Source organism: Hipposideros armiger, unplaced genomic scaffold, assembly GCF_001890085.2.
Source record: "Hipposideros armiger isolate ML-2016 unplaced genomic scaffold, ASM189008v1 scaffold_141, whole genome shotgun sequence".
In the NCBI taxonomy this organism is placed as follows: Eukaryota; Metazoa; Chordata; class Mammalia; order Chiroptera; family Hipposideridae; genus Hipposideros; species Hipposideros armiger.
The window spans coordinates 590,183-662,271 of NW_017731491.1; the positions used below are offsets into that span (position 1 = coordinate 590,183).

General features: G+C 39.7%; 2 protein-coding genes across 4 annotated transcripts in view; one reads left to right on the top strand and one right to left on the bottom strand.

Moving 5' to 3' along the window:
- The first annotated feature begins 3,143 nt into the window (after window positions 1–3,143).
- On the top strand, window positions 3,144–36,242 carry NSRP1 (nuclear speckle splicing regulatory protein 1). Of its 3 annotated transcripts, none has more exons than XM_019650532.1 (7): window positions 3,144–3,228; window positions 4,421–4,514; window positions 24,708–24,764; window positions 29,816–29,944; window positions 30,826–31,033; window positions 31,995–32,103; window positions 34,728–36,242. In XM_019650532.1, exons 1-7 carry the CDS (start codon window positions 3,209–3,211, stop codon window positions 35,749–35,751), a joined length of 1,641 nt encoding a protein of 546 aa, XP_019506077.1. In that variant the 5' UTR covers window positions 3,144–3,208; the 3' UTR covers window positions 35,752–36,242. The 3 variants fall into 3 exon arrangements, with proteins under 3 accessions (XP_019506077.1, XP_019506078.1, XP_019506076.1); XM_019650531.1 differs by lacking the exon at window positions 3,144–3,228 and adding an exon at window positions 3,247–3,693; XM_019650533.1 differs by lacking the exon at window positions 4,421–4,514 and having other exon boundaries at window positions 3,187–3,228.
- A 9,821-nt stretch (window positions 36,243–46,063) lies between these two features.
- Window positions 46,064–72,089, bottom strand: part of SLC6A4 (solute carrier family 6 member 4) — a 31,732-nt gene continuing 5,706 nt past the window's right edge. The window contains exons 2-14 of the mRNA XM_019650550.1: window positions 65,460–65,913; window positions 63,133–63,267; window positions 62,466–62,685; window positions 61,449–61,587; window positions 60,764–60,898; window positions 60,297–60,400; window positions 58,359–58,486; window positions 57,980–58,092; window positions 57,183–57,314; window positions 56,022–56,121; window positions 54,399–54,499; window positions 50,400–50,567; window positions 46,064–46,466 (exon numbers count right to left, since the gene is read on the bottom strand). Of these exons, the coding sequence (XP_019506095.1) occupies window positions 46,392–46,466; window positions 50,400–50,567; window positions 54,399–54,499; window positions 56,022–56,121; window positions 57,183–57,314; window positions 57,980–58,092; window positions 58,359–58,486; window positions 60,297–60,400; window positions 60,764–60,898; window positions 61,449–61,587; window positions 62,466–62,685; window positions 63,133–63,267; window positions 65,460–65,802 (1,893 nt within the window). The 5' untranslated portion in view covers window positions 65,803–65,913 and the 3' untranslated portion in view covers window positions 46,064–46,391. The remainder of the gene's footprint in view (window positions 46,467–50,399; window positions 50,568–54,398; window positions 54,500–56,021; window positions 56,122–57,182; window positions 57,315–57,979; window positions 58,093–58,358; window positions 58,487–60,296; window positions 60,401–60,763; window positions 60,899–61,448; window positions 61,588–62,465; window positions 62,686–63,132; window positions 63,268–65,459; window positions 65,914–72,089) is intronic.

The window sequence follows — 72,089 nt, forward strand, 5'->3', positions numbered from 1 at the left end:
TTAGTTTTGACAGGTACCTCCATATTGTGAAATAATATGCTGTGTAGCTTTTTTTTTTTCTGATTTAGGCAATAGTTATTAACTTCCCGGTACACAATACAAAGATTTAACTTCTTCTTCAGCATGTGTCCACACACACACAAATACATACACATTTCCCATCCCTCCATTCTTCCCAACATAATTACATTGTGACTTGGATTAAAATAGATGGATATTCAGTGTTTGCATTATTATGAATATGTATGCTACTTAGGGCTTAGCCATGTAGAAAATTACAGTTATTTTCCTTTTCTGAACATCTTTTTTGCTCTCCCTGGAGTTAATGTCAAAAGAAAACTTTTGGAGTGGCTAGAGTAACTATAATAATATCACACAAAGTAGGTTTCAGAACAAAGAATAGTACCATGATAAAGAAAGCTATTTCATAATGAAAAAGGGGTCAATTAATTAAAAAGACATAACAATCTTAAATATTTGTACATCTAAAACAGAGTTTCAAGATACAGGGAGAAAAAACTGATAGAAATCCAAGTCCATAGAGACAGAAGTAGATTACTGGTTGCCTAGGGTTGAACGGTTTGGGGGAAAGTGGGAATGACTAATGGGCACATGGTTTTGGAGGGGGATATTGAAAATATTCTAAAATCGATTCTGGTGATGGTAGTACAACTCTCTGAATATACTAAAAACCAATGGATTATACACTTTAAATGGATGAATTGCATGGTATGTGAATTATACCTCAATAAGGGTGTTTTTAAAAAGATAATTATACTAGATGGAAATCTGGATCTACACAAAGATATGGAGATACTGGAAATTGTAAATATGTGGGTAAACATAATATTTTTCTTACTTAAAATATTCTTGAAAGATAGTTGACTGTTTATAGCAAAAATAATAATTTATTGTGCATTTATAACATAAGTAGAAGTAAAATGTATGTAATAGCACAAGGTCTAAGAGAGGGAAAATGGAAGGCCTGTTTACTTTTGTAAGTTTTTTTTAATACTATACATAAAGTGATATATTCTTACTTGAAGGTAGACTATGATAAGTTAAAGATGTGTACTGGAATCCCTAAAGCAACACCTTAAAAAAGTAGTATGGCTAAGAAGCCAACAATGAGGTTAAAGTATAAAAATCTTAAACTGAATCATAAAAAGTTCTTGATTAATCCAGAGCAAAAAAAAAAAAAAGGGTGGGGGGAGAGAACAAAGAACAGATGGGAAAAATAGAAAACAAATTGAAACCATACTGTGGATGAAAAGGGGGCCACATACTAAATCTGACAAACTCAGGGGAGGCCTGTGTGGTGGGCCTTATAAACTCAGAGACAGAAAGTAACCACAGAATGGTCTGAACATAAACATTCTAACTTTTTAAAAACCAGTCATGGAGGGTAGTCAAGTCTTAGGCCTGTAACTTCCTTGACAAAGATCAATCTTTACCTTAACTGGGCATGTCAATTGTCTTTTTGAATCTAAAGTAACATCCTTTAAAATGCCAGAGTAATCTTTTTCCAGGCAGACTCCTCAGGGCACAACTGCTGCACCAGATCAGAGACCACAGAATCCCTCATCGTTATCTTGTTTCCCACATGCCATCTCTATGCGCTATAAATGTTCATTATTAACTATCCTGTACCTTGCTTTCTCCCACCTCCTTATCTACCACAAATGGATTTCATGTAGCCCTCCTTACTTCGCCTCCTTTTATTTTAATGTATAAAATAAGCTACAAAATAGCCATTCTCTGGACCATTTTCTCAATCTGTTGAGATTTTGCTTCCCAGCAACAGTTGTCAGTTTGGCTGAAATAAACTCATAAAAATTCTCTACAGGTTTGGATGTTTCTTACCTGGACAATACTAATTACCACTATAACGAAAGTGTTCTAAACACCCGAATTAAAAGGAAGCAATTGTCAGACTGGATAAGAGAGCAAGACCCAACTGTATGCTATTAACACGAGATTCACTTTGAATATAAAGACACAAATAGACTGACATAGGTTCAAAGTAAAAGGACAGAAAGATACACTATGCTAACAATCAAAGCTTGTTATGTTAATTAAAGTGGGTAAGAGAAATAAAAGACTAAAGAGGGTCATTTCTTCAATTCCAGAGAAATAGTTTTTGTTACAGAAGAAGAATGAGTGGAAAACGTTTCAAATGTTACTTAGGCATCTGGACAAATCATTAGTATCATTGCCTTTTCTTATTAATCGCATTTGAGAGAAACTCATGAACCCAAAGTAATGGCATTGCAATCCTATTTTTCCTTGAGAATAAACTTCCGATGATAGGAGGTACCATTTTTATGGAATAAATATGAAATTGTTACACACAAAATGGGGTAATTTCTTAATGGTGTAGAGGTCAATCAATGCAAGAAGACGACAATCCTAAATGTTTATATACCTAGTCACAGAACTTCAACATACATTTAGTAAAAACTGATGGAATTAAAAGGAGAAATAGACAAAAACCACAATTATAGTTGAAGATTTAAACACCCTTCTGCAGTGATTGAAAGATTTCGTGGGCTGCTATAAGACTAGTTTAGAATGGGCCAAGAATGAGTGGGTGCACAGATTGAATGTGACTAGAGTTTTTAAAAGACTATGGTATATAATTTTGATTCCTATATCCAATGGGTACCAAGGTATTGTTATTAGTCATTCGGTCCTATAATGAGACACTATTAGCATATAGATTTTTATCTTCTGCCAAATTACCGAGGCAGGTAGGTATACTCACATTGAGTACCTCACAGGAAAAAAAATTCGATATCCTAGGACAGCGGTTTTCAAACTTAAGTATCAGAATACTCAAATACTGATTGCTGGGACCCATCTAGAGTTCCTGATTCGGTAGGTCTGGGATAAAGCCCGAGAATCTGCATTTTAAACACATTCTGGGTGATACTATCTGCTGGTCCCGGGAGCACACCTTGGGAACCAGTAGTCCAGAATTTTTTCATTCCTTTCTTCCCACTGATTACGAGGCAGCCAGTTGGTTTCCACATGAAACCGAAGGTAAAAAAAAACTCAGTTCCGAACAGCGCGCAATCAACTCAAAAAATTGACACAGCCGCTAGGTGGGTTCCAGGCCGCCCAAAGCCGCGCGAGAGCTTACGTGACGACGTCAGCGTCTGCGTAAGCGTCACACTGGCGTCAGCCACGTTCAGCGGACGGGAGCAAGATGGCGATTCCGGGCAGGCAGTGAGTGATCCGGGAGTTAGGGTCAGGCTGGGGAATGAGAAACTACCGCGACTGTGTCTTTGGCCGAGGAGTAAAAGTGCGCTGGAAGCGAAGGGGCAGTATCGTCAGGGATAGAGACGGGGAAAAGCGAGAAATCCTGAGGAACATATTCCCCTCCCCCACACACACACAATTTGCAGGATGGAAGCCCGAAGTTTGAGGGAGAAACTTGTGAGGAAATAAAGGAAGTTAGGCTGAGGGGCAGAGAGCGAGACTTTTCTATTTTCCAAAAGCTCGGTCTGAGGCCCCTCAGTCTTGCTTCCTACCCCGCGCTTGAGTTTCTCCCGTTTGGATGCCTTCAGGGGCAATGAGAAGAGACAGTTCCTGGCTTCCTTTGAGGGCCTTGTTCTTCTTGGCAGCTCAGGTCCCGATTCCCGCCCTCCCTTCTGGTTTTAGGAATGTTGTGCTGAGAAGCCACAGAAAAGGGTAGGCATATAGGGAATTGGGGTTTACGTTGCCGCAAAAGAGACAAATATTGTATGTTCTTGGAAGTGTTACCTTTGGTGTATAATCCTTACTTTTGATGTGGCTTCCTGTGATTGCTGCATTTTAAAGGCCAAACTGTGAGAAACTAAATGAGTCGGCACTAATGGAGTGTTTCTCTCAGATGCTACAAATAAAGCAAGCGAGCGTAATAAAGTGTAATGGGAATTTACCTTATGGCTACTTTGGTTTCTCAGTTAATCTTTGAAAATTTTTTTTGTGGGTCACATTCTCCAATAACTTCTTTAAGCCTATGTAAGTACCCAGTAGGAAACAGAATTTTTTTTTCTTGACTCTTGTTAGACCACAAGGATAATTTAGAATGTTTTTATTTTTAGTGGACATGAACTGAGCTTTCCACTAACATGTTCTTTTTAAAACTGCTATCCTTTCACTATCTAAAACATTTATTTCTGAACTCCAGTTACTTCTCTTCTTTGATTAAAATGGCATTTGAGTTTGACCAGCATCCACAAATAATCACTTAGAGTAATAATTCTAAACTCTTAACACATTAGAATTTTCAGGTGATTGAAAATCAGAAACAGTGTTATGTGTTCATAGGCTACATGACATGTTTTGACTTGCTAGCTTCATCTGAAGAGGTAGTGGATATATTTTTAACATTTAAGTATAATGGTGTAATTTCTATTTCAAAAAATATATGCAGGTATGGGCTTATTTTGCCAAAGAAAGCACTGCAGTTGCTCCCTGTTTTGCAAAAACCATCAGTGTTTGGGAATGAGTCTGATGATGATGATGAGGTAAGGGAACATGTTTTTCTACCAAATTGTTGGAAATATATATATTTTTAAATTGAACTTGTGAATTTGATGTCTTTGCTTGTCTAAGTTATTTGTCAATACAGTGTATCTGGAGAATGTTATAATTTACAGAATTATCAAAGGGAATATTTTAAGAAAGAAGCTCCATTGATTTCGTTTTCTTTATAAGTGATGGATGGATAATTAGACTTTTTTTCAAGCTATAAACTGCAGTTATTTTAAGCAGTCGTTTCAGGCAGCTAATACTGATGTAACAAAATTGTTGGCGTAAAGTTGCCTGAAAATAAACTAGTAAGATGTCACCAATTTCCTAGGAATTTTTATTAGCCAAGTAGTTTCCTATGAGACTACTTTTGTGGTTATTCAGTGTCTGCTAAATGTAATTGCTGGTATAATTATGGTAGTGTGTAAAGTTACCATAAATAGTACTATAACAAGAAAATCTAATGTGAACATTTTACATTTTAGCAGCCAAAACTGTTTTCCTGTGAAACCCCACAGTTTATAGCAGAAACAACCCCAAATGTGTGCTTATCTAATACGTCAGTCATTTTCTATGTTTCTAAAAGACTTTTGCATCAATCTGGTACTTCCTTTGCTCTGGCAGAAAAATAGCTTCTTTTTCAATTTTTATTAACTATTTAATAGCGTAGGTAGATAATTGAACATATTTGATGCTTTGCTTTTTGCTTTCCTTCTGTTAAAGAAGTTGACTCTAGATGGCTCACATTTTAAAAAATTGAGGTATAATTTACATATAACAAAATTTGTGGATTTTTAAGTGTATAAGTTGAAGACATGTGACAAATGTACATGCCCCAACATAGAACATTCCCCTTTCTCCTGAAAGTTCTTTAATGCCCCTTTGCAGCCAGTCTACTTACGCACATTTTGCCCCCAGCAACTGTCTCATTGTGGGTTTGATTTGCATTTCCCTGATAGCCAGTGAGGGTGGCCATTTATTTTCATCTTTGCAGAAATGCTTATTCATATCATTGCCTATTTTTTAATTGGTTATTTGTCATTTTGTTATGAGTTGTAGGATTTCTTTACATATTCTAGATAAAAGTCTCTTATTAGATATAACTTGTAAATATTTTCTTCCATTCTGTGGGTTGTTGCCTTTTCACTTTCTTGATAGTATCCTTTGATGCACAAAAGTTCAATTTTGAGGCAGTCCAATTTTTTTTTTCTTAGGTTGCCAACTGCTTTGGTGTCATACCTAAAAAACCGTTGCTTAAACCAACATCACAAAGATTTATGCCTGTGTTTTCTTCTAAGAATTTTGTAGTTTTAGCTCTTAAATTTACATCTGTGATCCATTTTGAGTTAGTTTTTTGTATACAGCATTTAGTACAGGTCCAACGTCATTCTTTGCATGTGGATATCCAGTTGTCCCAACATCATTTGTTGAAGATTATTCCCCCATTGAATTGACAGCACCCTTGTGGTTTTAACATACAAATAATTTTTTAAATCACTTACCATGGACACAATACAAAAATACAGCATGCTTATCCTGTAGTTTCACGTAAGTCATTGTGGCATGCTATGTAATAATACAAAGCAACATATACTCCAATTTGAGAAGAATGTGATCTAGAAATCACTAGAAATAAAAGTGATCTAGAAAGTTTACTTATGTTATTGCTGTTTCTTTTCCATTGTGAAATAAAGCTGCTGGTGGCTGGACGATGGGTCCCCTGGAGTCAGAAAAGATAGGTCTGGACCATTTTGCCCTTCCATTTTTCCTTCCCTTCCTCTATTTCTCCCTCCTCCTTTTACGTAGAGGGACTTTAATTCAGAGAATTGGTTACATAGGTGATAGAAGATGTGAGAAGCCAAAAGAGGATGGTGATGCAATGCAGAGATTAGCAGTAATAAGCAAATAATAATAAATGGAGGGATACAAACAGGAGATGGGTCCTAGAGGCCTGGGGCTCCGGTTACCTGGACTTTTCCAGAAGGAGTTGAAGCCACTAGGGAGATTCAGTCTTAGCTAGAAAGAAAGGCAGGGAGAAATACTTGTCTTCTCTTTCTCCTTACCCTCCCATGTACCATCTTTGTCTTCCTTTGGTAGAACCCAGCCAGAAGCCACTGACCAGGGAGCTGCAGCTTAGTTCTTAATGAACAGAATATAAAACTGTTCTTTAGCATAATTTTCTTACCTATAAAAAAATTAGGTGAATTCCAGCTTTTTCTCATACTAGTAGTGAATTTCTTAGTTGAGTATATTATTTAAATATTTGTGAGGTTTGCCTATAAAATCTCTTATTTAAAAATTAATCAACAATAAAGTTATTGGTGCTTTGAAAACTATACAGAAAGATATTTTGGTTTATATTTACTGTTATATTTATGGTTTCACTACTGAGGAGGGCGTTTGGTATGCTCGGAGAGGAGATGCTATGAAGCAAATCCATCTATTCAGCAATTCAGAAGCAATCAAGAGCCCAAATTTAAGATCAGACCTTCCTTCCAGTGGTCCAGCAGAGGGGGCCCTAGCAAATGAATTCTATTTTAATATGTGCTTGTATCCAAAGTTAGTTTAAAAATGGGACAGTGACAGTCTAGCATCTTAAATTATTATTTAAATAGTTCCTCTTTTTAAAATTATCAGAACTAATTAGGAATAATAATTTTGTTCAAAGGTAGGAGAGATGAAGAGTTTTTACCCTGTATGAGTAAGAGGATTTGTGTTATGTCCAAATGCTGCTATCTGATCATAAGTGTTTGAATGGTTTTGCTGTGATGGTAATGTGTTTATCCCCCCCCCCCACCATTGCAACCACCTTTGTTATTTCTCTCTTGGGTCATTTTAGTTTTGTAACTAGTATCCCTCCTCAAAGTCAGTTTGAATCACTGTTACTCTCTTGTTCTTGAACCTAATTGTATTTAAAATCTTAACTGCTAATCCTGACACTTTCAGCCTTCCCTATCCTTTGACTTCAAAATGCTTATTAGTGTTTTCTTCTACCTGTGCTCCCCCATGCAAAGTACACTGTCAGGTTTGTATTTTTTCATAAGTCTGCTTTTCTTCCCATTGGAAGCCTTCCAATCCTATATGTCAAAATTGTAGCCATTCTTCGAAACCCAGTGCAGGGGCTGCTGCTTTCAAGATTTCCCCCACTGGAAACAATCTCTTCCCTTTTTTTGACACTCTGCCTTTCTTAGAGCACTTAGCTTTTTATACCTTGTGTTATAAGTTGTTTGCATACAATTCTTGTCACTGTACTAGAGTATGAGCTCCATCAGTCAGGATCTGGATATCTGTGCTGGCTTCCAAGAATGAGTAGAATTATTTACTCTAATGTTTTAGCTGTCTATATATTGTAAAGAGCCCGGTAGATGTTTTAGGCTTTGCAGGCCAGTTACTCAACTTTTCTCTGATAGTGTGAAAGCAGCCATTAGACAATATATAAATGAATGAGAATGACTAATAAATGTGTTCTAATAAAACTTTATTTACAAAAAGGGAGGTGGCTGAAGTTTGCTGTAACTTGCTGATCCCTGGTCTATACAATTCTCAGAAATACTTGTGATAACCAGTATTTCACAAGTATTATAAATGGTTAGTGACTTAAATAGTTAGATGTTTCATGACAAATCAAACATGGAACTTTTTTTTAGGTATTTCTCCATAATAAATAAATTGGGATTCTCTGTCTGGTGAAACATTGTTCTCATACTTTTCTTTAGTTCTTTAGACATGGTTTCTTTTAAGTTCTTTGAATACCATTTATTCTGTGTATGGTTCATACTTTCTTGTTTCTTTACATGTCTCATAATTTTCTGTTGAAAACTTTAAAATAATACAGTGTGGCAACTCTAGAAATCCAGAGCCTTCCCTCTTCCCAAGGTTTGTTGTTTTTGTTTTTTGTTAGTTACTTTTCTGAATTAATTCTTAAAGTTTGTATTCATTTATGTGTGTGACCACTGTAATCTCTGCTTGGTAAGCTTGGTGGTCATCTAATGATTTGACAGAGAATTCCTTGAACACCTGACTAATAAGTCTCCAATCTGCCAGGAGCTCTTGTGTGCATGTCGGAATACAACTTCAATACACAGCCAGGCATTTTACAACTTTGCCTTAGCCTTTACTTCGTGCTTGTGCCCAGCCTCAAGGTCAGTTCTCAAGGTCAGTTGTGAGAGCTTAGGACTTCTCAGATCTTTCCTGATCCTGCCCAGAGGTCTTTGTATGCATGTGGCCTTCATGATCCCCAGGTATAGGTTGGAGCTTTCAAAACCCTTCATGGACATCCTATTCCTCAGCTTTTAAAGCTTTTTTGGTTAGCCTGTTGTTTGTCCCAGCTGTTACAACTGTTATCCACTCTGCCTCAGGCAGCCCTGATGTTCAACAGTTGTCTTTGATTGTTTCTGACAGATGCCCACAGGGAAAAGGCTGTTTTACTTGGCAGCTCAGTCAGGTCCAATAAAGACAGCCTTGTGAGTGTTGTCTTTCAGAGAACCACCAGGGAGTTCCAATAATAATTTTCTGGGGTAGGGGCTTTGGCGGAACTCTAACCCCATTGTCTCTCCAGTGGCTTGCCAGACTGCTGGTTCCTACCAGGATTGTGGGCTTTGTTTTTAGGCTACAGTGGTACTTGGGAGGGGATGATGGAAATAGAGCAAGTTAAAATGCTGCAGAGTTCTTACTGAGATTCAGCTGTTCTTGAGAAAGGCTCCCTGGTTTGCTGTAAGCCTTTGGTTAGTTTCCAGAGTTGTAAAAAAGCTGATCCTGACATTTTTTGCCAGTGTTTTTGATGATTTTATGGAGAAGAGAATTTTTGTAGGTCCATACTCTGCCATTTTCAGTGGCTTCCCAGGCTGTCTTTTAAGCCTCTCCAGTACATTTTTGCATGCTTCAGACAAAGTCATCTTACTGGTTTTAAAATCACTATTGTGGGCCGGCCGAGTGGCTCAGTTGGTTAAGAGCTCCCTTCAAGAGTGTGAGCTCTGAGCAGCAGCGGTTCTATGCCTGGCCCGAGCTGAGCTGCCAACAGATGGCAGGATGGCTCAGCTTAAAAAAAGAAAAAAAAAAAATCACTATTGACTTCCCATTTCTCTTAGGATAAAAGCTAAAATGCTTATTTTTGATCTAGAGAGTCATACATTGTCTTACTAGTCTCTTCAGCCTCTTCTTCACTATAGTGTCCTTCCTTGTTCTTTAAAATTGCCGTAGGTCACCTAAGTGAATTTTAATGTCATCTTCAGTTTCATAATAAGAAAGCTAAAGGGATTTTGATTGGAATTGCGTTGAATTTCTAAATTAGGAGAGAATTGATATTTTAATATTTCAGTCTTCATTTGTAAAGATGGCATAGTATTTATTCAGGTATTTTACACTTTATTAGAATTTTATAATTTCTACCATGAAGTTCATATACATCTTTTGTTAGATTTATTTCTAGGTACTTTATAGTCCTTGTTGCTGTTGTATGAGGCAATATTTCAGATGTTTTATTACTCATTTATGAATGCTTCTGATTTTTTTTGTTGTTTTAATTGTAGCACCCATATAGTTCTAGTAGTTTGCCTGATGATTGATTTTGATTTCCTTTGTAGACAATCATATTGTCTGCAAATAAGGATGATTTGTCGCTTTTAATTCTTTTATATTTCTTTCTCTGTGTATTATTACATGTGTCATATTGTATTGTCCGGAAACTACAGTATAAATAAAAGCAATGATAGAAACGTTACATTACTGACTTTTTGGGAGTTTCTTATATAAAGTTTCACAATTAAATGTGATGTTTGCTGTAACGTTTTACTGCTATTTCTAGTTTACTAAGAATTTTTATCATAAGTGAATATTGTTTTAATGTTTTTAGCATCTATTAATGTGAATTTATATTAATTTTTTGCGGTTAAATCTGTTGCATTCCTGTAATACTTGGATTTTAATTTAATTTGATTCATTGAACTCGACTAGTCCTTTTACCAGTGCTTTCCATTTTCAAGGTCTTTGGCTTAATTTCATTGATGAATAGTTTTTCACCATGTGCTCATAGAAGCATTATTTCCTAAGTTCTTTTTTTAAAATTACTTTTTTTTCAGTTATAGTTAACATTCAATGTTATTTTATTTCCTAAGTTTTTGATTGTTAAGGAATGGTTGCCTGTTGCTTTTATCACCTAAATACCTACTTGAATGAGTGTAGTATTTCTAGAATAACAGTATATTTCAAAACCTGTAGATATGAGTCATTTTTCCTGGTACTGAATATTCTTATGAGGAAGTACAACCCTGTAGTTTTTGTTGTTGTTGTTGTTTTTATCCTTCTAGATGACTCTTTTTTTTAATTGGCTTGGACAACTGGTGAATATTTTCTTTATATCTTTTAAGTTTATCTTTATATCCTTTGTGTTAGTGTGTTGTTTTTAATCTAAATATTTAATTTTTCCTTCATTTCATAGAAATTTGTGATTGTATCAGAATAATACGTCTTTGATCCATTTACTAGGTTATCATTTTGGAGGATCATCTTTGTCTTCCATTCATCATGCATTTATTCATTAGTTCATTCAACAGGTATTTAGTGATTCCCTGCTCTGCCAGTGAAACAAAACAAGGCTACTGCCCTATGGAACCTACATTTTAGTGGGAGGAGGAGAGGTGATAAATAGACTTAACAGATAGGTCAGTTACATGTTAATTTAGAAATGGCAAGGATCAAGAACAAGTAGGGCTGGCTGGATAGGATGAGATGGTTGAACAGATTTTGGGGGTAATTACTCAATATTTAGCTTTTTCTCTGCATTAATCATGATATTATTAAACATTTGTTGTGTCATTGGAATTAACCCCTGGTCTTTCGCAAAAGGTGAAAGAATTCACAGCCTCAAAAAAGTAAGAGAACAAGTTTTATGAAGGTTGGGCAGACAGAATCTGTGTTTAGAGAAGATGGCTGCCCCCGTAGTAAGGAGAGAAACACTGGTAGGGGTCATTTGCTGGGGCAGAGTCTTAGAATAGACAACTGCACCTAACTTTAGGTTAGCTTTTTCTTATATAGGAAAAGGTAGGTAAATTTCCTTACAGCCGGAGATGTGACGTATAGACTGAGATCCTTTGATTGACATATGTTGGTTATATAACTAATTTCTTTCTGCACATGATCTTACCCAGAATTCATACATAAAAACTCATGGGGGGCAGGAGAGGGGGGACAAGCCTTAATGTTCATTTTATTTTAATTGTATTATAATGAGGTTAGAGTTAAAGTAATGGACAGGTTTCAGCAGTTTGAGCACGTGCGAGGAACCAGCTAAAACCAGTTGGGGCTTATCTCCTCTTTTCAGGTGTGCTTGGACATCTTGATTGATCTCTAGGGGATGAGCCTGCATGGTTCCTGGGGAGGGGATGCAGGCCTGGGCAGTCCCCCTTTAGGCTCACTTTTATTAACCCCTTTTCTGCCTCATCATTTGTCAGTATTTCAGTTGTCTTTTCTGCTTCTTGTTTTTTCTAATTTATTTATTAGCTCTAATGGTGTTTTAGTCCTTAATATGTTTTCTTAGCTCTACAGTCTCCCCCTCCATCTCTTTTATTGTTGTATTATGTGAACATTAACTTGTTTGATTTAATTCATGGTCTTATTTTGAAAGAGTTTGACAGGGAAGAGTGGGAAGGAGATAGAGATGATAGTTTGAAGGAATAATGGTAGAGTTGTGGAATTTTTCTTTTTGTTGTTTTCTTAAGATAGAGATCATTCATTTTTAAGCTAAAAGAAAAGGAGAGATTTTACAGTTAAGGAAACTGAAGTGCCAAGAAGTTAAATAAATTGGCCTATGTCACACACAGAGTACTTAGGTGATAGAGGTAGATTTGAACCCAGAAGATCTGCCTGATTCTGGAGTCCATACTTTTAAACATTATAATATACTCCCTCTAAGAGACAGGTTGTTTATAATGGAATCTTAAAAGTTTGAGAGGGTTTCAGAAGCAATAGAAAGAGGGGTAGTTGGGGGGACTGGCAGAGATCAGACAAACTTCAGAGAGACATGGTTTCTATCATGTGAAATTACACAAGTCTGTCTTCCAGTGGCTTAGGACTATTTTGAGGATATGGGACTATGAATTTTCAACGAAGTGGAAATTCTATTGTACAGGTTTTTGTTTTTTTTTTAAACAGTCTTATCCTAAGGGTTTGCAGTGGGGGTATTACTACTTCCAGAGTGGCATTAAGAAATTTGTAGAATGGCTTTTGCTGATCACAGTTAATTGAGAGTGCAGATTGACACCAATTTTGGATGTGGGCCAGGGATGGTAGATATTCTTCTGCATCTCATTACCCCCACCCATATAGGTAAAATCCCTCTCAACATGTTTATAAATGAAAAGCTATTTATAATTTTATGAGCCTAGGACCTCAGTTCTTTTTTTTTTTTAATTGGGGAATTGGAGGAGGGGAATAGACAAGTTGCTGTCCTTTTGTTCTTCAGTCTAATTGTGGAGGACGTTGCTTCACTGGCCCATGTTGGTATTATCATTGCACTCTTCCTGGGTGAGGCAGTCGCTCCAGTGGCTCATGGCAGCTCATGAAAGCTCACATCCGCTGCCGGCCAACCCCACTGCAGCCTACACTGTTGCCGGCGACTCACAGCAGCCCAGCTGCAGGTCGAGCTGTTGTTCACCATCTTAGCTGTAGAGGGCTCAGCGTCACTGGCCCTCATGTGGGATCCAAACCGGGGCCCTGCTACTCAGAGCTGGCGTCCCAAGCCAACTCAACCAGCATGCCACTCGGCCGGCCCCCTAAGTTTTTTTTACACATAAACTCAAAATATGTTTGTACAATTTATTTTTATTAAAATATTTTAAATTAAATAAAATTTAAAATACTTTTTTAAAAGTATTTTTTTTTGTTTTGCAAAATGCAGGCTAAATTTTCCCCTAATTTGATTATCTTTTAGATTGAGGGAAGATTATGTATTATTTTGTTTAGAACTTTACCAAGAGTTCACCATTTTAAAAAATCAGGTCACTGTCACCAGTGTCACTTTTGGTATTTGGGTCACCAATTCTGCAGCCAGCATTTGTGTTTTTAGCATTAATGGTGATGACAGTGATTCTGCATGGTAGAATCACCACGGACAACTTACTGTCTTCTAACGTGCTTGTGAACTTACATACTGATGTATAGTATATATTATTCTATTATAAATTACTTTCCCTTTATACTGTATAGTTCTATAGGATCTATAATATGCGTATACAAAGCTGAATTAGAAAAAAAATACAATTTAAAAAAAATTGTGGAAAGTTTTTATTATGTATACATTTCATTTCACTATACTTCCTATAAAAGAGGGATATAGAGTATGACAGGTTGGAGAACTACCATTTTGTGCCTTCCTTCCTGATATAATAGCTCACTTATTATATATTAAATACGTTAAATTTCCACAAATATGTGGGTCTGTTTCTCTGGGCTTTTTTTATGCTGTTCATTGATTTCTTTCTCTAATCCTAATAGTATTCACCATTGCCAACTCTGGGCAGAAATGAAATCTGTTATTTACCTTTTCCCAAAAGGGCAATATATGTTTTTCTGGTAAAGTTAGAATAGGTAATATTAAAGCCTGTCAGTATATGAGGAAGATGTATATGAGGAAGCAGCACTTGCATTGCTGCTTCTAATGCAAAAACCAATTAATCTACCTTCTCTGTCTTTGCTCTTTGTGTCCTTTACGTCAGAACATGTAGTGCCCTGGGAACCACTCCCGTCTTCTCTAACATTAAACCTCTGTGAGCAGTTTGGTTTCTTGCTTTCTGTGTTCCTCAGATTTCCAGTTCATTGAAGGTACCCCTTCTTGTTTTCCAGCATGATTATGGATTTATTTTTTGTCATTCTGAGGGTTTGGAGAAGCAGGAGACTGAGCATGTATTAATTTGGCTGCTTAAACCAGAAGCTTTGCATTGCTTTCCCAGTTTTAAGATCTTGGGTAAATTGTTTATAATGTCTCAGTTTCAGTTCCACATTAAAAAAAAAAATCTCTTTTCTAACATTACTTACTAAAAGTTTATTTTAAGGATTAGAGCTAGTGTAGCCTAGTACAGTGCCTGGCACACAGAGTAGAAGTGTAATAAATGGTAGCTATATTTCTACAATAAAAATATCTTGTGTATAATAATTGTTATCATTAATCATTAGTCATCTGAAAGTTTCTTGTGCTGTTTCCATCCCACTTTGTGTTTGACAGTCATTGGGTAGCCTGGCTTTTTTGTAACTTTTTAATAGAATCTTAATCTCCATTTTGGGTTGTGGCCATTAGCTAAGAAGTATTATATTAGAAAAATTCCCTAAAGAAGGCAGTAATAACCATAATTATGTTTATGAATTATTGTTTGATTTGTATATAATCTCATTGCACCCTATTTACTCATCATTTTTAAATGACAATTTCTGATTAGAAGATAGTAAAAGCTTTACTTCCAAGTTTGCTGTTAAAAAACAAAATTAGCTTTCTAGTTTTACAAAACCATATACATCTTCCTCATATACTGACAGGCTTTGATATTGCCTATTCTAACTTTACCATAAAAATCATTTAAAAAAAGTTTTTTCTTTATTTTTATGTTGTGTTTCAGTGTATATAGTCAGACAAAAAGCAATAATCCCCCATCTCATTCTTGGATTTATCAGAAGCTGAAAATAAAATAGATCAGATCACTTTCAGAAGCAAAATTACTTTATTAGTTTAGTAATAATTTGAGGTTACTTTTAAGATAAGACACAGCATTTGGGAGGAGATTCATTTCCTGCCTTTGGGCTTTATCTGCAAGAACTACATCTTCAATGTCAAGAGATTGTGTTATTTATAACTGAACTCTAATAAAGTCTGTACTGGGGACGCTGCACACCTGACTTGGTCATTGTGATTATATATTAGGTGCCAAACTGTTGCTTGTCTTTTGAAAAAATACATTTCCAAGTGTATTTCATTATAATTTTGCCTGTGTGGGGAAAATTACAAGACCTTTGACTATTGATTATAAGTGTGCTGGTTATTACCAACATAGTTAATGATATTCCTTTGGAAAATAAATTTGGGTTTCTAAGTGGAATAAAATGTAGTTTTCCTTTTATTGGTGAATCAAGCAATAATTGGAAGAGGTATCATTAATTATAGTAAATATATTTTCACTAAACGTTATAAAATGTTTTTCTACTGCTTTTTTTAAAGACTGCTGCAACATAGGGTATTAAGAACCATGTTCTGAGTTTTTTTCCTTTCATCCTCATCTTACCCTGTATGTTAAAGAACTGTTTTCCTTATGAGCAGACCAAATTTACCCTCCTTTTTACATTTCTTTTATGCCTCTTTCACTTTTTGCTGTCTTCCATTACAGAGAAATCGTCACATGAAACATAAAAATTGTTGTTTCAGAACTGCATCGTTCATGCCATGTTTCATATCTGTCTTTGTGTGTGAGCCTCTGCCAGTGTGTGTCTGTCTTCTTTCTGGAACTGCGACGCCTCTATGTCAATGGAAAGAACTGTTACACATGCAGTAAACTTTTTTGAAACATACAGAGAATTGTTAGTCATACTTCTCATTTCAGGGCGCGTTCACATTATTAGCGTGCACAAGGTTCTCGTTTTATTCGTTTTACTCTTTGTCCCTGATCTCCTATCCCATGCCCCTTTAAACACACTCTGATGTGTTTGATATATATGGTTAAATATGGAGGTATCCTTTTATATTGTGTTGTTTTGAGAGTGTATGTGTTATATATACATAAATATTGAGTTACAGATGTCACTTTTTTATTCAGTCAACACTACGTGATTCTGACTGCAGCGTATACATCCATTGCATTTTATCCCATTCCCTCAGAGCATGTGAGTTACCTTCCATTCCCTGCTTTCACAACACCGCTGTAAAAAACATTCTCGGGGCCGGCCGAGTGGCGCGATGGTTAAGAACTCGCTTGGGATGCCAGAGGGCCCCGGTTCGGATCCCACATATGAGGGCCAGTGACACTGCCCTCTACAGCTAAAATGCTGAACAACAGCTCAACCTGGAGCTGGGCTGCCGTGAGTCGCTGGCGATGGCGTAGGCTGCAGTCCCTGTGGCAGTGGGTTGCCCTGTGGCAGTGGGTTGCCATGGGTACCGTGTGTAGCCAGCAGCCAGCGTGAGCGGCCAGCAGCCGCAGTGAGCGGCCCTCCAGAAGCCGGCGACTGATCTGCCTCGCCAGGGAAGAGCGCAATGATGGTGCCAACTTGGGCCAGTGAAGCAACGCCCTCCACAACTAGACTGAAGAACAAAACAACAGCAACTTGTCTGTTCCCCTTCCCCCAATTCCCCAATAAAAATCTTAAAAAAAAAAAAAATTCTCGGACATGTCCAAAATAGAAACCAAAGAGTTTCTTTAGGGGTATATATCCAGAAATGGGACTTCTGAGTCAGGGAGCATGTAAATACATTATTTCACCAAGTACTGCTTGATTGCTTTCTGGAATGATTATACCAGTTTACATTCCATTGGAGGTCACTGTTCTTCATCTTATCAACTCTTCATAGTATTTTCTATTCTTTGTTTTACTTTGCATTTCATTGAATATTAATGGACTTGAGTATTTCTTCGTGTATTTACTAGTCATTCCTTATTAACCTCCTCTAAATTTTTCATTTATATCTACTGCCCTCTTTTCTATTTTCTTTTTTATGATTTATAAGAGTCCCATATATAGTTTAGATATTAACTCATTGTTGGTTTTAGACACTGAAAATCTAGTCTGCTATATTTTTTTGTGATCCCTCTGGTAAAGACTGTTAATCAGTCAGCAAAATCTGTTCTTCCCTTCTGTAGTAACAGTCTAAGCCGGACACATGGCTGCTCAGTTAAGAGATTACATTTTCTACTTTATCAATTAGCTAATTGAGGCCATGTGACTAATTTTGCCAATCAAATATGGAAAAGAGTATTATGTGCACTTCTTCAATAACTTAAAAGAAAATTTTTTATTTGAGATAATAAGTTTGGTTTATAACACCATATAAGTTTCAGGTGTGCAACATTATATTTGACATGTATATATACTACATTGAGCTCACCACCAGAAGTCTAGTTTCTGTCACCATACAACAGACCCCTTTTTTTGTTTTGCCCTCCCACCACTCCCCTTTCCCTCTGGTAACCACCCATCTGTTGTTTGCCTCTGGGTTCATATATTTTTGTTGTTGTTTGTTGGTTCTTTTGTTTTATATTCCACATGTTAGTGAAATTATACAATATTTGTCTTTTCCCATCTGACTTAGTTTACTTAGCATAATACCCTCAACATCCATGTTGTCACAAATGGCAGAATGAATAGCGTTCAGTGTGTGTGTGTGTGTGTGTGTGTGTGTACCGCACCACACGTACTTTATCCATTCATCTGTTGATGGACACTTAGGTTGTTTCCATATCTTGGTTATTGTAAATAATACTGCAGTGAACATAGTGTGCATATATCTTTTCGAATTAGATATTTGATATATATGCACACCTGTATTCTTTGGCTAAATACCCAGAAGTGGAATAGTTGGATCATATGTTCTTAATTTTTTGAGAACTCTTCCATACTGTTTTCCATGGTGGCCGTACTAACTTACATTCACCAACAGTGTATGAGGGTTTCATTTTCTCTGCATCCTCTCCACCACTTTCTCGTCTAGTTTCTTATCATTTTGCTGGCAGCCATTCTAACAGGTGTGAAGTGATACCTCATTGTGAAATAGTCACCATCTGGTCCATAAAGAGAGTTTGCTGACTTCTGCTCTAGATCTGTGCTAATATGATAGCCACTGTGTCATAAAGACTTGATTTTAAACATAAATAAAATTTAAAAATTAGTTCTTCAGTCACACTAGTCACATGTCACATGCTCAATAGCCAAATGTGACTAGTGACTACCATATATAACTAAATATTTTAGTTATTTCAGAAAGTTCTGTTGTACAGAGCTGCTCAAGATTTTTGGTTCTGGATTGTCTGATGTTGAAAATTTGGTTGCTTCAAGTTTTTCACTAATGTGAATAGGTATCCCACTGTATAATACAGTGAATATCACAGTACCTTTCATCTCTTTAGCTGGCAACATTGAACACTTTTTCATATAGTTAATGGACATTTATATTTTCTTTTTTCTAAATCCTTTTGTGCATAGTCATGTCTATTTTTTCTATGTGAGCTTATAAAAAGTTTCTGTATTTTTCACAACTCTTAAACAGGCTTTGTACTTAGAAAAGAGTCATGTGAATATGGACAAATAAAACCCATAATAGAGATTACTGAGTTGTAGGATCTTTTAAATAAATGATCTGTTGCTAAGTTTAAAAAAAAAAAGAACAGGAAGCTTTCATTTCTAACTTTTTAGAGTACAACAGCAAATTGTGCCCATAAGCCATTTGAAGAAGGATTAAGTCTTGAACTGTTTTTTCTTTAGCTGAGCGTTATTTTGGATAAATGGATAGTTAAATCTCTTAGTTGAGAAGGAAGCCCATGTGATTTTTTTTCCCCTTTGTGATTTATTAGTTATGGAATAATTTCTGCAAAGAAAAAGAAATTTGGAACTTAATTTTTTTTTTTTAAAGATTTTTATTGGGGGAATTGGGGGAATGGGAACAGTGCTGGGGAACTGGGGGAAGGGGAACAGACAAGTTGCCGTCGTCTTGCTCCTCAATCTAGTTGTGGAGGACGTTGCTTCACTGGCCCAAGTTGGCACCATCATTGCGCTCTTCCCGGGCGAGGCAGATCAGTCGCCGGCCTCTGGACGGCCGCTCACTGCGGCTGCTGGCCGCTCACGCTGGCTGCTGGCCGCTCACGCTGGCTGCTGGCCACACACGGCAGCCCATGGCAACCCACCGCCACAGGGACTGCAGCCCACGCCGTCGCCGGCGACCCACGGCAACCCAGCTCCAGGTTGAGCTGTCGCCCAGCACCCCAGCTGTGGAGGGCAGTGTCACCGGCCCTCATATGTGGGATCCGAACCGGGGCCCTCCGGCATCCCAAGCGAGTTCTCAACCATCGTGCCACTCGGCCGGCCCCTGGAACTTAATTTTTAATTAAAAAAATTTTATGACTAAAGAAAGGTAACTTAATAATATAAATAATGGTCCAGTATCTATAATTTTTTCTCAGTGTCATTAGACTATATTGTGTGTATTGGTGAAGGAGTTCCAGTAATACATACAGAACTATTTCTCTTTTGGTAGTTATCACAATCCGGGAAGCAGCCCATCTAAACATGTATAGTGATGTAAGAAAGGTGCACAATCATGTACTTTCTCTTCTATTAATCTGAGCTAACTGCAGAGGTTTTGAAAATCGTCTCTTTTTTTAGTCAGCTATCTGACTGTAATGCAGTGAAACAGACATTAGATTGATTAAAATTTTTGTGTTGTCTACACAGAACAAGGAGGTAGTAGAAAATTCGGTTGTAGAGTTTTTCTTAAATTTGCAATTTATGGTGCCTGTACTCGACCACATCTTTATCTTTATAATTTTGTGTGTGTGTGTGTTTGTGTGTGTGTAGAGAGGGGTTGTTATATATTATTAGTATGTATAAAATGTACCAGGCATTTTATATTCTTTTTCCTCACGTCCACTTTTTATTTGCAATTGAAGCTAATAGGAACCTACCGACTCATAAATTACACATAAAAAATTAAGATGTTGACCAAATATGGCTCCTTCCCCACTCTTAGTGCTATAACACATAGTAGGGTCTCAGAACATGTTTGTTGAATTAAGTTGAAACATTTGTGAGTAACTACTACTACATGTTTTTTAAAGGTATTTCCTTGAGATTTTTTATAGAAAACCTATTTTGAAAGATCAATGTGGTACAATAGCCGTTTTTATACTTTTAGGACAATCTGAATGTTTGCATTTGAACTGATTTATAAATTGAATATTTTTTTCTTTAAGATAAATACTCTTACAGGGAGTAACTTTTGTCTTCCTAAATTTAAAACTAAAGATAATTTGTGGTTTTATTTGAAGGCACCATTAATGAATACTTTCTTGTATTATTCTGTGATCTGGTCTTCAGACGTAAAATGGAATAACTGCCTGCCTGCTAATTTTGAAAGTAATTTGTTAATGACTGTATTGTGTGATTTGGTCACATTCAACCTTAATAATCTTTTCAGCAGCTATTTTTTCTTAGGTCACTTGTAGGCTAGAATATTTTGTGGCAAGAAGTGAAGTGTCTTGTAATTCATTAAATACATTTATTTAAAATAATGCTTAGTGAAAAAAAGTTAATCTCAAAATGATTCCATTTATTTAGCTTTCATGAAGTAACTAATAATTATAGAGATAGAGAATAGATTAGTGGTTGCCAGGGATTAAGGATGGGAGAGAAAAGGTGGATTATGGCTATAAAGGATTAGCACAAAGGAATATTGTAGTGATGGTACAATTAAGTACCTTGATTGTGGTGGTAGTTACAGAAAGCTATACATGTAATAAAATAGTATAGAGCTGTATACATACACAAATGTGTGAATGTATAACTGGTAAATATGAATAAGCTTTGTGGTTTGTACGGATATCTAGTTCCTGGTGTTGATATTGTATTCCAGTTATGCAAGATGTTCACATTGGGGGAGGCTGGGTGAAGGACTTCCTGTACATTTCTTTACAACTTCCTGTGAATTTATAAATAATTATTTCAAAATAAAGTTTAAAAAATATACGTCTTTAACAAGAACTCCCACCCCAAACCAAAGCAGTTATTAAAGTCAGATGTCTATTCAGTTGACCTTTCCTTGCTATCAAGGCCCACCATCCAGATATTACTATAGCAGTATAGCAGAGGACTCGCTCAAAGAAGAGTTCTTTCTAATCTACTTATGCTTTGGGACATTGCATTTTATAAGTAGTTCCTGGTAAAGCCACTGTCGGTTCTAGGAAACCCATTTCTAGCTATGCCATAACTCCTATAGCTAGTGAAGGATTCAAACGTATGCATCTTCCATTTTCCTATTTATTGAGTTACTGAATATGAAACCTTAAGGAATTTTAAAAGAAGGCATGTACAGTCTTTTAAATATTTAACAGAATAGGTTTTCCTGTTTCTATAGATGCAAATTGAATATACAACTTCAAATAAATACCAATCTTATATTTTATTAAGTACACTGATAAATATAAAGTGGAACATAGTTTACATACTTTTCTGGTGAACACTTTGGTTTAAGTGTAATACTCCAAGCGGGGGGGGGGGGGGGACCTATAGCTACTCTTTTCCTATAACTTAATTTTAATTTGTTTAAATATAAGCATTTCTTCAAGCCCCGTGTTCTTAAATATGAGCATGGTAATAATAATGGTAATAATGATGGCTAAGCCTTAATTGAGCCCTTTGAACCAGATACTTGCTAAGCACTTTTTAACATATTATTTCATTTAATCCTTAGAACAACCTTTAGGTACTATTATATAGATGAGTAATATACTAGATGGAATAACACACCTAGTAATAGAGAGGGGACAGATTGAAACTCAGTCAGATTCCAGAGCCTTCACTCTGACCTTTATTCTGTACTTCCTCCTTGTACCATACTGTATAGAGAATCTAAAGTTAGAGGCTGATATGTTGGTACTTTTTTTATTTTTTTTATTGATAAGGCATATTTATGAATCTGTTTCATCTTTTGCTGAGTTCAATAAGGTGAAGCCTTCCCTGACTTAGCAGGAGGATCTGCTTTGTCATTTTTTCTTCTCTCACGTAACCTTCCTTTTTATGGAAACCAGATTAAATTAAAAGTTGAGTCTTAAAATCTATATTGGTATTTTAATTAAAGGATATCTCTAAAAACTTGGAAAGACTTGATCTTTAAAATCTTATTGATCCTGCTTTGTTAGTTTTACTAGTTATTTTTATCTCCAGTATGGATCTAGACTACAATTTCTTATGTTTATTATATGGAAGATTTAAAAATATTATTTAATACATTTATTGATTTTTTTATGTAGGATCACTCTTACAGAAACAACTGAAAGTTTTACTGCTACTCCTCATTTTTAACTTTTTGCATGTGTTTAAACAAGTTGTTGGCATTTTAGTCATCACCTTTAATAGTATTGTCAGAGTTTCTTTAGCTAGAAAACTGAGAATCAGATGAGCTTCAGAAGGAGATAATCCTTCCTGACTATTTCAGCTTTGGTTCATAGTTACCTCTTTATCCAGTGATGCTATTGAAATTACACGGGTGTAAGTCTGTGAATAGGATATATAAAATTATTGTACTCCTTCTATTATGTTATCACCCTATAAATAATCACATCTGATGTTTTTCAAAGGTCAGACTTAATCCTTCTAAACAGCTATAAACATGGAAAAAAGCCTCTTGAGATGTCTCAAAATACATATACTTTATATTGGAAAAGCCCTTCCCAGTCTGCTTATTCTATATTTTAAAAGTCTAAAAAGTAATAGCCTTATGTTTTATTTTTCCAAATTAAGTAGTGTAGGTTGAAGCAACCAGTTTTAAAGTGACAGCAGGTGAACTGTGACAGACTGGAGGAGAGAGAGGAAAAATAATAAAAGTAAAAGTTTGAGGATATTGCTAACTCAGTGATCAAGAAAAATAAATTTACACGATTTAGAAAGACTGAGACATAAAAATATGTTAGGAAGAATTTCATGAGCTGCTTATTAGCATATTTAATATTTTAATGTTTAAAATTGATTAGTGAAAAACATGTCATATCACATGACAGGTTAGCATAGTACCTGGCTCTATAAATGTTAGCTACTATTACTATTTTTTGTTATCAACATCTTTTCCTCTAATTGGAGTCAATTTACTATCTAAAATGTCCTCAGTTCTTTGCCTGTACACTTGTTTTAATTTATTAAGTAAGTGTTCTATTACTTGTATGGCCTTTGTGTATTAACTTTGTCTCCATGGTCATAGGAAACTAGAATTAGGTTTGTTTATTTTGTTCTGTTTGTTGCCATGAAAAGCAAAGGAAGCACCAGTTGATACTATACAGCTAAAACAGCAATAATCTGGAGAACTATATAGTCCTAGGACTGAGGCTTATATTTTTAATTAAAAATAAATTTATCAGTAGCTTTATTTATTTATTTTAAAGATAATTCACACACCATAACATTCACCCTTTTAAAGCATACGTTTTAGTGTTGGTTAGTATGTTTACAAAGCCTTATACTTTTAAGGAACTATGTTTACTTCAATATTCTCATTATATATTTTTTCTTAGGTGTAAGTCTTTACTTTTGCCCATGTGGTTACTACTTCTCATACTCCTTGCCATCTCTTAAATTATTTTTGATTCAGGTCTAATGCCATACCACTTTTAGGAAGGCTTTCTTGATTCCTCATACATTTAGTTTTCTTCTACTCTGTTCTCCCACAGCCCCCCTTTTTAAAATCGCTTTATTATATTGCTTATCACATTTGTATTATTGGGTTGTCGGAAAAGTCATGACACATTTTTGCAACGAAAAACAGAAAAAAATACGTCATGACTTTTCCGACAACCCAATATAATTATGTCTTTAGTTGTTTGTCTTCCCTTGCAGATCATTTATCTCTCAAGGACAAAGACTGTTCTTGTTTTTCTGCTATCTTCAGGAGCAAGAACAATGCTTGATATGGTGGGCATTTCAGTACATATTTATTGAATGGTTATAACCTCTGATAGTTCTTGCTGCCCATAAGCCTTAAGCATATACTAAGGGCTTGATATACTCTATTCAGTGGTGGATATTAAAATAATGTGCTTTTTGTTGCTGGGAATCATACCATTTTAGTGTTGGAAGGGACCAATCCTTCCTCACCTAATACATGCACACTCACACACACACACACACACACACACACACACACACACACACTTTCACATGAGCGCACAAAGCAAATTGAAATCCATAGAGGTTGAATGACTTAGTGGTGAAGGTGGGACTAAAAACCCATGTTACCTCATTTTGTACTGTACTATTCTGTTTTCTTTTACACCTTACAGCTTAATCTGATGATTTACAATGAAAATTCATTTGTTTCCAAAAATTGAGGGAAAAGACCTTGAAAATGTTAATTTAATTTATAATATTATGTTTCCATTTTTAACTATAAGTATGGAACCAGTTGCCAATGAGAATATTGGAAAAGAAGTGTTAAACAATGACAGCATTTTTCTGTGTCATAGACCTCCGTGAGTGAAACCCTTCAGAGGGAAGCTGCTAAAAAGCAAGCCATGAAACAGGTAAGGTGGAAGAGTGAGTTAAATGCATTTGGTATTTCAGTTCATATTTTTAAGTATTAGTTTTGGTAGCTAGGTGCAGAGACTAAACAAAATAGGTGTGTATAAAGAAATAATTTTATCTTGACCCTTGTTTTTTTTGATAATGTGTAAGGTGTTTCTTGATTTATATGGATTTCTGGTTCCCTGTATATATTTTAAAGGAAAAAACACAGTGAAGAATTGGCTCTTTATTGCTCTATTGTAGATTAAACTCATTTCTGCTTTTAGATGACTGAGTAGTCTGACAGTGGATTATATGGTTTATTAATTCCTGCTAGTGAGCTTGCTTGTTAAAAAAAATTCTTCACAACCAGAGTGATTGCTCAATTCCATAATTATTTGAAATTCATGTACCAAGAAAGGGGAATTTCAGATAATATTTAGTAGACTTGCTAGCACCTTATATTTATATAGTATTTTATATATTTACAAGCTCTTTTTGTATACATACATTATCTTTTTAAAAATTCTCACAAACCTTTTCATGGTCCTGATTAAGAAATCCGAAACTTCAAAAGGATAAGTTACCACTCATGATCACACAGCTAATTACAGAAGTAATTAGCTACTATTACACCAGTGTATCTTAGATTTGGCTGCTGTGGAACATAATGAAATTAAACAATGACACAGTACCTTTTTTATTTTCCAGTTTTAATTCTTTTCCCCTCCACATTTTCTGTAATTTTTGGCACCTACTTGTCCATTTTCTAACTAGAATTTAGCATAAGGATGAATTTGTTAAGTACTTTCTAAATGTGTGCCAGACATTATAGCAACTACTTCCTAAGAATTATTTTAATTCTTACCACAATCCTATGAGATAGATACTCTCATAATCCCCATTTTGTAATTGAGGAAATGAAGGCAAAAAGGATTTATGTGACTTTCATGAGGTATGTTCAAAGACAGACAGTGAAATTTTAGCTTCTGTGCTTTTACTGCCTCCCTGGGGAATAGACACAGAATTATGTACTGTTATTTAGTTATTTTAAGATAATATCTTAGTTTCCTAGTGTAGTATATTGTGTAACTCTGCAGCCTCACAATGATTTAATACACACATAAAATCATTAAACTGTGATTCTTTAACATAAATACTGAAGTGCTTTGAATCCAAATTTTAGAATTCAGTAGAATTTTAGAGAGACCATCGAGTTCAACATTTTCACTGCATAGATGGGAGAATTCGTTTGAGAGAGTCTGGTAACTTCTCCAGGGTCATGTAGGTGTCTTGTTTTCTAGTGTTCTTTTGACATTTTTGTGCTGCCTTTTCATGATCACATAACATAAATTCCAGATCTAATTTCATTCTTCACTCAGGCTTGTTCACAGCCACTTTTTCTATTTAGTGGGACTTTTTCATAGCTTGCTTAGAAACTGGGAATACTGCTGCAGTTCTTCTAGTACCTCTAACCTGTTTACCGCTGCTTTGATCTTCTATCTATACTACCTACTTTTCACCTTATTTTCCACTTGGATGCTTCAGCTCTTATCTTCTGCTTTAATTCCAAACTTTTATCTTGAAGAATACTAGATTGCATTTATTAAATCTAAGAGAAAATACTCTTAGAAATGGTGTACTTTATCTAATAGACCACTTTTTTTTTCTTTTTTTTATTCTTTTATTTGAACCTCAAGTGATGACATGTTATTCCCTGTCTCATTGGATAAACTTGATATGTCATCATTAAATATTTGCTGTAGGTCTTTGGTAGATATCTATTGTCAAGGAAGTTCCTTCTGATCTTGATTTGAGGTTTTGTTTATTATTTGTTTAAATTATGAGTAAATTATATAGAAAAGATAATACTTTTTATGACCATGTTGAATTTATACCAATAAAATAAGGTCAATTCAACTTGAGAAAAATCAATCATAACTTCACATAAGTGTTATACCCAAGATAGGCATAAGGTATTATCCTTTTTATATATCATTGCATTTGGTTTACTAAAATTTGATTAAGGATTTTTGTATGCGTATTGAGGAGTTTTGCATCACAAGTGAGGTTAGCCTGTAATTTTTCTCATCCTTCACTGTAATTATCCAGATTGAAAAAAATATAAAACTCTGACAATTCTAAGGTTTGATGGGTCTTAAGGAGCTAATAATAAATATGTTTTATAAGTTTGTTTCTACTTCATTAATTTCTGCCTCACAAATGAGTGTTTTCTTCATTCTGCTTTCTTTGGGTTTATTTTGTTATTTTCCTGAGTTTTTGACATGAGTGCATAGCTCTGCTTTTTTGCCCTTTTTCTTTTCTAATTTATATACTTAAAGCTATACATTTTCCTCTAAACACTGATCGCTGCATCTCACAAATTTGGTAAGTAGTATTTTTGTTATTCAGTTCCAGATATTTTCTAATTTCCATTATGATTGATTTTTCTAAACATATAGGGATTTTTTTGTTATTGATTTTTAACATAATTTCTTTGTGTTCCAGGATCATGCATTGTATTGTTTCATATCTTTAAAATGCGTTGAGATTAACTTTATGGTCCAATAAATAGTTTTTATAAATACTGCTTCTGTGCTTGAAAAATGTTCTATGTTTCCATTGGGTCAATTGTGTTATCCATAAATATTCATACTAATTTTTTTTGTTTGTTCTATTGATTTCCTGAGACATATGTTAAAATCCCCTACTATGGGTATGGACTTGTCTGTTTTTCCATAGATTTCTGTTCAGTGTTTTGCTTTATGTATTTTGAGACTAAAGTTAATACCATATTTCCCCATGTATAAGACGCACCCTTTTTCGAAAAATTTGGGGTCTAAAAACTGGGCGCGTCTTATACAGTGGTTGTAGATCATTGTCAAGTCATTTAAGAAGCGTGGCATTTCAAATGCCATAGATAGAACTGAAAACAAGGCAATATATGAAGACAGTGATTCGTCATCAGACACAGATGAGGACAAACTAATGGTTGGGAGTTTTGACAGTGATGAGGAGTTGTATGAATTTTATGATGAATAAAACTTGAGTTCAATAACTTTATGTAATACACTTTTTTTCAAATTTTGGGCCCCCAAATTAAGGTGCGTCTTATACATGGGAGCGTCTTATATATGGGGAAATACGGTAACTTGTTTCTACACAAGTGCTCTCCTTCCACTCCCGCAACAGTACAAAGGCATGTTATCAATTTAGAACAGCCTCACTGCCCCTTTTCCCTTGCTTTTTGTTGTCATGGTGGTTATTATTTCTTAAATTCCATGTTCCCCTCTTTGAGTTCTCCAGGTTGGTTTTTGAGGCGGGAGCAGCAGTGCTAATTCACCATGTAGGCAGAAGAATCATTGTTTTTCTAAGGTTAAAGTAAAGGTTGAAAAGGAGGAAAATTTTTTAAAATTTTTGTCTTAATATTTCATAACGTTTTTAAGTTAGCGTGTATATCATTCCAGAGTCTTTTTCTGTTTGTTTTGGTTTTGGTTTTTTTAGTTGAGCCATCTATTGGCAGCTCAGTGGCAGCTCAGCTCAGGATGGGAATCGAACCACAGTTGCTCAGAGCTCAAACTCTTGAGCGAGCTCTTAACCAACTGAGCCACTCGGCCGGCCCCATTCCAGCAACAATTCTTAATTGTTGCTATGCAAAAACCTGAGAATATCAAGTCAATTCTTTGAATAATTATAATATCACCCTTTCACTTGAAAAGGATCCCTCTTAGGTTCCACATTGCAGTAGGCAATGTAACAATTAAAGAAAAAGGAAAAATGGGTGATCTCAGGAACTTACAAGCTGGCGCAACAGACTAAGATTTGTGAAACAACTAGAAAGCAGTATCATCAAGCGTATCATTAAGAGCTAAAATATTGCAGTATAGAATGTGCCATCAGAAAGAAAGATCATCGGCCGGCCGAGTGGCGCGTTGGTTAAGAACTGGCTTAGGACGCCAGAGGGCCCTGGTTCGGATCCCACATATGAGGGCCAGTGACACTGCCCCCTACAGCTAAGATGCTGAACAACAGCTCAACCTGGAGCTGGGCTGCTGTGAGTCACCGGCGACGGCGTAGGCTGCAGCCCCTGCTGCAGTGGGTTGCCATGGGCTACCGTGTGTAGCCAGCAGCAGCGTGAGCGGCCAGCAGCCTCAGTGAGCGGCCATCCAGAAGCCGGTGACTGATCTGCCTCGCCTGGGAAGAGTACAATGATGGTGCCAACTTGGGCCAGTGAAGCAACATTCTCCACAACAAAAGAATAGCAACTTGTCTGTTCCCCATCCCCCAATTCCCCAATAAAAAAATCTTAAAAAAAAAAAAGAAAGAAAGAAAGATCATGGGAGGTAAAAGTCCTCAGAGATGCCTCATTTAAGAGGTAGAGTTTGAGTTTAGCTCTGAAGTGCTAAGTAAGATTTTGATGGTCTGAAAGCAGAAGGAAAAGCATTTAAGATAGAAGGAACATGATGAAAAAAGGCAGAGGACTTTATATAATTAAATTACAAAAAATTTTAATTACAGAATGTCCCCACTTTTCTGTTATGTTGGGAGCTTTTTAAAAAGTATTTCCTACCATTTAGGAACTGAACATTCTATTTGGTAACTAAATTAAAAATGATATAATATATAATATAGGTATCTCATAACCAAGGTTAGATGTTTCTAAGTCATACCTTGGACCTTTTGATGTGAATACTTCTATTTATGTACAAATGAATAATAATAGTTAATGTTTATTGAACAATTACTTTCTGTCAGGCTCTAAGTATTTTAAGTTTATTAAGTTATTTAATGATCACAACAACTTGGAACATAGATAACAATTCTCATTTTTTTTAGATGAGAACTGAAACACAAAAAAAGATTAAACAAATTTGCCAAAGTAGCTAGTAAGTATAGAACCAGGATTCAAACCCAGGCAGCCTGGCTCCAGAATTGATGTTCATATTTTTTGTCTTAAAATGTGCTTAATTTTATATATTTCTGATCCTTTCTCAAGAAATTCCTTAGATTTTTTTGTGGTTATCTGTTCACTGGCTCTTTTTTGAAACATTGTTTAATTTTTTTTTTTAAGACCAAATTGGAAATCCAGAAGGCGCTTGCAGAAGACTCTACTGTATACGAATATGACAGTATTTATGATGAAATGCAGAAAAAAAAGGAAGAAAATAATCCCAAATTACTCTTGGGAAAGGACCGAAAGGTTTGTAGCTGAAAATACAAACTTTCTTTGACCTTGACCTGCATTTTGTGTCTTAATTTATTTCAACATGAAGATGATCTGAGAAAAGGCTTTTAGGTATCTGAAGTGTGAAGAGCCCCTAGTTCCAGTTATTACAGATTTGATTTAGAACCCAGGAAGCTTTACATTTAGTATTACAGCAGGAACAAGTGAATTATCTTACCAGTTTGCAAGTTTTGTTTTTTACTTTAAAACCTTTGCAAATAATTGTTTGAAAATTTTTTCTTAGAAAGTCTCTGCCCTGCTCTTGCTCACCTTTGTGTTGTATCATCCTCATTTTTTATTACTTCCTGCCTGGTAACTGAATCAGCTATACATACCATGAACAGATTTTTAGTTTGAAAAAAATTTGAGGGCTGGAAGAATTGGAGTAAGTTCAAATTTTCTGTCACTCTTATTCTTTCACAAGTGCAAACTGATTTTTAATGATCTTTACATCTTACAGTATCTACAAATAAAGTGGTGGTGTAAAATTATATTAAATCTACTATTTTAAATAATCATGTTTTAACTAATGTGAAAAACTAGTAGGAACCTTTTCGATTCATGTATCTGTTGAAGAAGCAGTAAGAATATAGCATTAAAAAGGGTAAGAAAATCGGGGGAAATTACTTATTACTTTTGAGATTTAAAAAATATAGTAAAATAACACTTTGAATAATTTTGGTCTTTCCACTTACATTTTTGAAAAAAAATTTAGTTTTAATCTTGCTAGTAAATTCATATTGACTTTTGAGAAGATGACAATTCTACCTATTTGGATATTTCTATCTTAATGAATTCATGATAAAAAATAGAATATGAATAATTACCTTGACTCCTAATATTATTTTCTTATCTAGCCCAAGTATATTCACAACTTACTAAAAGCAGTTGAGATCAGAAAAAAGGAACAGGAAAAAAGAATGGAAAAGAAAATACAGAGAGAACGAGAAATGGAAAAGGGAGAATTTGATGATAAAGAGTCATTTGTGACATCTGCTTATAAGAAAAAACTGCAAGAGAGAGCTGAAGAGGAGGAACGAGAAAAGAGAGCTGCCGCACTTGAAGGTGAAATGGAAGAGGGAGAGGGTAGAAGAAGACATGCAGCAAAAAGCTGCCCTGTGGTTAGCCATTTGCTCTGTCACGGGACTTTTAGGTTATAATATTGTGGTTATAATTCATGTATATGAATTCAAGGTACAAGGTATGATATTATGTAGTATTATAAAACAGAGGAGATTTTAACTGAAAACACAGCTGCACTCCTAGTAACTGTTACTTCTGAACTTTTCACTTACATCTCATTTTGTTGCTTAAACCTATGGTCATTACAAGTCATTGCCTTGGAAAATGATTCCAAATGTAGAAACATTGATTACAAGGCATAATACCATGACGTTTGTCAGAAGCAATACAAACCAAGATTTAAATCCTAGTTACATTTTTTGGGATGAGAAAACTAGAGGAATATCACTAGAGGAGAATCAACTGGGTATTTAGAAAAACAGTAACATTAGTTCAAGAAAGAACAAAGATGTGCAGAGGCCAAAGAATATCATATAGTGCCTTCAGTGCTTTCTACTCGTGATCATTTTTCAGGATCTAAATAAAATACGTACTTACAAATAGCTTAATTGGCAAATGCTCATCAGCTTGAAGTGGAAGAAAACCAAATCTGTAAGAGTTGGTCTAACCATGTACTGTGTCATCTAGAGCACCAGTCAATAAACTTTCTATAAGGACTACATAATAAACATTTTAGGCTCTGTGTACCGTATAATCTCTGTTTGCAACTACTCGGCTCTGCCTTTGTATCGCAAAAGCAGCCCTAGACAATACATAAACAAATGAACAAGGGCTCAGTTCCAATAAAAGTTGATTTAGAAAGATAGACCTACAGGCTTTAGTTTGCCTGCACTGATCTAGACAGTAGTTTACATCCTGTGTATGCTTTATACTCCTATATCTGTAAAACTGAACTGCATTTTTGCTTTGTTGAACATATTCTTACTTTTGCTTTCCCTCTTAGCACGTTTGGATGTAACCAAGCAGAAAGATCTCAGTGGATTTTACAGGCACCTATTAAATCAAGCAGTTGGTGAAGAGGAAGTACCTACCTGCAGCTTTCGTGAAGCCAGGTGAGACGTGGCATATGGAACATTTAGAAGAAAGATACTGTCATGATGTGTGATTATGGGATCATTTTAACCCTCTAAAAGATTGAGGATTGCATGTTGTTTTGTCAGCCAAACCTGACCTAATTGAAATGAATGGGTAAGGATTTACAGTTTCTTAATTTAAAAACCTGCAGATTAAGTTCAAGATAATTTTTATTCTGCAGTAATCCTGTATGCATGTTTAGGTAGTATATAAAAAGAGATGTGGGTTATTTTCATAAATAGGACCCATCCTCCACTAAAGGCAAGATTCACATGTCAGGGGCTAGAAATTTGTGGCTGTTTGATATTAAATATAAAATTTTGGTAACAGTGGCCACATCTCAAGTACTCACTTGCCACATTTGGCTAGTGGCTATCATATCAGACAGCACATATATGGACATTATCATTTCTGCAGACATTTCGATTAGTACTGGTCTGGAAAGGAAGGATTGGAGGATTTTTTAATAAAATGATAAGGTATTAAATTGGAATGGTGAAATGATTATGCCATAAGTATATAGTTGAAGGTAAAAGGGAGAATTTTTCCTAACTTGTATTTAAGTAAACTTTTTTGAGGAACAGAAACATTCAGATAAGAGGATCTGAGTCTGTTGCTCGGGAAAAGGGAGAGAGTGGAATTAAGAGTGAAGAGAGGGAATTACCGTATTTGCCGGCGTATAAGACGACCCCCTAACATTTCCACTCAAAATACAGAGTTCGTTATATACTCGCCGTATAAGACTACCCCCTCTTCTGCACACCTTCCACACACCAAATAAAAGGTAAAACAATATCAGATTTGATTTGGCCCACTGAAGTGCAAACAAGCGTATTGTATTTCGTGTCACCACATAACCGTTTTGGCGATGTTGAGCCACCATGTCTGCTACATGTTTTTCGAGTTCTGGCCAGTGTGGGGTGCCTCTTCTTAATGCACACTTACCCCTCGGCATACTCTTTAATGCTTTCTCATTTGATTTCCAGTCCCGAACCATCTTTTCTGTTACTCCATATTGTCTTGCAGCAGCACAATTATTATTTTCCTTAGCAAAGTTTATAACTTTCAGTTTAAAATTTGCATCATACTTCTTTCTTTTGGCTGGTGCCATGATAGGGATGATAGGGGTTTGACTGGTCGACATTTTCTATGCTGTACTGTACAATGGTGCAGTATTGTGGTTGGCTGTTGGCTGTATACAAAGCCTGATTTGATTGGTCCCTGCTCCCTGTTTGCCCGCCCTGTCACTATAGCAGTCTGGTCCACCCTTGCATCAGCATCTCCCTGGGACCTCACTAGTGCACAAGTGCGAGCTCTTCAACATTCTAACAGGCACCATGATAGCGCAAAATCGCGAATCTTCAATGTATATGTAAAGAAATATACGGTAACCCGAATTTACCACACTCGCAAAATCGCACACAGCCGAGCATACACCCAGCAGCGCTGCTGATACCTGAACGGTATGTGGAATGAAGTGGGCGGGCATCGGGAGGCCACTATGGCACGGGGCAAGCACTATGGGTAGTCTATCTGAAGTGTACCTGGCGTATAAGACGACCCCCCACTTGGTGGCATATTTTTCAGGGCCAAAAAATCGTCTTATACGCCGGCAAATACGGTAGGTTTATACTTTGTACCCCACCCTCCACCTGCTAGTTTTTTATTACAAATTTGATGAGAATTATGAGTCTGTGTATATTTGAGGTTGAGATCTTGAATAGAAAATAAGTTTTTCTGTTAGACTTTAATCTGGAATGGTGGTGAGGCCAGCCATGATACTTCATAACATCATGAATAGTTGCACTTCTCAGAGTCTAATAGAATTCCTAATTATTAGTGAGTACATTAGCCAAGACATAGCTATTGTTCTGCTAGCAATTCCTAGAGAACCATAGTTAACTGCTCTATTAGTGCGATTAGTAAGAATGAATGTGTGAGTAATGTAAATAAATTAACCACACTTATCAGCTGGGAAAATGTAGATGATACAAGCATTTATAGTGTTACTGATTGTAATAGGTGAATGAATATATTTACATATTTCCATTTTGTTGTAATAAGCGCCAGGGGGTATATCAGGATACTGATGCCTTTTTAATCATAAGAGAGTTTATTTAGTGATACTTAGAGTTAGATTTTGTTACCATTTTGCTGTGAAAAAATGTCATCTTTTTGCAGGACTTTCCTTAAAATTTTTTAGAAAGAAAAATAAAAATTGAACTAAGAGCCACAACTTGAGCTTCATGTTGTGAAAATAACTACTAAGATCCAGAATATATCTTACTTTTTTCAATTTTTCTTTGTCTATGCTTAGCAAAAATGAAGACCTTGCCTAGACCCCTGCCTGAAAGTTGTAGTGGTCCGGTACAGAAGGGCTCATTTTCTTTTTCACTTCTACCAATATTGAAAATATTCTGAATGGTTAGAGAATGCTAGTTTGCAGATGTTTGCTAGGTAAATAGACATCAGCACCTTTTTTTGCATTTGGATAACTATAAAGTATATATAATTGTAGTTGTATTGATTTAATTATATGAATACTTCATTTGCTTACTACAATTGATAATACGGCATTTAGTGTTAAATTATTTTTTTGAAGGTCTGGGATAAAGGAAGAGAAACCAAGGGGTTATTCCGATGAAGTAAGTTCAGAGAACAGAACACATGAGAAATGCATTCTCCAGACTGTTGTGAAAGTAGAGGAAAACCTAGATGCAGACAGTGACTTTGATAACAGCAGTGAGGATGATGAAATGGAAAAAAATAAAGTGAACTGCAGAAGGGAAACGGGCACAGAGAGCTCCATGAATGACTCCAAGCATCACAGGCATCAAACCCACTCACGGTCATCTAGTGAAGAAAAAGAACATGGTACCAAACACCACACAAAAAGTTCCAAGTCAAGAGAACATGAGAAAAGGGAAGATCAGCACCAAGAGAGACAATCCAGGGCCCAGGAGAACTATTACACGGACCGTAATTACCGAAAAGAAAGGGATTTCCATAGGCACAGAGAGGCCAGTCAGAGAGATGACCACTGGAAGAGGCATGAACAAGAAGATAAACTGAGGGGAAGAGATGACAGAGAAGGGAAAAGGGAGCGATATCCCACAAGAGAACATGAAAGAGATAGACAACGAAATGATCATGACCGACACAGTGAGAAAGAAGAGAAGGAAGAGAAAAGCAAAGAAAAAGCAGAGCATGTGAAAGCAAGGAAAGAAAGATATGAAGACAGTGATAAATACAGAGAGAGAGAAAAACGAGACCTAACTGTTCAATTTTCAGAAAGAAAGCGAGACAGAAAGGAAAACAGCCCGAATTCTAGGGCAAAGGATAGGTTTCTTGACCAGGAAAGAGCCCACAAGAAGAGAAACATGGAAAAGGACAAAGAAAGAAACCCAGAGAAACCCTCTAGTTCTGAAACATCACTGGAAGCAAAACACAGAATCACAGAGGAATGCCAAGAGACTGGCAAAGAACAAGAGAGACTAGATGAGGCTGCGAACAAGTTTGCAAAGCGGAACAATGAAGAAACTGTAATGTCAGCTAGAGACAGGTACCTGGCTAGGCAAATGGCACGGGTTAACGCAAAGACATATATTGAGAAAGAAGATGATTGAGTGTTCCTGCAAGATGCTGTGTGAACATGTAAAGGAGTATGTTAACAGCGGTTGGAAGGGTATTTTCAAAATTCATTTTTGGTTTAGGTTTAAGTCAAAAGTCAATCCTTTTATCTTGAATATTTGACTGAATTGATATATAATATTGACTTAGATACATAATATTTACTTATCAATACCACATTCTTGTTGTATTTAGGCAACCCAAAGAGTGTACTAAATCCTGGTAGGAACTTTATGAGGAAAACTAGCTCCACTACAACCATTAAGAAAATAATTTAAACAATTCTCCTAATGTTGGTTTTGTTGCAGGAACTGTTTTATAAATATTGTTTCAGATAAAATTATGTGGATTAGAACAATAGAGAATATTGTTATACTTTATGTTTTGAAAGTGTAAAATGGATATACATCTTGTCTAAAAAACTTTTTAGCTTACACCATAGTTGGCTTAACTGAAAATAAAAATAGTGATATGTTTGTACATTTAACTAATGCTTATATTTTATTTTAAAAATAGTCACTCATTTATGCCATAATTCCTCTCTTTTTTTTTTTCATTAAAAATCACTGATTCTATGGGGGTGGGAGGGCAGTGGATGGGGGGTGGGGGGTTGTTACTTTGTGAGGGTGAAAAGGGTAACTATTGCATTGTTCTGTACACCTGAAACTAACAATAAATAAANAACAATAAATAAATAAATTAAAAAAAAAAAAAAACAGTGGTAACCAACAATAAAAAAAAAAAAATCACTGATTCTAAAACCCTAGCAAGTTAGTAAATTGGTTTTGTATAAAAATCAGTTTTAGCTAAGTGTGAGAAAATGGAGCCATTTAGCCTAAATGAAATTAGCTAAAGATCCAGCTGGCCTATTTATGTATCAAAATAAAACTAGAACTTCTGTACTCAGTGTTTGAAATTTATCACTTGAAATTAAATATTGTAAATTATTTATGGGAAAAGGATGAATGATATGGAGAAAATAGTTCTCTAACAGGACTTGCCATTAAGAAAGTGTTATTTGTATCTCTTACACTTTATCATAAAGAGTTACCCCATTTTATTTTTAGGATAAATTTAGTTTAATAAGAATATTGACTTTTGGCCTTTTGAGCTCCTTCTTTAGCTCTGCCCGCTCCAAACTCTTTGGAGTGTACTTTCTCTTCTAATAATGGCCCTTGAGCCACTCTCTACTGCTCAGGCCCGCTTTTCCTTCTTTGAAATGTACTTTTTCTTTTAATAAACTGTTTTTTCACCACTGTAAAAAAAAAGAATATTGACTTTTTGAAAATTATATTAAGGATCAAATTTAGCATTCATAAGTCATTTTATTATACTTTTGAAGCCAGAAAAGTAACATGAAAGCTAATGCTCTTATCTCTTGAATGACATGTTAAATATCAGTTACATCCTAATATGGTAAAACCTTGGATTGTGAGTAACTTGGTTTGCGAATGTTCCACAAGACGAGCAAACATTTCTAATACGTTTTAACTTGGTAAATGAGCAGTGTCTTGCAATACTAGTAGTTTATTTCTGGAACGAATTGTGTGCACAAACCAAGGTATTACTGTATTTTAAAATACATCAGATCAGGGCCGGCCGAGTGGCGCAATGGTTAAGAACTGGCTTGGTACGCCAGAGGGCCCCGGTTCGGATCCCACATATGAGGGCCAGTGACACTGCCCTCCACAGCTAAGATGCTGAACAACAGCTCAACCTGGAGCTGGGCTGCCATGAGTCGCCGGCGACGGCGTAGGCTGCAGCCCCTGTGGCAGTGGGTTGCCATGGGCTACCGTATGTAGCCAGCAGCCAGCGTGAGCGGCCAGCAGCCGCAGTGAGCGGCCGTCCAGAAGCCGGCGACTGATCTGCCTCAACCGGGAAGAGCGCAGTGATGGTGCCAACTTGGGCCAGTGAAGCAACGTCCTCCACAACTAGACTGAAGAACAAAAACAACAGCAACTTGCTGTTCCCATCCCCCCAATTCCCCAATAAAAATCTTTAAAAAAAAAAAAAAACAGATCAGTAACAAACACTTAAAAAGCACTGACTCAGTGTGCACAGAGGAATGCAGTATAATAATGTAACTGAAAAAGTGAGGGTGAGATCATGGAAGACCATGAATGAGAGGCTAAAAATCTTCAACTTTGATAGAGAACTTGGTTCCTTTGTTAGGGTTGTTATCACTAGAGCCAGATATTGAAAAGATTAACCCTAGTATGCAAGGCATAGTCTAGGAGGGTGAGACCGGAATCTGAGGGACCTGATAAGAAGCTGTGGGTTTCCCTTTTCCCGTAGTTCAAAGACTCACAAAGCAGCTTGGATGTTTTAGCTAGGAAAAGCTGTATACAATTGACCCTTGAACAACATGAGTTTGAACTGTGAGAGTCTAATTATATGCAATTTTTTTCGATAAACAATGTAAATCGTTCTTTATTATTTTCTTAACATTTTTAAAGCTTACTTTATTGTAAGAATAAAGACATAATACATACAACACACAAAATACGTTAATGGACTGTTTATGTTACTGGTAAGACTTCCAGTTGGTCAACAGTAGGCTATTAGTAGTCAAATTTGGGGGGAGTCCAAAGTGATAAAACCAATATTTGACTGTGGGAGGTCGGTGCTTCTAACCTCCTCACCCCCGTGTTGTTCAAGGATCAATTTGTGTTATTAACTAAGTTTGACATAACTCAGGGAGAAGCTGCAAATTAAAGGTTTCGTCTATGTCCTTTCCCATATAGTTCATGTTTTTCCCTCTCTGGCATTCATTCACCCTTTTTCTGGGAAAAGTGCGTTGATTTTCCCTGGAAGTACCCCTTCACTACTCTGTCCAGTGATTCAAATGGGGCCGAATAGACTCCCGGAAAGGTTTGTGACTTAGGCTAGGCCAATTCTGAGATTTGTCAGAACTTGAGATGTTTTCCACTAGCATTGCCAAAGGTGAAGATGAAGTAAGAACAGAGTTGCATGGGACAATGAGTGCCTGACTGCCTGACAGAAGAAAGCCCACACAAAAGAAAACAAATGAGAAAGACAAAGACTTGATGATTACTTTTGAGTCTGGCTCTAGTGAGGCATATGTATTTCTTAGATACTTAAACCAATACTTTTCCTTTTTCCCTTGGGCCAATTTAAATTGGATTTCTGCCACTGTAGCCAAAAAGCTCTATTTGATACAAGGTTCCACCTATGATAATTCCATGCCAAGTTACCGAACATTCTTAATAAACTTCAAAATTGTATGACATGCATAAAGTACATATATTTGAGTATATAGTTTAATGGATTTATACAGATTGAACACACCAGTTCAAAAATAGAATATTACCTGCATCACAGAAGCTCCCCTCAAATCCCTTCCCAGCCTACTCCCCACCTTGACTTTTAACACCATAGATCAATTTTGCTTGTTTTCTAGATTGTATAGTACTTATCCATCTACTATTGACGGACATGGAGTTGATTCCTATTTGGGGTTATGAATAATGCTTTTTAGGAATATTTTTGTACTTGTAGTATGTAAACACACACACACACACAGGAGGTCAGATAATTAAGTTCATGAACTCATCCTAGAAAAAGTGCCACATACCTCATTGCTGAATATCACTACGGTCATCTTCAAAGTACTCCCCTTGGGAAGCTATGTACCAATGCCAGTGCCTACCTAGTCCACCCTTCAAAGCAATTTTGGAACTCTTTCTGGAATGGCCATCAGGGTTGTTGTATTACCTTTGATGTCCTGAATGTCATCAAAATGTCTTCAATATTTCCTTTATCTCTGGGTAAAGAAAGCAGTCATTGCGGGCAAGATCAGGTGAGTAGGCAGGGTGTTCCAATACAGTTATTTGTTTACTGGCTAAAAACTCCCTCACAGTGCCGTTGTGAGCTGGTGCATTGTTGTGATGTAGAGCCATGAATTGTTGGCGAAAAGTTCAGGTCAATCTAACTTTTTCATGCAGCCTTTTCAGCACTTCCAAATAGTAAACTTGGTTAACTGTCCAGTTGGTACAAATTCCTAATGAATAATCCCTCTGATATCCAAATAGGTTAGCAACATCGTTACGACAAGTTTCCGAACTTGTCAGTGTGTGTGTGTGTGTGTGTATAAATTTTTTTTTTATTGGGTAATTCCTAGGCATGGATATGCTGATCCATAGGGTATGCATATGTTCATTGTTAGTTTTCTAAAATAGTACCAAAATCTATTCCATCAATGTATGAGAGTTCCACTTGCTCCACATTCTTGCTTATACGTGTAGTTGTTTATCTTTTGTCTTTTTGTTGGTCTTAATTTTAGCCATTCCAATGGATGGGATGATATCTCATGGTTTTATTTAGTGATTCCCTGATGGCTATCATATATCGATCTATACACATAATATAGTCCTGTCCAGTGAGAGGATTTGGTATCACTGACACCCTGATAGCAATGAGCACAACCCAGCACCTAGATCTTGGTTTCTAAATACATTCTTCACTAAGGAACCAGGGCTTCTTAGAGAAATGGTTGTGGCAGAGAAAGTACAAGATGATACTGAAATATCTTCATCCAGAAGGTGAGGAAGTTTTCCAAGAATTATGAGGACATGTCAAAAGGGCACAGAAGCTAGCTTGAAAGGAACTCACTGACTATATATGGGACAATTTGAGCATCAAAATAATCATAATCCACTAAATAAAAATCCGTAAAAAAAAAACGAATTGAAAGTTTAGATGAACTGGATGTTTGCACAGTCTCCGTAATCCCTTCCTACAAAATGCTTATTAATTACAAAAAGAAAATATAGTAGAAAGCCTGACAGATGATACCTAAATCAAATGATTGAAGTTAATATCACCAGGATGGGGACAAATCATACCGTGCTCTACCTGATAGGATGCTGTGAGACACATTATCATGATATTTCTGCCAAAAATACACAGCCTTGAATTTATTCATTAGGAATCAATTATCAAATCAAATTGAAGTACATTCAACAAAACTGGCCTGTAATCTTCAAGTGTCAAGTTCATAAAAATCAAGGAAAGACTGGGAAACTTTCCATACTGAAAGAGACAAAAGAACATGAAAGTAAATGAAAAAGTGTGATTCTGCAATGGATCCTTTTGCTAAAAGGACCTCATTGGATGGAGTCTGAAATTAGATGACAGTTATGTATCAAAGTTATTTTCCTGATTTTGATGGTTCCATTGTGGTTATGTAGGAGAATGAATGTCCTTGTTTGTTGGGAACACGTGCCTCATGGGTTTGGTTTTTTTTAAATTTATGATCTGTGTATTTAGGCTTCTACGGTTGATGACTTGAAAGATAGACATGCAGGTAACCTTTGGCCAGCAATCAGAAAACCTAGGCAGATGACCTGTTCTAGAATTTTCCAGCTGTGTGAATTTGGGCAAATCAGTTAACTTCTCTGAGCTTCAGGCTCCTCATCTGCAAAACTAGGGAAATAACATTTGTCCCCCAGAACTCTGATGATCAAGTGAGATGATATATGTGAAAGCACATTATACAGCTCTGCACAAATTGCAAGGAATTGTAAGTATTTAGCTTTACTAAAATTTAATATCTCCAATTCTAGGTAGTTTTAATGCTAAATGATATGCAGTGATATTTTGGAGAACTATGTAAATGTTTTGACAATATATAGTTAAAATTCAGATTTTTATTTTAACCTTAAAAGTTTGGAAGTTTTTGTTTTTGATTTTGAGACAGAACAAATCTATCATGATGTTAAGAGTTATCACAGTAATACTTCACAGCCTTAAGACATGTACTGATGTGTCACAATCTAACTTGGAGCATTTATGACTAAATTGCATAAATGAATATAGGGACATTCTGTGTATCTTAAAGAGGCGACTCTTTTATACAAATAAACCTTAGGTTTACTTCCACCACTAAAGTTTAAAAATAAGACGTTTCATGTAAAATGTAACTGGTTAATTTTATATTACCACTTTACAGAGGTGAAAAGTGGAAGAAATTTTCTTATCCTTAGCTGTAAGTAATGTGGAAGGAGAAAGTAAAGATGAGAGAAAAATACCATTTATATAATTCAATTAACCATAATCTAGAATTTGAAGTACCTCCTGGATATGCCCAATATACAAAGTATCCTGAAAATTTTTAAGTCAAATCATATTTTAAATGCCATTGGAGAAATAACTGCAAATTCTTCTTTGAAGTCCCTAATTTTATCTTTTAAAATATGCGTTTTTCATATATCAGATTTTCTTAAGATACACTTCTAATATTAGAGCTTGAATAAGAATAATCTTTCAAAATACCTTTTTTAAAAACTAGCAAATGCTTTTGTTTATGGAAATTTAGGTAGTTTAACAAAGATGGGATAATTCTTCCCCAAATATTTGTTGTTTGGACTCAGTGTTTACAAATTGCTAGAAATAAATTATCTATATTTGGAGTCTTTAGTCATAGAATTGAAGGACTGATATCATCTATTCTTTTCTCTAAATGATAAGGTTCTTCTTTAGCAGACATTAAAACATTTTTCTGATGAGGCACCCCGCCAATGCATACTGTTTCTAAATTGGAGTTGTCCAATGCAGAAAATTTATTTTGATAAAAAACAAACAAAAACGTAGTTTGGCATGGATTTTGTGATGTGTTGGTAAGAGAAATACCACCTAAAATTCTAATTGAAATATATTGTGAGTCATGCCCCAAAAAGACTTTTCTTGAAAAGGTGAGTCGTTTGGAAACACCTAATGTAGAAACCATACTGAATAGATTCCAATATTATATGAAACAAAAGGACAGGCATATTTAAGATCCCATCCTAAAATATCTTTTCATTGTGGTAAATGCCTACTAAGCCAATTGAGAGGGGTATTATTTCATTCCAGCAGAGGAAATAAAACTTAAGTTCACCTTTCTTTAGAAATTTCCAGAGTCGAAGAAGAACAGAGACATTAGCTTTGTTACTAGGTTTGATTCTGCCTCTAATGTAGTTATCTGAACTTAAAATATTGTTCTCTCGTTGAAATTTAGAGACAGTGAAACAATGAGGGGGAAAAGGTGATATTACAGAGAGCAGGAAAAAAAGATTTAGAGCTTTGAAATAGTCCTTCCATGGAACGAGACACAAATTTTAATAACTAATTGACTTATCTCTGATATTGAAGAAAAAAAACCTCAAGACTTTCAAGTGGAAAGAAAAGCTTTCTATAGTATAGGGATAATCCGTCTTAACGTTTCCTTTTCCGTATTTGGGTTTATAAATTTCATTCTCTAACATGCTTCTCAAGCAAGCATTATCTAAGCTCACCTTACAAATTTAGACCCTCTGTCTCACTCTCCTTGCATTGTAGATAATATATGAACTCCATGATGACTTTAAAATACACAACTTCCCACATAGCATATGAGTGTTTTGCTTTTATTACGTTACTTATGGGGATGACAGGTTGTAGCACAGTCACTCTGAGGAATTTACTGCTCTTATTCCCCATCCCTCCCTGACCAAAAATAAAAAATAATAATAAAAAATAAGAAAAGGGGAGGGTGAAAAATACCCTCTGGTTACTGCTGCGTTTAATGGTATTTTAAGCACCAGCTGTTGATTTATGAGTAAAGAGGCTGAGAAGGGAACCAGGCTTGTCTTGTACCACTGGGTAGCTAAGCATTATCCAAGACGCACGTAAGAACAGCACAGTTAAGCCACTGCGTTCCGTAGTTTTAAGCTTTGCTTTGACAGTGAACGCCAAATCAAGTATACAACAGATAGAAAACTTGGGCCAGTCTTTCCGACTCATCAGAAAGAATACAATTCTAATTCCAGGAGAATCACCTCCCTTTTAAGGGGTGGGGACGTTGTGTGTGAGTTAAGTGGAAAATCATACTGGCACTTACATTTTGAGATTGGTGGCACCAAATTAACAAGCTTAATAAAAAGAGAGTGCTGAGAGGACTCACAGAATAGCTTTTTGCCTGAATTTAAGATTTCATTACTTGGTTTTGGAGCTCTTCTATTGATTTTGAGTTTGTCAAGGTCTTTGCATTCATCTCCAGATGTGGCAGCGAGGGCAATGAGTTTAGGTTACAGGTCATGTGCATTCCATACAACAGTGAAATAAACTTTAAAAGGGTTGTAAGTTTTCTGGAAGGGAGGCAAATTCTTTGGAATTCATTACATATCAATATAGGAAGCAACCTTAATTGAATCACCTCCATGTCTTTGTCTTGTGTCTTATCTATTTCTTACTAATAAAATCATATCAAAAAAATTAAATTCAGTATTTAAATAACTTTGCAAGTCCATTTTTTTATTTTTATGTAAATACTACATTAGATGGAAAAGTTCTTTAAAAAATTATTTTAAAGTCCATCTACCTACTCATCTTCCTTTAAAAAAAAATCCATAGTAGTATTGATAAATAGGAGTCAATAAAATACAAACTATGCAGACAGAGGTTTTGGATTTTTTTTTTAAGTCTAGTGAAGTTTGAAAACTTTTCAAAACACCGAGTCTCTAATTCTGTTTGAAAAAGTAATTTTTTTAAAAAGTTACCTTTGGAGACTGCATAAATGTGTGTGGGATGGGGAAGAATCCATATCCGAATATAATGCAAGTCTTAAAATTTGCAAAGCTATTGACCACTAAATATGCTGCCACTTATACAACCTATCTCCTTTCAGCATGCTATAATAGAAAGCAAAGACAATGGAAATAAGGTAGGAAGAAGGAATGAAAAAGTGAAAATAATGAAGGTAGGTCGGTATGGAATTCTTTAAATCCCCCTCCACTTTTTCTGTACTATTTCTGGAAACTTCTCAGCAGCTATCATCTATAAGGAAAATACCCTGCTGGGAAAAGCAAAGAATCAGAAAGGGAAGGATGCCGGGAGTGGGGGTGGGGAGAGGGGTGTGAATACTAGAAGACGGCCAGGGAAGATTGTTGGAGAAAGGAAGCTGAGGGAGGAAGAACAATAAATGAATAAAAACAGACCTCTGCTATATGAATCTTCTTTCTATAAGATTGTTAGAATTATATTTGATTTAGATAGAGGACTGAAGTGAAATGGGGCTAGATGATTGAGTCCTTTTATCACTATGTTTTATTCCCTTTAAGATTTCGATAAGGAAATCTCACACTACAATGTAAAATTAGCTTCTCTACCTATGCATCTGAGAGTCACAAGCCACTGAACGTCAAATTTATTTGATATGTATTAAGGGTTTTGTGTGGAGTGAAGGGTTATTCCCTTAACCCTTTCTGAATCAGCCTTACTTAGGCTCAATCTTGAAAATTATCTGGAGGGCTCACAATCCTGGTAGTCAACCAGGAAGGATCATGGAGTTGGGGGGTGGGCAGGGAGGGTCCATTTAAGGCTATCCCAGACTCTCCAATTACTTTTGGATTGAGGGTGACCTTGGTATAGGTCAGGGTGCCAAATCTATGTACCCTATAAGCGAGAACTGGATTTATTCTCTCTTCCCAAAGCAAAGTAACCTCAACGGTCAAACTCAGTCATTTGAAGTCTACAGAGCTTAAATCAGATAGCCAACTGAACACCGAAGATGCATTTGTCAATATCCATCTTCAAAGTAGCTCATGGCCAAGCCACAGTGACTAATGAAACAGGCCAGATTTGCATGGGGAACATTATCCTAAATGTTTAGTAAAGAGGGGGTGTGGGAGGGGGAGAGAGGGAGAGAGAAGAAGAGAGAGAGAGGGAGGGAAGGAGAGAGAGGAGGAGGGGGGAAGAGGGGGAGAGAGAGAGAGAGAGAGAGAGAGAGAGAGAGAGAGAGAGAGAGAGAGAGAGAGAGAGAGAATGGCAAGTGCAGCAAATTCTAAAGCCTGGCCCCTAAAGAAAGGTGGGTGAGCTCAAGTAGTGTCACTGGCAAAGGAGAAGGTGGCAGAACATGTGGCAGTAATTAGACTCTTCAAATAATAACATACACATTTGAGTAGGTAGACTTTGTTAATGTAAGAAAAATTAGAGGAAACTCATATAGTTTGTAATGGGGCAAAAGTATTGGGACAAAGATAAGGACACACTGAAACAACAGCATACACAGACACACATGCTCACATGTACACATTATTTTTCAGGTTAATTTCTTACATCTTCCTCTCCTGACTCCACAGCAGCACATGGGTGACAGGGTTCTAGTAGATCCAGCTATAGAATTCTATGCTACTCAGAAAATATATGGCTAGCAAGACAGCATCCCTTTCCTCCCACATGGCTTGATGCATTCGTGAACAGTGAATCCTTTAGAAGCAAACACATGTCAGATACCAGTGATCACAACAAGAAATGATACAGGAGACTGTACTTGATTCTACATGTAATCCTAACTGATTTGTATGGTGGTTTTCATCCCCTCCATATATATGCACCCTCATACATCCAAAATAGTTCCGTTCAGCTGCATCAGAGTGTAACATGGCAAGACATCCAGGAGTTTTCACAGAAAGAAGTGGCCAGAGGCCATGAGAGTCTGGGCACCGTAGTCTTTTGGGACTGTATCCCAATACATGAAGAAGGCCCATCCATTGTCAGGCGTAGCTGGAAACTCATTCACTTAGAGGGAGAAGGCAGGTGTGACTTGTCAGAACTGGAGGAAGAGGTTGGGAAGCCATTTTCCTCTTGTTGAAGCGCTTTATACAGCATTCAAGCGGATCTCCCCACAGGGAATTTCTGTTGGTGTCTCTGGAGTGATACTTTTAATAATACGCTGTTGTGGAGAAAATTTGATGTTATAAGCATTCTTGTAACTTAACAGTATTGAAAAAATATTTCAACATTAATATTAAAATGTAAATAGCATTTTAATGGCATTTAATAGTAAGTTGGAATAGTCTCATTGACTCAGGAAGGAATTCCCAATTTATTCATTCTCGAGTATGGAGAAAATGAATATTCAGGGACTATAAGCATCTGTAAACTAAGAAAGTCATTATATCACTAATGGGAGAAAACTGTGAGCCTTCAATAGAACCTTGGCTGGCCTGTAACATGCCTTTGATGACCTGGGAAAGGGCATCTTTTTCTCTGGACAGGGGAGGCTTCATGTGGCTACACAGGGCTTGGGGAACAGAGTGAGTCCTGGATTCTGCCCCTCCTGCCCCCCCCCAGTCCCCTCAGCCATGCACACACACACAAGCACAGTGCACAGTGCCAGCCACCGTAGCAGCCAGGATATTACTGATTTAGCAAACCCACCTATAAAGGAGTGCTAGTTAGGTCATAGGGGTACAATGGTGCAAATTATCACCTAATTAAATTTAGATGTGACCATTGAGATCGTCAGTTGCTCTTAAAGCAATCTCCTGCTCAGAGGGGAACGGCTGAGAATTTTTACTTCAGAAACAGCTGAGGTGCACAGAAGCTTTAAGACAGATCTGAAATATGCTTTGGCTTGTGTATGAAATATACAGCCTGCCTTGTAAAAGCATCAGGGTGACATGAAGCAGCTCAGGGATGTGGAGAAGGAAAAACAGCAGCACTGCAGAGGCTTAGAAAAATCTTTATTATGGGTACTAGGCTTATGGGGTGATCACTTTGTAAGTTATATAAATGTCTGATCACTGTGCTGTATACCTGAAACTATATAACATTTATGTCAACTGTAATTGAAAAATAAAAATATTAACAGAAAAATATTAAGTTGCTTAGTAAAGTCTTTGAAGGCAAAAGTCTGTATGGTAAGCAGGCAAAATTGGATCTGAAAGCATCTTTTAATTTATTAATTTTAGATGAAGCTCTACTACTTGTCCTTTTTATTTTGGATGGAAAAAGTCCGTAGTCCCCTTAAACCTTTTTTTTAATTTCCTGGTTATGGGAGTTTGTTCTTCTTTAAGGAGCAGGGCCTATGGAATTCAGAAAGGTCCATTTTCATAGTTAATAAATTCACAAAATTGTACATGTTGTGTTCCTGATTACCTTAATATTCAAATACTGAAACTTCACACTGGAAACCCTCTCAAAAGGAGTTGCTGCAGTGCTCATCAGCTCCGTGGACATGTCAAGTCATAAAAAGCAAAATTTCACACACCATCCTTCCTCACAGGTGAGTATGTGACCTGATTACACAGAATTATATCTCACTAATTGGGAACTGGACACAGATCACTCTAATAACTGGTCTTACGTGTTGTGCAGAGAGAGAAACGAGCACTAGATGTATGGTGGAGGCAAGGCCCATGAGGAACCACACTAAAGTAGAACGTTGGGCTTTTATGCCCCCACCCACCCATTCTGCTGCCTTTCTGGCTGCTGAGGCCCCAAAAATGTCAGGCCTACCTTCGTTTTCCATATTCCATATTCCATTTTCTGGTAGTAGTCTGGCCTGGCCAGCCCTGGCCTTTTCCAAGGTCAGACTCTAAGAATAGATCACTGTTGACATCTTCATGAGCCCTTACTTATTAGGGACCATCTTCCGGGTCTCTTTGTGCAGGTTACTAGGGGCTTCTGTGACAATGACCTAACTGAGTTGATGACTCCAACCTTGAGACTTCCAGGCTGCAGGTGCACGTGATATCCATTGAATTTCAGGTGAGCAAGTGGTGGCTCACTCCACACACTCCAACCTTGTGTATGGTCAGGGCCCAAAAGAGTTAATAAATTTACCTTTCTCTTAGTCTTTTTTTTTTTTAACCATACCAAAACTTCATAGGAGGCCCCCCTCCCTCACAGATAGAATATAACAAACCACCAAGTATGGTAGTCACAATGAATTATAGTCCCTTGGGGTTCTTGGCAAAAAACATGGCATGCTTTATCCCTCTCGGATACCAAGCATGCACATGGGTATATGAAGGCTTTTGCGAACTCCTACAGTAAAGAAATCTATTTAACTTGCCTAAATCCAGCATTCTCCAAAATTATTTGACTATATAACCTTTCCCCCACCAACAGTAACACCTATCAATATCCTATGGAACTACTGCTCCTTAAAATAAATTAACAGTTGGGAAATGTTAATCTAGTCCAGTGAGCATATTTTGAAGATGAGGAAACTAAGGCCCAAAGAGGGTAACTTGCCATAGCTGACTAGGCCTTTACCCTCCTGGTCCTCCTTCTCCTTGACTGGCTGTATCATGATGCTTCCTGGTAAACCACCATTCCCCATCTGACGGCCGATGGAAAAGATGGCCCAGCAATCAGCCTTACTTCTATTACTAATGGATCTGAGCTCTGTTAATTATACGTCTTTGGGTGGTATTTCCTTATGACCAACAGGATATTTACAAGAAAGATGACCAAGATTCGAGGTGCAGTCTGTGACCAAAGAATACTGACATTGAATAACCTAACTAGAGTTCCTACCCCTGGACCATCACGACTGCCATAACGGACAACCTCAAGGAACAAATTCAATGACTCTGGGTCTGAGCATGTATTTCAAGCAACACCAGAGCCCAAGGCCCTTTGGGAGGAATGAGGTTGTGATAGGACCAGTTTGGGTATAGGAAATCAGTAGCTCCTCGCAGAGTTCTATTCACTTAGAATTTAGTTTTCCTGTTTGGAAAAAGAAACTTCATGTTTCTCATGAAATGTTTTAGGAAGATGAGTGTGATGGTCTCATGTTTGAGTTTTGCTTCCAAGAGCCCACAGACCAGCCCATCTCAGTTCTTAGGTCATTACTGAGTCTGGGCTCTTCTAGCTTTCCCCAAATACCACCCTTCACCTTTGAGCTCTTCCCCTACAAAAGCACCCACCCACAGACCTGTAAGTGACCTGAACTACTACCTCTAGCAACACAGGATGAAAAATGGCATCTCATCTCTCCCTAACGTCTGGCGCCAATCTCTACACTAGCAAACTGCTAACAGCAAACTGAAGAAAAAAGAAACTTCATCTAAAAGTGAAGGAGCATTGAACCAGGAATCCAAAGACTTGGACTCTGAGCCTCCCTATATTGTGTGTCTTTGGAAAAGTCACTGAAAAAAAGAAATTTGAATAGCATTATTCCCAGCTTTAGCGTCTTTTTATGCTAATAATAGCTGCCCACCTCAGAAGGTATTTTGAGATCATCTACGTGAAGATGCTTTCAAAAATATACAATCTGATACAAACTGTAAGTTTCTGTTATTAAAATTTTTACAGCATATTATTCATTATTGAAATGAGTCTTGCTATAACAGCAACTTTTTTTCTTTTCACTCCAATGGCTTGAGCTAAAACTATGATATTGTTGCCACATCCTTATTTAGTGATAATTTCCAAACTAGCCCTGTCACATTGCTGTTAGGAAACTGACTGTGGACATTTCCCACCGTAATCTCCACTTACATCAAAATTTGGTTATCGCCCCAGACACCATGCCCAACGGCAAGTAAGAGGCAAAGTTATCTGATGAGTTTGGAACGCTACACAACCGCACGCCGCGTGCTGTGGTGCACCCAAATGACTGACTCACTCTTTCACCGTTGTACTTGAGGATTATGGAAGATGCCTCAAGATGACAGTGGCAGCCATTAGAGGTCTACATGGTGTAGGTATCTAAATATATAAGGTTGAGAGCCTCCTGGTGAATTTCATGTGATGGACTTATTTCCTTTAAATAGAGCATAACAAGAGAACCCTTTTCTCCTAAATCAATTACCAGTCTGAACACACACACACACACACACACACACACACACACACACACACTAGCACGTACCTCCTTTAGTGTCCCTGGAGTGACGATCAGCAGGTAAGTCATATATGTGGGGATGCAGATGAAAGACGAGGTTCCTATGCAATAACCCAGGACGATACTCCAGTGAGGATAATTATACTGGAAAAGTCGTAACTGTGGCGGGCTCATCAAAAAACTGCAAATGATGAACTAAAACAAATTCCAAGAAACATGAAAAAATCTTAACAATATCTGTGCAGATAGAGACAGCTCTGATACCACGAACACCAAATGCTAAAGCTAAGATACTTTCAGGAAATTCCCAAAATATGATATATCTTAGGTTGAACTCTGACACGCAGAATTCACCAATTCCTGTGCCTAAGCTGCAGAAACTAGGTATCTTGATTTTCCACCCCACCTCACCCCCACCTCAGCCTCTACAGTGGGGACACCAAGGCCTCAGAACGTTATTGAAGGGAGTTACAGTGCCCCCTTCAGGACAAAGGGGAAGAGATTGGCATTCATCAGGAGTGGTGTGGGCATTCTTAACAGACGGAGGATTACACTGGGTAACCTCTCCAAGGCCCCTGCCAGTCCTAGAATTTCCTATTTCTCTCTGCTTTGCTTTCATTCCCCCCCTGCATTTCTCGGCTGTGATTGTTTTGGTCAGGTGGAAGGTACCTATCTCCAGGAGTGATACTAAGATTCTCAAGACCCAGAGAGGACACGGGCTTCTAGGTCCGCGTTCCTTCTCTCCCCTTTGCTTGAGCTCTCTGCTTTCTACATTAAGTGCCTTCGCCTGGGGTTTCAACAAGGATGGCTCTGCCACGAGTATCTCAACAATGAATGGCTGCCTGCCACAGGCCCTCGTAATAAAAGGAATAATGGAAGGGACAAGCAGCTTAATATGCTTTTCACTTGAAAATTCGGTAAAAAATTCGACCAAGAAAAATTCCACGGTGTGCTTCCAACACTCACTTTATGAGTTCTCTGATTTCAGTCTGGTTTCCAGAGAGAGTGTAAATATCAGTTTTTGCCTAGTAACCACTGTGCCGAAATCGTTATTGCTCTTGATTTAATTTTATTTTATTATTTCATAGTCATAAAGAAGACAGTAATGTAAATTATTTGTGTGGTTAAACATCTATTTATATCTTTTTTTTCTTTGTCTGCAGGTAATAAAATGGGAAATTGTTAAACACCCATCCATCTTCTGAACAGTGTTATCCTAAGTCCAGGAGGAAGCTTTCAAAACAGGAGCCCGGCCAATTGCAAACCCTTCTCTGGACTTACTCTCCTTACCCCCAGGCCCAGCAACTAACGAAGATAGTTTTGAAACAGGGAATGGGGGAGGGGGTCTGGTCAGGAGCCATCCCTGCTGTTAACTTGTCTCATCTTGATGTCAGGTGTGAAATCCAGCGCACTTCAGGGAGACCTGAAGAGCTGGTTGCGGCCAATGTTGCTTCAGAGACCCCACGCGTGTCCCAGCCTATCCTTGCTCATACGCAATATTTTCTTTTCTTTTTTTGTAACTTGGCTTCAGTGAAAAAGAGTATTTTTAGTAAGCTACTCATTGTTTACCTAAGGCAGCTTTAAAAAGCCCAGAGCAGGGGAGCTGTTAAGTAAACCCAGACGTGGAAGATAGATTTGCCTCCTCTTTATCGTGCCCTGGAACACTTGCCTTTAGAGGATGTGAGTACAGCGAATGTCACAGGAATTATGATTAATGTGCGTGAACCCAGATCCATCCGTGGGTTTTTTGGGCACCAAAACTCATTGACAGTCCACCAGGAATCTACCCAGTCTGCTAGACAACCAGAAGTTCACAGAAACGAAAATACTAAGAGCCTGGGGCCAGGATTGGGGTGAGGCATATGAGGCAATCACCACGGGCACAACATTTAAAGGGTGCCAGCATTTTAGTAATCGTGATAAATAATATTTGAGTGCAATGTTTTGAAAAGACAGGGTCTGACAGAGCCAGATCAGGGTGAGGTAAGGGAGCTAAGTCATCCAAGCATAGGGTAGGATCCTGTGTTTATTTAAAATGTTGACATTTTGTTCATCAGGAGTTTTTTTGTGCGTTCATTTTTTAAAAAATATTGCACTAAAATAGCATTTATCTCAGCGACTGAGATTTTGGGGGGCCCCTTAGATCTTACGCCCATGGTGTGCCTCATTGGCCTCCCCCAAATCTCAGCCCTGGACATCATCTGCCCCCTGTGTGGGGGTGACAAGTAAACAAGCACAACCACTTCTTCCCTCAAGGAAATAATCCAGCGTCTCTCCTTCCTTTGAAAAACAAATGAAAGGATTTAAGTGGATTATCGAGAGGCACGGGTAATTATATAAATTAATAACCCATTTATACCAGGACTTCTGCTTCTAGTAATGGCAGGCTTAGTGAGTCAGAACAACCCTCTCACTGAAAACAACAAAAATTTCTGGATTTAAAAATACATACGTTTTTAATTTATGTAAAAGCCACAGCGAGTTGATAAGGCAATAAGGAACTACCAGGCTAAGACCTAGGAAAACGCTGGAGCCCAGAACACACACCAGGGTCACTGGGCCCTGAGGATACCTGCTGCTCAGGACAAAGGTTGGTTTGGGTTTTGGAAACCTCTAGGGTTCAGGGGAATGGAAATCAAGAAAAGATTCTGGGGTAGAGGGAGACACATGCAGCATTGCCAAGGCAAGAATGAGCACATTGTCCATCTTATAGGTTAATGTGAGGGTACAAAAAGGTACAAAAAAATAAAGGGCTGCCCTGAGAAAGTCAAAACAGAACACAAAAAGGAGCTGTCCTTGAAGATGGCCAGTTAGCTCAGTTGGTTAGGGCAGTGCTCATAACTCCAAGGTTGCTGGTTCGATCCCCACATGGGCCACTGAGTTGTGCCCTCCACAACTAGATTGAAACACCTACTTGACTTGGAGTTGATGGGTCCTGAAAAAACACACTGTTCCTCAATAATAATATTAACAATAATAATAATAATAATAATAATAATAAGCTGATCTCAAAGAGGGGGAAGGCATAGCCATATACCAAAGGCAGAGATGTCCTAAGACAAAATGAGTGGCCCAGATACTCCTAATCATTCAGCTGGACCTGAATTGAAGGAACAGTGGCTCTAAAAGATCAGAAAGCACCCCAAAATCAAGTTACTGATAAATAAACGGAGAGCGGTCCCTGCTGATGTGCACGCAGTCACTTTACCTCATGCTACCTCAGCACATTTGGGATGTTAGCAGGGCCCTTATCCATCTTTGGACAAATATCTCCTTCAGACGGACACCAGAAGGAAACACAGGGGCACGTGCAGCAAGGATGAAGTGAACCCTGAACACGTCTTGGCAAATGGGCAACCCTTGGAACTGAACTTTCTCACCCAGGCCCTTTGACCATAAATGGATTCTACTTTTGACTCAGGTCATGCTTGAGGAGCTTTGTGTGGGGCATCTTTAAGAAAATAAACACAAAATTATTAGGGCCCTTCCTCGGGCCTCGTGAGCAGCCCGGTAAATCCTTCTCCAGCCTTGAACCGTTCTTACTTGTCATGTGACCTTGGAACCTTTCCTTAATGTCTCTCAGCCTCCATTTTCTTAAATGTATAGCAAGGTATTCTAACTCCTTCATATAGAATTGTTGTGAGGATTAAAAAAGCAATGGTTGTAAGTTTTGCACAAAGTCTAGCCTGGCACTTAGTGTTCATTAAATGTTATTTATCATTATCACTGAGCAGAGGAGTGATGCAATATGCTGACTCTGTGGTGTTAGAAGAGTGGTTAACCATGGGTTAAATGGTGACTGGGAGGGGACCCAAGAGAGTTTTCTGAAATGCTGGTCATGTGTTTGTTTCTTGGTATGATTTTGGTTATGGAAGTGTGCTTAATTTATAAAATTTTGTTGCGATGTACACTTATGATTTGCACCCTTTACTGTAAATATGTTACACTTCAATAAAATTTATTTTGTATACGTGTTGGCATGGATCTATCGCCAGGGTCAAAAGGAGAAGGGGAATGATAACTCACCAGGAGAAACAGGGGGCTGATGGCTACCCAGCAGATCTTCCAAAACCATCCAGGACTGAAGCCAAGCATTTCCTTCACATCACTGCAGAACTGGGTGATGCCTAAAATCATCCGAAAGAGAAAGATATTGATTGACTGCAAGAGGACATGGACTGTCCTATCCCCTGATTCTCAGAGAGAGAGGCAGCTCTGGAATTTCTCAGAGGAGGGGTTCAAGGGCACCAATCTGGTCTGAAAATGGGACATGGGGGCCTGTCATCAAACTGCATTTTATAGCAAACAATGTTCTTTCTACATAAAGTGAGAAGATAGGTGGACATTTGGAGAGGAACCTAAAGTCCCCTCTTGCTGCCCACATTGCCTTCCTAAGATCTCAGCATATATTTTATTTTATTGTTACTGTAGCAGAGACAGTTAAATGTTGTCTAGGAATGATGAACCGGCTCAACAGAGACTGACTTTGACCATATACTAGAAACTTTCAAGAGAAAATTTTAACCACAACATTGCCCATTCATGTGCCAGATCAAGGTCTTTTTCTCAAAAGTAAATGGCAAATAAATAATAAAAAGAAGAAAGAGGAGGGGGAGCGGGAGGGGGAGGAGGGAAAAAATACACAAAAGCTACCAAATCGCAAAAAAAAAAAAAGAAAGAAAGAAAAATGTGAATGGCATGGAAGTGAGAAGTGAGAACTCTGACTGGTGAGAAATTGAGAAGGGGTGGTGCTTCCCTGAGCATACCCAGCAATTCTCCAGCAGGTCTATGGTGATTCACACACTTTGACTTTGTCTTTGGAATTGCTGATGAGGTGTGGAGGAGTTCTTTTTGAAAAACTGGGCTCCCATGCAACTCAAAATATGGGGCCCCCTTCTTCATACTGTGAGTAATAACAAACATGCTATCGCTGTTTTATTATCATAGAAACTAGGACAATAAATACATTTTCAGAATGAAATAGTCACCTCTTGAGTTTACAGATGAAGAGAGGCATCTCTGAACCCGGCTGTCTTCATTTCAACTGCCTGCACCCTCCCCGTCTCCACCCAGGGGCTCCTGGGACCCCCGCCAATGGACCCAATATCAGCTCATTCTCTGTGCTCCTCCTGGTGGTTTCAGGTTCCATCCCAGGATCAGAGGGGGTGAACTGGGGGTCCCTTCAGGGTAGATAATACAAAGAGGAACTTTCTTGCCTCTTCCCTAGAAGATAAGCTCAGGGCTCTGGAGGGATCTCTTTCAAAATTTAAATTACTGTAACAGTAGAATATGGTACACTCTGCAAATGCATACGCCACGCACTAATTCTTGGTGTTCTGTCCAGTTCTTAGAGCCAGTCAGGGTCTTACACACCCACTGTGGATGAGCTGCAGGGAAGTGTCAGCCTTACTCCACTGGGTAAGATTTTAAACTCAGCAGGAAAAAAAACAACAACGCCCTCCCGAGGGTACGAGCCATCTGCTGTGGAGAGCATGGAGGAGACACTGACCTGTTTCTGGTGAAGTCACTCAGCTGAGCTTACATTACAGACTCACAGGGAAGTGGCATCTTGTACACTGCCCTGCCCTTTGATAAAATCAGCCGATCTCTGTTCTGGTGGCTACGGGCTGGTGGAAGGAGATATCTTACCATAGAACCAATGCACAGCGACTGCTTCTATCAGCACGACGGTGAGCACTGCGGGCCCCGTGGCATACTCCTCCAGCAGCTTCACCACATAGGCCCCTCCCTGGAAATGAGATCACGAACCTCGTTAAGGGCCCTCTGAGGCACTGCCTCCTTTTTATGAGAGGGGCCAAAAGAAGCTTCTGAACTTAGGATAAGTCTGGAAAATTCCCACCTTGGACCTCATATAAGTATCCCAGAGCCTGCCTCTTGGACTGGCTTTGTCAGAGCGGGCCAGATTTCATTCCATGAGAAGCCTCTTCCCTCTCTATGGAACAATCTCTTCATGTTTCCTCTCACCACTAAGCTTTACGGAAACAAACTCAAAACGGCCTCTGGATTTATTTTCAACTTTCTTCAATTTACTGAACATCTACTGCATTCTCTACCTTGGTGAATCTGGCCCCTAAAAACTGAATCTGAGAGAGTCTACAATACCAGACACACTGAGCACGTTGGTCACGGTTTTGCCCTTAGTCCTAATTCACAAATCCCTTGGATCTTTGCTCAGGGCCCCTGAGCTCCACAGTCATTGGGGTCATGGCTTGCAGAGGCATATCTGCAAAACCTGCCTTCAGTCAGGAGGACACAAGCCTAAGATGCCTGTGGGTACTATCTGATGCCTGTTTTACAGTTTTACAGTATTTCCTTCAGCTAAAAAATAAATAAAAATAAAAAATAAATCACCAGAGACGGTCTGACTCCTTCACCACTGAAAGTTCTCTGGAGAAGACAGTGACATTACAAACTTGAGACGCTAGCCTCCAGATATTCTGCATATCAGAACATCAGGGCAATATTCCCATGAAAGCAGACCTACAAACTGGAAATAAACTGGAAAAGCAATTCTTAGTTTTTCTCCCGATATTCTGCCTGAAATCTAGTTGGATCTACTGTAAAATGCTAAGAGCTTCCAGGTACCGTGCACAGATTCTACAGACACCACCAGAAACAACTTTTTTTTCTCTGATCCTTGATGACAAACTTTTTTATAAGCAGTGACAACCCCTCTCCCTTTGGCCCCAAAGCCAGGGCACTCTGAGGGATGGAAGGCAGGAAACAGCTTCTGTGGCATTCTGTTTCCCTAGGGGAGGCTGACTCAAAGCTGAGGGTTGCAGTACTCACAAAAGTCAGGGTTACCAGGGACCCCAAGAAGCAGGTAACGACCACACCGAGGACTAACAACTCCCGGCGCTTGGCCCAGATGTGCGGAAACTCATCCAGCACGGCCGTGATCACTCCCTCCAAGCCTGCAAACTGAGAGGGACACACAAACGGTCACAGGAGGCTTTGGGACAACTCTGTTATCTCCTAGGACAGTGAACAGGAAGGAAGGGTGAAGGCTGCCGAGTGATCAAGGTGATTCATGACCAGCTCCCCCTACACACCAGCCTTCATTGGAAATCTGTTTCCACTGTTTTACACTGTCATTTAGAACCCATCCTTAAGGACAGCAAAGAAAGAAAACACAGACAGGACTTCTTTATGTGAGGTCTCTTGGGGAGACCTTGATGACACCAGAGACGCCAACTCAAAGCTGAGACTCATTCCACACGACTAAGTGCAAGGCACGGGGCTGAGCTGGGTGGTAGGGCACTGAGACACAAGAGTGACTTTGCCCTGGCCTGTAGGGGCTGCTGTCTGGTCAAGGCACCGTGCACAATAATAACCGTTCACATATGCTGAGTCCCTAGTCTGTGTGCCAGGCATTAGCTCATTGATGTAATGAAGGGTGGGAAGCACAGTCCACGAGGAGTGACAAAGGGCTGGGGAGCATCAGGAGGGAGCAGCCAACACCCCTGGGGTGACCGGGATGGGAGGGAATGGGCACAGCTTCTTCCTTCTCCTCCCCTTTCTCCTCCCCTCCTCTCCTCCTCCTCTTCCTACTGTCCACAGCCCGATTTCCCTCCCCATTCACTCACCGTGCTATCCAAGCCCAGTGTGATTAACATCAAGAAGAAGATGATGGCAAAGAACGTGGACGCCGGCATGTTAGCTATGGCTTCTGCATACGTGATGAAGAGGAGGCTGGGGCCTGAGACAGAGGGGTAGAGGGGAGGAGCCCAGAGTCTGTTCAAGGCCCCGATCCTGGGTACCAAGGGAGCTGCCCCATCCCCACCATGGCCTGAACGCATGGAAAGGGTTGAGATCGCCAAGGCAGTTAAGTATCTCTAAAACCTTTGAAACATTTCAAAGGAACATTTAGAAATAATTCAGAAGTTAACTATGGAAAAGATCCACAGAGCAGCAAAGCAATTCAGTGGGAGCCAGGGATCTACACAGAACCTGAGGTCTTCCTACCTGCATCTTTGGCTACCTCGGACACATCTTCATTCCTCATCTCAGCCATATACCCGAGCACCGTGAAGATGACAAATCCCGAAACGAAGCTCGTCATGCAGTTCACCACACTGGTCACCAGGGCATCTCTGGAGCAAAAAAACCAAAGGGGCTGAGACATTTCCAAGTCAGCTCTAAGGAGCACCTGTCTCCAGCCAAGCCCGGGGTGAGCAGGCTCAGCTCCCACGGACTTCAAGCTTGTCCTGATGTCCCTTCCCAGAGCTCAGCCTCTTAGACTGGTTGGATCAGCCTGGATGCACATCACCACCACACACAGCACGGGAGGACAGCAGGTCAGGAGAGGTTTTATTTTAAGAGATAGTCCTGGTGTGAACCAGCACGACACAGACCTCCTGGTTTCAAACAAGGCTTGGGGTAGGGCCAGGCAGAGGCCTTGGCCTCACATTTGTGAAGTCCTCAGATTTAGATTTTTGACGTTCTGTTCAAATGAGGTTACAACTGCCACAGAGATATCCTGACATTTCTTAAAAAGACCTCATCCTACCACTTCCAGCTGGTGTCCCAAGGCAAGGCCATATGGCTTAGGGTGCATGTGAATTCCGCTTTTTAAAAAAACAAATTCTGGGGCGGCTGGTTAGCTCAGTTGGTTAGAGTGCAGTGCTCATAACACCAAGGTTGCTAGTTTGATCTCCACATGGGCCACTGAGCTGCGCCCTCCACAACTAGATTGAAACAGCTTGACTTGGAGCTGATTGGTTCCGGAAAAACATTGTTCTCCAATTAAAAAAAAATTTTTTAAATAAATAAATATTTTTTTAAAATTAAAAAGTATACAATATAAAACTATCAAATGAGAACTTATTTCAAACATAAAAAAATTTAAAATAAACAGATAAATAAAAAATAAATAAATTCTGTAACTATCTTATGAATAGCATGATTAGATTGCTGGACATTGTAATCTGTGATGGAACATAAAAAAATGTTAACTCTAAAGAGGAGTGATATTCAAATCATAATTAATTGGTACAGCACTCTCTGATTTGTCAAAAGTTGTAAAATGACGTTTTTGCCACCAAATTATGGCATTTGTCTTGGTCAAAAGAGTTCAATCATTATGCTTTCTGTGTATATATACATAAACAAATTACCACATTATAATTTTTGTTGAACACAGTAAGTCAAATATAAACATTTAATGTCTATTGCAATTTTTGTAAACCTCCTTTGGAATTGCTTAATTAATTTTTTTTAATTTTTATTGGGGAATTGGGGGATGGGAACAGTGCTGGGGAATTGGGGGAAGGGGAACAGAAAAGTTGCTGTCCTTTTGTTCTTCAGTCTAGTTGTGGAGGACGTTGCTTCACTGGCCCAAGTTGGCACCATCATTGCGCTCTTCCCAGGCGAGGCAGATCAGTCACTGGCTTCTGGATGGCCACTCATACTGGCTGCTGGCTACATATGGTAGCCCATGGCAACCCACTGCAGCAGGGACTGCAGACTACACCGTCGCCGGCAACTCGCGGCAGCCCAGCTCCAGGTTGAGCTGTTGTTCAGCATCTTAGCTGTGGAGGGCAGTGTCACTGGCCCTCATATGTGGGATCTGAACCGAGGCCCTCTGGCATCCCAAGCCAGCTCTTAACCATTGTGCCACTCGGCCAGCTCTAATTTTTTTATATACAGAGAGATTCTCACAAAACGGTAGTGGCCTGGGGCCTCTCTCAACCCCCGAGTGGCCCGGGTAAGGCTACAGTTCGGGTGGGTGCTCTGGCCATGGATGAGTTGGTCAGGGACCCGGGACACCCCTGAGGGTCAGAGTGTCAACATGGCTTGAGCCCGGACAGGTTTGAAGCCATCGGTTCCATCACTTTCCTCCAGACCAGCTGACTTACACTCCCCCCACTTTCCAGCTTTGCTTGGGGAGCCCCTGATACTCACTGATAACAGTTGTTGTTGAATTTGTTGTAGCTAGCAAAAGCCAGTAGGACCCCGAAGCCGGGACCAAGAGAGAAGAAGATCTGAGCGGCAGCATCTACCCACACCTAGAACATAGCGGAGGTAAGGGGAAGGGAGGAGACCTGAGCCAACGCTGGGTACCAGCAGGGCCAGCATCCTCATGCTTCCACATAGCTACGTGCAGACATGAAAAACCAGCTCTCAAGGCTCATTCCAGGGATGGCCACATACCAAGTGCAAACAACTGTGATTTCTCTTCCTATCATGTAGGCATAAACAAACCCAGTGGCCTCGACTGTACTTTTCATGCTTGTAGTTCTGGTTTTAAAGCATCATGGCAGATATGCCATTGAACCCAAATTTCCATTGTTCCTACTGTCCTATTCAGAGCACTAGCTTCAGTTAGTAAAATGACAGATAGGCATACACCGTTTTCCTCATCGTCTTACCCCTGTCTCCAGGAGTTTCTGCCAGTTGGGTTTCAGGTAGAAGACAACACCTCTCCAGGCTCCAGGGAGGGTGGCCCCTCTCACCAGCAGGACCAAAAGGATGATGTAAGGGAAGGTGGCTGTCACCCATACCACCTATGAGAAAGGAAACACAGGTTATCACCATGTGGACAGTGGTGTCTTTCATTCTTGAAAACCTCCAAGAAAGGAGGTCTACCTCTTTTTTTCCCTGTAATGTTAGGAGACAGGGTGGTGTGGCAGAAAAATCACAGCCTTTAGAATCAAACAGGGATCTGATTCACTGGCTGCTGGTACTAACTACTTCTAAACCCACTCCCCATCTGTGAAATGGGGAAAATATCGAGCTGGAGACAACCAAGTAGTAGGCAGTGTATATAAAGCAATGAACAGGGTCCACAATGGGTTTTCAATAAATGATTGCCACTATTATTAATGGTGACACTACCTGTGGGTTAAAGGAATTAAAAAAAATTATTTGATGGTCCTTGGGATGGGCCCATTTCTAGAATTTTCTAACAGATTTGGCAAAGAGAGATTGAGATTGAGTGGAATATGTTTGATGTTGAAGGAAGTAATGTCCCCTTGTCGGGGCTACAAAGTTCGGAGTTTGAGATCCTCTGGGGCTCCTTGGCAGGCCTGGGTCAGCAGCCAGAGTCCTCCTCACCTTGCCAGATGTTTTGACACCTTTCCAGATGCTAAAGTAGATAACAGTGAAGATCAGCATGATGCAGAGGGCAAGCTGCCAGCTGATGCCCCCCAGGTCCTGAAGTCCCTTTGACCGGTGGATCTGTAGGACATGGCGCCTGGAGTCAAAGAAAAAAAAGAGTCCGTGAGATGGTCTGAACAGTGACCTGAGCATAGTGTTGGTGAAGCCTCTAGGAGAGTGCCAAGAGAAGAAATGGACGCTGTGATGCAAGGGCCACGTGGTCCCTAAACATCTGGGAGAGCTGGGATTGGCTCTGCCCATCCTGAAGGAGAGAGCAGCACATTCAGGCAACAGACCCTGGGAAGGGCGCTCTGCCCAAAGGCAGACTTCCAGGTCTCTCCTTTCCTGGCTGGGGCTTGAGCAACCAGGAAACATGGCCAACATGACTGGCTTTTGGGTTCACGTGGATTTGTATATGTGGGTAGTGGACCCCTTCCCCACCCCCAAATAGCTCTCCCTTTGGGTTGCCATTGCCTGAAATTCCAGCATTACAGAATACTACGTACTCCAGGAATCATCTTCCAAAAGGTAGATCCCACTTATGAAGTGGACGCATGAAACCAGGAACCATGTGAATAGTTTCAAACTACTGACGGGTTCAGAGGCTTTGCTTCCATGACACTGAGAGGCTGAGTGGAGGGCCCAGAAAGAAGGGCGGTTTTAGAGCAGGGGAGTAATTTTGGAATGTGAAGGTAGGAATCATCCTGGACATGTTGGGGCCATCTGACATGGCACCAGAAAGGATGGGATGGCACAGAGGGCCAGGGTATGGAACACCCAACTCTAAATCCAGCCTGGGGCCAGCCCCGTCCCTCCCTCCCTCACTCACATTGACCCCCCTCACCCTAACAGCTTTCTCTCTCAGAAATCCAGGTGACAAGCCCCTGCTCCCCGCCTCCCTCCTAAGAAGCCAACACCCCAGGGGTATGGCCTGCCTGCCCCCAACAGGCCTCCCCCTCACTTACAGGCACTTACGTGTAAAACTCCTCTGCAGGGGACGTGGAGTGGGGCGTCCAGGTGACGTTGTCCTCGGAGAAGTAATTGGTGCAGTTGCCGGTGTTCCAGGGGTTCTTGCAGCTGGTCCAGGGCAGCTGGTCAGTGAAGGAGGAGATGAGGTAGTACAGCGCCCAGGCCATGATAGTGTTGTAGTAGGAGGCGATGTAAAAGGCAATGATGCAGATGGCGTAACCGATCCCTGGGAGAGAGGGTGAGGGAGGCCAATTGGAAAAGGCGGCCGATGGTGAAAGGCTGAAACAGGGCACTGGTGGGCACTACAGCCAGGGGAGGGGGAACGAAGGGGCTGCCATTCACTTCATTCCCCGAAGACTCTGGGAGATGGCGGAAAAGTGACAATGTGGTCAACGCCTTCTGTGTATTTGCAAGGTTACATGTTGCAGAAAATGTGTGTGTATGCTGTTAATGCACTTGGTTTTCTATTTGGTTTGCTGTTAATTGCCATGTATTATTTCACTTCAACAATCTCACACCGCTGGAGCAGTCAAAACCTTAATTACTGTACTCAAGTTATCTCCCAGGATTGCCTAAGGCGGAACTGATTGCAGAAGGTCACCCACTCCCACCCACTGATGGAAATCACCACGTCCATAGAAAACCTACCCACTCACCCAAGCCTTCCAGTTACCTTTGAAAATCGGACAGATTTTCCTCCATATTGAAATGCATCCATTTCGGTGGTACTGGCCCAGCACAAGCTCCATGTAGAAAAGTGGGATCCCCCCAAAGATGGCCATGATGGTGTAGGGGAGGAGGAACGCCCCTGAGGCAGATGAAAGACAATTTCACTCCCTGCCCATATCTGTCCCAGGACGGCCCAACTTAATCTGGACACTAGGGATCACACCGAGAATCACAGAGCATTTGATGCTTGAGCGTCACGAATCTCCTCTGTGCTGAGGGACCTCACACTGTGCTTCCCTGGTCTTGGTACTTTGTCAGAAGCAGTCGTAGACACAGCTCCACAGCAAAAGCGAGGTTTTGGAGGAGGTAGCGAGGAAATGGAAAGAAAGCTGAGTTTGGGAGTCAACAGAACAGGCCCTGGGACCAGTGCCACTTCTAACTGCCTGGAGGACCCTGGGCCACTTCTCCCCTCTGAGTATGTCCTCCCCTATAAAATGACAGGGTTGAGGAGAGCTGAAGTTCCCAAACAGTCATGCATCACAATCACTGGTGAACAGAAGCTCCAGGAATGGGTATCACAGGAAAAATTTTAAGCTCCCCAGGTGATTCTAATGCAACCAGTACATGGACCAGCATTTGAGACCCTTGGAACAGATCTGTGACAACCTGCACAACAGCTGCAATAATCTACGAATCTCGGAATTAGTATCTTTGTTCATCTGTATTATCCTTGGCTCCAAACACTTGATTATTGACGTTTGGCTGTTTTCCATAATTCCATGGAGCCAGAATGCCCCCTCCTGAGCCACTTTTGCAGGGGGGGGGGGAGGGGGCAGAAAAGGGTAGTTGATCCCAGACTGAGCAAGGGTGGGGCTTCTGCATCTCTGGCAATGCTTGTGTCTCCTGGTTCTCATGGCTGAGGCAGATTTTGGAAATGCTAAGTAGGGGATCAGTACCCTGCAGCCTGAGTGTTAGCCCACTGGATGGGTCAGCTGTGATTTTCCCCAATAACCTTCCCTCCCGTAAAGTGCTATGAACCTGGAAGCCTGAAGTCAGGGCAGCTCAGAAAGGTCCTGCCTAACTTAGAATCACACTGGGGAAATCTGGACTGAGAATAAGAACCACGTTGTGTTCTCAGGGTGGCATTGGTCCAAAGAGTTTGCTTGCCTGGCTTTACCGTAGGGAGTGAGTGTAGGGGAAATGACACCGGTGACCCAGCCCCTTACATAATGCTCAGGCTAAAGGTGAGATCTCCCAAGCTGGAGATAAGGCGATTGGAACGCTCCTCCCAGGCAGGGAGCGCTGGGCTTCCCGCACCCCACCCCCCACTTCAGAACCAAACTGCCTTTGCAGCTGCATGGACCATGGCCCTTAAAAGCAGTAAATCCAGGCAACTCTGTGTCAGGCCATAGAGGAAATGTTGGGGAACACAAATGAATTATCCCCCAAACCTCATTTTAGCTACCCTCCCAAATCTATTGCCAGAGCTCCTGTCGGAATAAATATCGGCTGATTTGACTCCCATCTCTCGTCCTTTTCTTATTCTGATAGCAAGTCCAATGTCAGCACAGAGCCCCCATACCTATGCACTCCTCTCTCTTACTCTACTCTCTGGGGCTCCCATATGCATGCCTACAGTCAGCTACTATTTTTCATAATCAACTAGTTAACTGCCCTGGAGGCGGTGGGGATAGAAAGAGGAAAAAGCAATAGTCTCTGGCATCAAAAATCGAACACTCTTGTAGGAGCTATAAGGTCCATCCACTCAGAGTTTGGGATTGACATTAGTGTCAGGCTGGGGCTGGGTTCACTCTAGATCATGCCCAGACTGTCACTTAAGACTCCGGACCTGAGCCGACACCCTTCTCTGACTTCACACAGGTCCAAAGGCCCAGGAGGATCTGGCACCCTGGAGCTACCTTCCAATTTGTCGTCACACAGAACTACCCTCTCTGGATGCTTCTGAGCAGAACCTGCCAGCAGGAGTGAAAGAGCTCAACACAATGCTGCTGGTCATCCCTCGATGGTTGGTGAGTGGAGCTTGGACAACGCAGGGATGAAAAGGCGGTTCTTCAGCAAATGGGGCACTAATGATGCTGAAAATAGGCTGAGGTCTGCTTTGGGAGATTTCACCTAACGTCATAACCCAAAAGCCTCCGACATGCTGACTTAAAGTGTTGGCTTACTGGCGATTTATCTTTTAGATAAGTTTCAAAGTCTAAGCAATCATGTTCCCAGATTCATATCAGTTAAACAAGACAGAAAAGACATGATTTATCCTCTGACCTCCCAAGAGGCTGTACAGGCCACCCCCGGGCCCGTGATACTGACCCCCTCCATTCTGGTAACATATGTAGGGAAAGCGCCAGACGTTGCCCAGGTCCACGGCGTAGCCAATTACCGACAGGAGGAAATCCACCTTCTTGCCCCAGGTCTCCCGTTCCCCTTGATGAACCTCAGCCACTAGGACCGCGGTGGCAGCTGGGTCGGAGTGCTGAGTGCAATCTCCTGCACTGGGGCTTGGTGCCACTGAGTACCCATTGGAGATTTGGCCGGATTCCTCCTTGTCCCCAGGTGTGGGGACACCCTTCTGTAGAATTCCATTTTCCTGACAATCTTCTCCATCCTTACACACCGACAGCTCCTTCCGGGAATTTAACGGTGTGGTCTCCATCCTGCTGGCTAGTAGGTGATACTGACGCCCATCTGCCGAAGACCGGAACTGAATTCTTAGTGCAGGATCTGTGGGTGTCCTCGGAGCTTTATATCAATGGGGTTGAGAGCTCTGTTGGAGAGGCACACAGAGAAAGGAGAATGGAAATTAGGCATTTTACAAGTAAAATGGGATGACAAAGCTAATGGGATGACAAAGGCATCTGTTAAAATGTGAGACACCCGATTTGCTATATGAGAGTCGATAAAATCAACTACATTGTTCAACCTATAGAAGGCATCAAACCACAATCAAGTAATTTAAAGAGGAAAAAAAAAGAACAACAGCAAATAGATGGCAAATCGCCAAGCTCCGGCACAGGCTCTTTAAGAACAAAGTACTAACTTCACATTGGAATCTAATGCCAGAGTTTACCAGTAACTCAGAAGAATGTGAGACGAGGGCTCTCTTCAACCAAGCTTCTCAGAGCACTTACTTTGTCCTAGATGTTGTGCTGGGAAAAGAATAACACATAAAGAGGCCGTTTCAGCCTGCAAGTAGATAAGGACAGAACTCTCCATCATTTAAGCTGAACGTCCACAGTATATTTTATGCACACTATAGATGTGACTTAAAAAGGGAAACAGCAGAGGATAGAAGGGGAAAGGCCACGTTGTGTGAGAAACCCTTAGCTCCTTAGCTGAGGACTTTTCAGTTCCCCTGTAGCCCAGCTCTTAGAAGCCTTTGGGCAGCTTTAGCTGCTTCCAGCTGTGTCTAGTCCATCTGTGCTTCTCTTTTCTGTGTTCCCATTACACCTCTGCATGTCCAACTGGGCCTTACACTGCTTGCTGCTCACCATTCATTCTTCTTGCCACGCCACAGCAACTCCTGTGGCTAATCCACTCGTTATTCTGCAACAGTAACAGGCAGAGGCTCCTCTCATCCACACCAGAAGAGCCAGGGAGAAGAGCACAGAGGTTAGCGATACCGGCATGGCTGGTGTCTCTGTTCCCATGCGCCACAGTTGGGAGTGCTGGCCCAGGGCTGCAGAGCCCTCATATCACTGCTGTGGACTGGGGAGCAAGGACATTGGCTCAGCTCGCTCTCCTTGGGACTGAGGTCTGAGAGACGTCAAACATGGGGTAAAAATCCGAGCCCTTTTGGACTTTAAACCCATGGCCTGTTATAAAGTAGTAAGCAACCTAAACCTTTTCGCTAACTTCATTTCTTCTGGGCCTGAACTTTTCAAACTTCTGAAATAGTCAGAGAGTTGAAACCATGTTTCTGCTTAGCTCAGATCACATACCTTTCCAGGAAAAGGCATCCTGGATGACAGCTACCACTGTTCTCACCTGTAAAGCTCTGATCCTAACCTTGCAAATCCAACAGTTGGAGGACGGCTAGGAATTGATAGCTAATAAAAATGGCGGTGTATGCATCCTACCTACTTGGGGCTTTCAGTTATTATAACTTAACTATCCACACATAGAAATGGGAAGATAAAAACGTAATTAGTGAAAAATGAGAACACAAAGTAGTAGATTAACACTGATGACTGTGTACATAAATATTGGGAAGGATTAGACAGGAATACCATGGGACACACATAATTGGAGTTTTCTATTCGTTGGGTTCTTTTTCCTGCAAAGTAGAAATTAAACTTTTTAAAGGGAATGATTGTTGCCAAAAATATTACAGCAACAAGAGAGAAGCCAGCTCTATGGAGCTAGTGTGTGTGTGTGTGTGTGTGTGTGTGTGTGTGTGTAAGGGGGTGGCGTAGGTGTACTGGGTTCTACTTTCTCTAGCTGTTTGGTGCCCACCGTGACCCTATCCTGGGCTCAAGGATGCAGACACCACTCATAGTCGAATACGAATTTTTGACAAAGAGTGATCTAGATAAAACCCCGTTTTGCTCATCTTTATGCTGCTGCCTAGCCTCTCCCTGCTCCCCCCTCCCTGTGACATCATAGGCTTGATGAACTTTTAAAATAACCACACACATCCTCTCATCCACCATAAGTAACCATTTATGAGGCCAAGGAACTTTTTTTTAAGTTCTTTTAAATAAAATTTTTTTTTGAGAGAAGATTTCAATGTATTTAAATACACAGCTAAATTAAACCTGAACTTGGCAGTCTCTGGCTGTGTTGTTTGAAGAAGATCTCTGCACTTCCCTCCGACCTATATTAATGACATGCTTTCCACATTAAACACTGAAGAACTGGAAGACCAGATGGCAGAGATAAAGAGCTTGACTGCATGCAGCCAGATGGCACCCGCCTGACAGAGCCTACCTGCCAGTAAGGCCCCACTCCCCTAATATTCCTTTCTCCACCTTCAAAATTTCACCCAAAATTTTCTGAAGGAACGTCTTCCCATCTTCAAGACCACAACTTTCCTCTCATTTAAATGAAAGCTCAAAGAGCACATGTATCACCCAGCGTTTCTCTGGCATGTCCACTATGGTCTATGGAAGGAGGAAACGTCACCCATCTTCGAGGATATACTGGTAGGGGGAATAAGCATTTAGACATACTAGTGATTTGTCACTTTCCTGCCCCAGGAGTCGAGTGATAATAAATTTCATTTACTTTCTCCCTTGGGGCACTCTGCAGGGAAGTTGGAAAACGGTGTGTTGGTGAACTTTTGGGGGCCAATGTGTGTTCATCAGGGTCCTCAGGGGCTCAGCCTCCATGGCATCTGACCTTGATTTCTTGGCAACATCTAGAAGAATAGGACACTGTTCTCTGCTTTTGTTCTGAGCCTTACAAAGGTCTTGTTTCCTGAAATATCCCCAGCACCTTTTTTTTTTTTTTAATTTTATCAACAGGCTGAAATGACCCAAGTCATTAGAAAACTTATGAAGAGCATCTCTCATCCAACTCATGACCTCGGGTTGCCCCTCCCCAGAGGTTGGTCTCTCTCCATCCAGCTCTGCTTTCTGGGGTTCTCCTACTGTGCTCCCACTCCTGATCATAGAACCTGGTGTGCAAACAAACAAGTGACAGCCACTGGAAGCCACCAAACTGGTAGAGACGCACATCTCCTTTTCTTCAACTCACTCCTCGGTCTCTCCCAGTGAGAAGAAAACCCCTCACGGTTACTAATGGGGTCAGCGAAGAGCAGAGGGCCTGGCTTGGGCCCCTTTCTGCCTGCAGGGTGCTGCCTGTGGATTCTGGCTCCTTTCCCATTTTCCTGATTCTATAGAACACTGACCAGCTTTTTTTACTGAGACCAGCAGGTAACATTGATTGACAGCAAGCTGGCCCAGGAATATAGAAGTAAGAGTTGTTAAGAAGATTGCTTTCCAAGAATGCCCTCTGGAAATCTTTCCTTTTTAAAAGATATTTTTATCTTGCTGGGTAGAGAGATTGCAAATGAGGTCAATATTATAGCTCTGACCTCCTCCAAGCAGGCTCTGAGCTTTTCCGTCACCAGAAAAAGCTCCAGAATCCTTCCTTTGCACTTCGAACATGTGCCATTGTCCCAGGCTGAGCAGGAATAGGCCATGCATGGGTGGTGCATGTCACCCAGCTAGTTCCTTGGTAGGATGACAGCGTGACCTGTCATTGGGCAGCACAGGATGACAGTCCACTTCCTGTTCACACTCCTGCTTCCTCTGAGCCTGGGGAGTGGGCTCATTCACACACACACACACACGCACGCACGCACGCACGCACGCACGCACGCGCACCCCCCCCAGGAAAAAGGATTGTTTCTATGTAAACTTCTCTTGATCACACCTCCACTCCTCTTTCCACAAACCTTGTCTCTGTAGCCAGGGGAACCATATCTGAACAAGCATGTAATTACAGTTACAGTGATTAGCCAAGAAACCACCCAGCCCTTTGGAAAGGCCCATGATCCCACACGTCTGTTTGACGCCCATCAGCAAATTCTCAGCAGAAACAATAGAGAGATGTTACACGTTTGAGTTCACGTGTGGAGATCAAAGTGAGTTCATTTCTCAGGAAGCTCAATTTCCATTTCAAACACAACACAAAACAAAAACCAGCACAAATTATGGGTTTACCACAGAGATAAGATTAATTACAGGTCATATAGCCAAGTTGCAATTTGCATGCTCTATGTGGAGGGAGTCTAAAGGTCCCAAGACACCTACCAAGGATGATAGGAATTACAGAGATCTGGTTCCAGCTAACGTGGTAAACACCACACCTGACCCTCTGCCACAGATCAAGCCTAATTCAGCAGTGATATGCTCTATGCCTACTATGTGCTAGGTTCTTGGAGACAACGCAGGCACAGTCCTGCCTTCACGGCATTCAGGGTAGGAAAAACAACCTGAATGACGCTTAAAGAGGGAGGGGCCAGTGCTGCTGCACCTCTGCATGACCTCCAGGCAGGTTCTGAGCTTCTCCAGAAAAAGCCCCGGAAGCTTTCTTTTGCAACTTGAATGCGTGTTGTTGTCCCAGGATGCGTAGGGACTGGCCTTGGGTGGTGCCATGTAACCCTGGAGCCAGCTCCTGGGATACCTCCCATTTCTAGCTCCAAATTGCCCTCAGGCTTCAAAAGCCTTCCTTTTGTTGCCATTGCACAGCTTCTGTCACCAGGCCCTGGATTTAAGTTGATCCCGGCTCACAAGCTCCACGGTGTAAGAAGGCAGGTTCGTATTTGTCTCTGTTGAAGAGACTGCTGAGTTCTCTGAGGTGTGAGTATAGGCCACGGGGACTCCTGGCTCGCCTTTCAAACAAAATAAAGAGACTTCATGATAGCAATAAAGAGAGTAGAGAAAATCTGCTTGTGTTTTGGACTTAAGAGGTAGACGTGAACTCCACTATCACAGCCATCTCCTTGTCCAAAGAATTCTTGATATGAGACAGTCAGACAGTGTAATTTTGTGGAGAGGAATTAAATAGGCTAAAATGTTTAGGGCCATGTGGGCAGTTACCATGAGAAAGGAAAAGGGTCTCTGTCCAGAACATTCTGTGCCTGAGAGAAGGTAGCATCTAGCTTCTCTCCACACAAAGTATAAAATCTAGAGGGTTAGCCATTTGTGGTGGGCTTGAGGTCACTTCCTAGGCTGGTCAAAAGTACAATGGATTATTCATTGTGACTTTAATAAGAAGGAATGGATTTGGCCTAGATAGGCATGAATAACCCTCCTCTAGTGAATACGAACAGCCAGGCCCTCAACTAACCACCTTCCTGAGGCTTCACTGAATAGTCCCTGTGTGTCCCCAGCCCACGGCTTTCCTGTCTCACAGATCTGCACTGGAATCCCAGCTCTACCACTTACTGGCTATGTGACTTTGGGCAAGTTGCTTAGCCTCTCTGAGCTTCCATTTCCTCATGTATAAAACGGACCATTAAAATTCCCTCTTTCCTAAAGGCTGTTGTAGGAATAAAATAAAACTATGACCAATAGTTAACTCAGTGTTGGGCACATGGGACGCATCAGTAAATGACAGTAAGTTGATGCCACCACACACATGCCACCCATTCTGCTCTTCTACATCACACCCCAGTCAGGGAAACTGAGGCCCACAGGGCTAAGTGATTCACAGCGCAGCGCACGATAAGTGAGCAGCTGGGTCCTCCGTCTCCTTCTAGGGACCTTATCGGTTTGTGCTTGCTCCTCTCTATCGGTCGCTTGGAGTCCCTGGGAAACTTGTACATTGCAGAGTCCTGGGCTGCTCCCCCAGAGATTCTAATTTAAGAGATCCATGTGGGTGCTGAATTTTAACAAGCACTGCAAGTTATCAGGGCAGGTGGCCGCTAGACATGCCCAGTGCATCCCCACCCCACACCTTTGCTCCCTCTAATTACCCTGCATCCTCTGAGGCCTAGCGTGGCTTAAGTTTCTATCCACCCCTCTCCTTGAAACTTCCTCTCACCACCCCAGGCCACAATGGTCTCTCTCTACTCCATCATTCATCATTGAGTATCATGTATCATTAGTTATCTCTTCACATATATTGGCTTTGCATTCCCCTGGATGCAGGAACCATGGCTTACACATCTCTGTGCTCAATACATCATTGCACGGCTCCTAGCCCAGAGGGTCTATTTCGGGTTTCTGGGCACAGAGCCCTGGGAACCACAGCCGCCATGCTGGCTGGCTTGAGCCTCAGGTGAAACACTCCTGTCTCTTCCCCAGGGACCCACTCCCAGGAACCCTGCACCTCCTGTTCTCACTCATTGGGGAGATCTGCTGTGCATCCTGAGAGCAGAGGGAGGGCTGTTATCAACAGTAATTTTAATGGACTATGGACTGGGAAAGACTGACAGGTCTTGGATAAAGAAGAGCATGAGTTGTGTTTTTTAGACTTTGAAACAAGTGCTGG

Excerpts from the sequence above, each read along its gene's own strand:
- NSRP1 (XM_019650531.1), top strand. The coding sequence starts at position 3,560 with ATGCCTTCAGGGGCAATGAGAAGAGACAGTTCCTGGCTTCCTTTGAGG. Across the intron at positions 4,515-24,707 it reads AGTCTGATGATGATGATGAG|ACCTCCGTGAGTGAAACCCT; the intron begins GTAAGGGAACAT and ends TCTGTGTCATAG. Across the intron at positions 32,104-34,727 it reads TGCAGCTTTCGTGAAGCCAG|GTCTGGGATAAAGGAAGAGA; the intron begins GTGAGACGTGGC and ends ATTTTTTTGAAG.